The sequence below is a fragment of the Telopea speciosissima genome, unplaced genomic scaffold, assembly GCF_018873765.1.
Source record: "Telopea speciosissima isolate NSW1024214 ecotype Mountain lineage unplaced genomic scaffold, Tspe_v1 Tspe_v1.0014, whole genome shotgun sequence".
Taxonomy (NCBI): domain Eukaryota; kingdom Viridiplantae; phylum Streptophyta; class Magnoliopsida; order Proteales; family Proteaceae; genus Telopea; species Telopea speciosissima.
In genome coordinates this window covers 687,688-759,776 of record NW_025317350.1, presented here as the reverse complement: position 1 = coordinate 759,776, position 72,089 = coordinate 687,688, and the positions used below count along the sequence as shown (strand labels likewise).

General features: G+C 42.3%; 1 long non-coding RNA gene and 1 other non-coding gene across 2 annotated transcripts; one reads left to right on the top strand and one right to left on the bottom strand.

Annotated features, from left to right (window-relative positions):
* Positions 1–8,710: 8,710 nt before the first annotated feature.
* Positions 8,711–8,817, bottom strand: LOC122647229. Its single transcript, XR_006330828.1, has one exon. It is a non-coding gene; the product is annotated as a small nucleolar RNA R71 (small nucleolar RNA).
* Positions 8,818–16,693: 7,876 nt separating this feature from the next.
* LOC122647221 lies at positions 16,694–41,063 on the top strand. Its single transcript, XR_006330824.1, has 3 exons — positions 16,694–16,704; positions 28,762–28,778; positions 40,898–41,063. It is a non-coding gene; the product is annotated as an uncharacterized LOC122647221 (long non-coding RNA).
* Positions 41,064–72,089: the final 31,026 nt, after the last annotated feature.

Here is a 72,089-nt window from a genome sequence, read left to right as displayed (position 1 = left end):
AACTACTACCCTATGATCACTATGACTAAGGGTTTAGGTTCAACTAAGTGATCACAGTGAGGCCAAGGTAAGGTTATACTTGTAGTACCAAAGAATCACTCTAGTCACACAAGTCCAAGGTCCTAAGGGGTATATCTATATATACATACATTTATCACACCAATTCATAGGTAAAATTTCAAGAATTACATTCATATCCCTATGGACATATCTATCATCTAGGTCAAATTACTAGAACAAAAGTTCTCGAGTACAATTTGCTAAGTCTTTTTGGAGGATCAACTCACGGTGTAGGACTTCCTCTATGAGTCTAAACATGGTTTGGAGGAACCAAGTAAAGTACAAATAGAGTCGTCACTAACTTAAGGTGTCATGAATGGCCTTCAGTTATACAGGGCCTTTGTGGCTCTTTCAAAGGAACCCATCCAAACCTGCCTATTACTTCCTTTTCTTTATATCTACCCATAGGGTTAGGCTTCCTATCCATAAGGTTTGAGTCCATCAATTTCACGGGGTCTAAGGGTCTTCATCCCCAAGAGTAACTCTCCTCCCTTTTAGGTAAGAGGGGAGTCATAGCGCACACTGTTGCCTATCATTCCTTATTGGCTGGTCTAGCCGATGTAGGCCCAAGAATTATAGACATCATGGTTTGCATTTAAGGCAAACAATTAATCATGCATGGGCCATGCAAAATGGGTGTCCAACCTAGGGTATAGACATGAAATCATCACACAAGGGGTTGGTCAAAAGGTCTAAAAAATCTAGGGTCTAAATTCCAAAAGAACAGCGAGCAGACTCACGAGCAGTATCAGTACTCTGGTTCCATTTGTGTTTCCCTCACAAGACAGGGAGAGCGAACTAACGGGCATATTCAAAATGTGAATCCGTTCGTTCGTTCGTTCTCAGAAGATCAAAAGACCGAGAGAATATGAATCGATCAGATCTACGGGCGGACTCATGGCGGTGGATCCGTTCGTTGATCCGGTCAGTTATAAAGTCATAAATTTTCAAATTTTATACGGGGTGGATTGATGAGCGGAGTCACGATAAGTGGATCCATTTGTTCATCCGTTTGAGGAATTTCAACAAAAATAGAACCGTGAGTTTCAAGACTCATTTGGCTCCAAAGAAAACATAACCGCAGGGAGAGGGAGAAAGGCTCTACAAACTTCCTTGAGGAATTCTCTTGCAACTTCAAGCCTCAAAGATCACTTCTCTTTTGATTAAGGTAAAATTTCTCTTCTCCATTTTCCTTTCAATCCTCTATTCTTCTCACTGAGAGATTCCACTTGTGTCTCTTCATCTTCTCTTTCATTTCCTCTTGAATTTATGATAATTAATTCCAAATATGATCATGTCTTGACTTTGTTTGTATTCTTATGGCCATATACACCATGTTCATACCAAAATCGATTTAGACTAAGGCCTTTGGGTTTGGTTCAAGCTCTAATCATCAATGACACTATAGGGGCGGCTTCTTACTTGTTCATTATATCTTTTATAGATTAAAGAGTTTGTGAAAGTATTTAGGATTTGTTTACTATGCTTTAGTTAGTTTACATGGATTGGTTCTAGGCTTGATTTGGATAACTCTTCAAATCCTTCATGCCTTGAGAGACCTTCAAGATCATAATTAATCCATTACATGCATCTAGACTTTACCAAATCACTCTATCTTCTTTTCTCGATAGTTCATCCTCTTAATGTATTCCCAAATGTATTTTATATTCTTGGGATTACTTGCACATTTATATTCATTCCCAAATGCATTTTAATGAATGGTTCTTGTCTCATGTTGGGATATTCCATTCCATAACTTATTTGTTTGACATATAATGGGGTGTAAGATAATCAACATATGCTTATTGCTTACTTCGGTCCCATCCTTCACATCCACACATAAGGGGTTACACGTGGGGCTTTATTTGCATATTAATCTTGTCTCTTCTCCTTTCTCCAATGATTTTCCACTTTCCCATTACACACTTATGTGCACTCCTCCTTTGATTTCCCCCTCATGCATAGTCTTCCATTCAAATCATCTCCACATCAATTGGGTATTTCACTTCTCTAAACTCATTTGCCAATCATATACATCATTATTCCAATTTGGCTTACTTGCTTGCTATTCTACTTGGTGTTGCCTCATGTGTGTAGGTGACCTCATGGCTCCAAAAAGAAAAAGAGACACTGCCATTGTGCCTACCATTCTTGCCTCCTACAGTGTGACTCAGTTTACCACTGAAGGGGCCGAGAGAAGTTCCTGGGGATGCCTCTTTAGCAGGAGGATCCTTGTGGAAAGGGACGTAATAGTGGAGGAATTGTTGGTGTACCAGGTGGAGGCTAGATTTGAAAGGTTGGAGTGGACCAACATGCTAATTCTGCCTAAGTTTTACTACTCTGCTTTGATTAGAGAGTTCTACTCGAACTTGCTACTATTCAAGGGGGATGATGGTGACCTCAGACTGACTACTCTGGTAAAGGGAGTCGCCATTAGTTTTACCACCAAGGAGTTGGGAATCATCCTTGATGTCTCAGCAGAAGGGAAAAAAGGTTTACTATTCTTCGGGTAGCCATCCTGACAAAAGCCTGCAACCGGAGGAGAGTAAGGAGTTGTTCCAAGTTCTAACAAACAACAGGTACAGGAAGAATAAAGACCTCTCCAAATTTCCTCCTTCTCAGCGGGTCCTTATTTTCATTGCCAAAACAAATCTGGTTCCCTCTAAAGCACGTAACACACATCCTTCTCTGATGTCCGCGGTATTAGCTCACTCCCTATACATTGGCCAATCTGTTTGCCTTCCTTATGTAATCATGAAGCACATGGCTCGCGCTATTATGGATCTCGCTCGAAATCACGCATTGCCCTACGGTTGATTGCTCACTTGGGTTTTCCTATGCTTCGAGGTTGATCTAGACCAGGAACCCAAAAAATGAAGCACTAAGGTGCTTATCGAGTTCGATGTGCTATGAGAGATGAACTTATACAATACTTATGTCAGTGCAGGGGAACAGATTTAATATGGTAAGGGGAAAGGGATCAAAGATGATGAGGAAAATGATAGTGATACCGATTCTGAGCTCAGGGGTCCTGGACCATTTGCAGCAGGTACCTCAAGGGTCACAGGGGGAGGTGATGACTTATCAATGGCCATCAAGCAGCTGGGTGTGCTGGTGGCAGATGGCTTCAACAGGATCGGGAAGCAACTCAATGCCCAAGCTTGGCATATTGCGGCTATAGAGAGAGGAATAGACGACATCAATTTCTTCCGCGGTCACGGTGGTGGCGACAGTGCCGACGACTAGCTCCAATCTTCCTCCACAAATTCTCAGAAGTTATCTTATCAGTTCTCTAAGTCTCTTGCCTTTGATGGGTAGTTTGTGGAACTATTTTCATTTTACTTTCCTTTAGTCTCTTGCATTTCTTTTCCCTTCTTCTTTTCTTTTGATCAAATAGTGTGAAAACTCTGGAAACCTTCAAAATTAATAGATGTATTTATTGATCTTGCGTAGTTACTATCAGGTGTTTTGGGTCAGACTGGTGAATCTGGTATTTAAACTAGAGAGGGCACAGATATGCCCAAATAGGAAATGATACAATCATGGTTGGATTTGAAAATCTGGGTTAATCATAATAGAATCACAGGTGTCAAATGGTGAAGAACACTAGTTGCCTCCAGAAAAGATCAAAATCATGGGAATGGTGATATTGAGCGTTATATATTTATATAGATATATCTATGTATCCTATAAAAGTACGTACTTAACTTTTTTTGTCAAATTTTTCAGTTGACGAAAATGCCCCTGCCCTCTATGAAAAAAAAAAATTGGTATAGACTTTCTACAATGGTAAAATGGTCCATCTATCTTCAAACTTCATCATCCCAAATCCTCTCGTTAGTGTCCCTCCATGAAAAGCTACAATGCTTCGGTGCTTCCTCAATCTCTCTCTCCCCATCATGTGTCTACCACTCCCTGGCACTTCCTCTTACGGCTCTCTTTCTTTGAGTCTCCTCTCTCTCACATCCTACGCTCACCGCAAGCAAAATTGTCTTCGATGGTGCCATCAGAGTACGTTGATTACTGTTGGGTTAGTCATCGCGTCTCCAAAACCCTCTCCACGGTCTCCATCTTCTCCCTCGATTCTCTGGTCGGAGAGAAGGTTCGAACAGGCTTCGTTTCAAATCTATTTGCGATTCGCCTCCTTCCCTTCCTATCCCTCCCCTTCTCTTAGTCAACCAGGTATTTCATCTCTGCGTTCTTTTCTTCTCCACCCGTCTTTTTATTTGTTTTTGTTTCTCTCTCCCTCCATTCCTCCACACCCCCTAACATCGCTTTTTTCATTTTGTATCGTGTTTCTCAGGGATCACTCAACCAGGTATTTCATCTCTTTTCTCCGTTGGGTATTTCATCCGCTAGTAGGTACCGAGGAATTGTTCAAGAATTTTGCTGAAGATGACGGATGCAAGTCAAGTAAAGGCACCTCCATTAGTATTGAGGAAGCATTGAGCTGGTACTACCGAATGGTTCATTCCCAAACCTCCTTTCCAAAAAATGGTGCTTTCGATGGTCAACTATTTGGAACACTTGCCCTATACAAACATGATTCTGCTGTAGTTTCTCTTTATAAGAACATGGATTCCTTGCAAATACAACCCGATGTGGTTACACTAAACATCTTAATCAACAGTTCCTGTGGGTTGAATCGGCCAGATTTGGGTTTCTTTGTCTTAAGGATCATCATCAAACATTGTTTGGAGTCAGAAATTGTCACATTGACTCCCCTACTTAAGGGGCTCTTCAAGGTGGACAAAATTACAGAGGCCAAAGAGTTATTCCAAAAGATAATCGAGGAAGGGTACCCTTGTGATAAAATCACATACTTAACCATGATCAATGGTCTCTACAAGACGGGAAACACTTGTGAAACTCTTGAAATAGTTGGCGAGATGGTCCTCAATGGTAATTTCAACTATGCATTCTTTCTTCCCCCACCCCTCTTTTCTCTGTTTTTGTTTCTCTGTCTCCCTCCTCACCCTTTATTGGGTTATGTTGAAAAAAACCTAATATTAAAGGATAAATCGAATTCTTTAGAATTAATAACCTATGTTTGTGGGATTAACTTCTTTTTCTTCCATTGTTGGTCGGCTTTTTTCTTAATCTTTCTTTTCCCCTCTACCATAGAATAACATATTTACTAAAGGTAAAGAAGGAGCTGTGTACAATATGCTGCTTCTGTGGTGAGGCCAACTTGGTTTCAGGTTTCATCTGGTAATCTCTACCTCCCCAAATGTGTCAGGCTATGTAGGCAGGTTCTCTTCTTTGTATATTTAAGCATCTCTTCTTTGGAGTTTTTGTTAAAATAATCTTTGTTGATTTTGAACTACAATGTTCGGCAAATAGGGTGAAACTTTTACTTGGATCATATTTAAGTTGATAGAAAATATTGATCCTTTAATAGGTGATCTCAAAGTTCATGAACATGCCTATACTGCTACCCCATTTTCAAGCTAAGTATGCTCCAGAATAAAGATGACTTGAATTGTTGCAGTTGATTGACAATACACTTGTGTAAATTAGTTGTTTCTGTCATAGGCATGTTCACTAATCAATCTCAGTACCATGAGTGAATCTTATTTTCTTTTCTATGGGCATCATGTGAAATATCCAATCAAAGATAGCCCAACCCTAGCTCCACTCTCTCTCTCTCTCTCTTTTGCTGCTTTTATTTTAACCCTGTTGTTTATCTTAAACTTGAATAAAATGCAAGATAATTTCTATTTGGTGCTTTATTGATGAGTATTCTTACTTCATTAGTCATTTATCAATAAACTTATGGAATATCTCTATTTATCAATAAACTTAACAATTGATTAAGCCCCAAATATCCTTTACGGGTCTCTCTCTATCTCTATTTCACTGGGATTCTTGCAGATAGATTCTTAGTAATTTATGATGACCACATTTATGTGTGAAATCTTAGGGCATATAGCATACATTTTACCACATTGGACAGAGTCACTTTGGTGCTTTCTTATGCTTTCAGGTTTTGGGCTATTCTGGACTATCGGGAGCTGCATGTCCCAATTTACACGTAAAGTTATCATTTTTTTTTCCATGGCTGTAAAGAGGATTAAATTTGGAGCAAGATGGACGTGATGGAATGCAAGTACGCATCTGTTTAGTCCTCCATACAGTTGATTATTCTTTTCAGCCCAAGAAAGGATAATGGGCCAGAAAGGAGCTGTAGTGCAAGCCCATAGTCATTCTACCACTGCCCAAGGACATTTTTGACATTATAGAAGATATTTCTAAGCAATGGTGGAGATCTACTGCAAGTACAGGGCTGTTTTGGCAATTTTGCTTTCCTGAAGAGAGAGAAGGACTGCTACCCACATGGAGGGACCCACACTGCCACTAGATTCCATATTTTTTGAAGACCCACAAGGTGTCCACGATTTTTATGGGCTGCATTTAATGCCCCACGATTTTTAGAGGACACATTGGGGATTTTATCATTTGTTGAGTGAAAATCCTAGTCATTACTCTCTCCCTCTCCTCCAACTTTTAAAGGACACTTTTGGAAGTCTACTTGGGATAGATTTACTCTGAAAGATATTTTCTCAACTATAGAAGGTTGAAAAGTCAAAGATGCTTTGATCTTATTGCATGGAGAAGATATCTACAAAGAAAAGGAAGCACAAGTTAGAACTGAAAATTTACTTTTCTAGAAATAGAAGGTCTATGTAATTAGGATTTTTTATTTATCTTAGTTTCTACTTCTTTTATTTTTCTTGGAGATCAAGTTATGTAAAGGAGGAAGGAGAAGAGAATATTTTCTTTTCTTAGGGAATATTTCTTCTACCACTTATTGGGTCTCTCTTCTCCTCTCTTCCCCCTATAAATACCCCAAGCCCCTCTTTTGTAAAGGTGTTAAAATTTTTAGTGAATTTTTTTCTCTTCTTTTCCTTCTAAATTGTGATTTTTGGCTTTCTAGTTTTTAGTTTTGATTTCATAAGATTAGTTCTTTCTAGTTCTTAGTTTTGATTTCATAAGTCTAGTTTAATGGTTGTAATAGGTTTAATTCATGCTTTAATGTCTTCAATATAGCTGTAATAGTTATAGTTTAAAGGTTCCTAGTCTAAGTTCCGATGTTGGTGACAAGACTTGGGGATTTAGAAGAGGAAGCCATGGTAAGTTTATTCAAGTATCCATGCAAGCAAGTTCAATCCGGTTCAAGCACATCAAGGTATCTCATTCTCTAAACCCTTAATCTCATTCTCCCTCTCCTCTATCTCTCTCTATCTTCTTCTTCTTCTCTTGCTATTTCTTTTATTTTTTTTATATGGTTGTGGTTTGTGGATGCACTTTTATTCCCTTATTTCTTTTTATGTGGTTATTATATGTGGCTGCATTTTTATTCCTTTCAATTCGCTTTAGTTTGATAGGTTAGATGCTCATGTGTTAGGACGCCAATTTAATCCCTTAGATGCATAATTTGTTAGATGCTTGTGAGTTAAGATCCGTTAGTTTAATTGCCATTAGTTTAATTTAGTGCTTTAATTAATTTTGGTTCACTTTGCATTACTTTTAAGTTAGTTAAATAGAATGGCGTATATCTCCTCGTGTTCGACCCGTAGCTACAATTGACCCGTACGCTTGCGGTATTATTTTAACTCAAACAAGTTTTTGGCGCCATTGCCGGGGAGATTATAGTCAATTTTATTTTTCTGATTTTTAAGTAGTTCGAAGTGCTTTAGTTTATTATTTTCTCTTCTTTTTGTGGAAAAAAAAATCAGTTTTTGAAAACCTCTTCTTGTTTCTCTTTTGTTTCAAATAGTGTGCGCCCAATCTAAAGTCCTTCATATGCTCCAACCCTCCATCTTTTGGTGTCCTTCATAGGATTAAGTTACCTATGACGCTACATCTTGACTTGGTTGGGTGGTTTGGCATGTGACTTATCTTTGGAGGTGACCACTCTTGATAACAGGAAAGCGACATAGTGAGAGATTTTGGAGACAAAAACGTATAGTAGTCCTCCACCCTACATTAGAATCCACTTGGAGTTGCACGTAGGTGGCTATAGAAGACTATGCGGGTTCCCTTGCTGTCAACCTATATGGCACCATTATTTCGATTCTTGAGGGATAGATGCACTATCTACCTTGGGCTCCCTCTTATTTTTAGTACTTTTTTTTTCTTAAGTCTTATTTTTCTTTAATTTTTCAAAGGAGACCTCATATCTGTTTAGGTGGCTACGGTGTGGACTCGTGATTCATCTAATCGTCTTATTAGAATACCACCTTCTCCACTACCCTTAACCCCACCTTTGAACATGGGTGACTAACAACCCAAGACTCTTAAGGATAGGTTTTACTCTACTAAGGCTGCACAACCTTCTTGCATCAACTTACCACCTGTTATAGGAAACAATTATGAACTCAAGACCAACTTTATTAGCATGCTACCCCACTTCCATGGGATGGCTAATGAAGATGCATATCTCTTCTTTAGGGAATTTGAGGAGGTCTGTGTTCTAATTAAGGTCCAGAATTTGACTGATGATGCAGTTAGGCTTAGGTTTATACCCTTTACCCTGAAAGACCAGGCCAAGAAGTGGCTCTATGGACTGCCAACAAACTCCATTAATACATGGGATGAGTTCACCATTGTCTTCTTGAGAAAATTTTTCCCTCTTCACAAGACCAATAAGCTTAAAAGTGACATCCTCCAGTTCAGGCAGAAACCACATGAGTCCTTCTCTAAGTTCATGGAGAGATTCAAGGATCTCCTCTTAGAATGCCCTCACCATGGTTTTGACTTGTGGCAGCTATGACAAATTATTTATGAGGGTATTGACTTTCAGACCAAGCAACTTGTAGAGTCCATGTGTCCTGTAGGCTTTACTTTTTTTTCTGAGGAAAATGATGCATGAACATTCTTAACCAACTTGGCTGATAAAACTAGGGAGTGGGAATCTTTTCAAGAGGCTGAAATGACCACTAAGGGGTATCTCATTGAGGGTATGCTAGCCAAAGAGGCTAAACTTGACAGTCTCATAAAAAGGTTGGAGTCCATAGTTCTTAAAGAGTCTATATCGGTTAACCAGGTCAACCATGTGTCAATATGCAGTTGGTGCTAAACCCCTGGACATCTTTTGGAGGAATGCCCCAACACCTTTGTGGGCAATTCCAACATTGAGAATGTAAGTGCTCTCTACCAAAATAACCCATATAGCAATACTTACAATCCAGGATGGAGAGAAATCACCCCAATTTCTCCTGGAATCAAGGGAACCAAGCAGGCCCATCCAACTTTAACCATCAAGGCCAGCTTGGTGTCCAAAGGCCCAATATTGCAACGCAAAGCCAATGAATGTCTCCTCACCCTTTTTCCCCTCATCCTCGTCCAGGACCTTCTATTAATTCTGCTAGGCCTCCTCTCCTTGCACCTTATCAGCAACCCCCAAGGTTTACCAATATAGGAGAGGTAATAAGACTGAATGAGATGGATAACAAGATAGCCCTTCTTATGATAAACCAAAATAATATGGAGAGACAACTCACTCAGATTGTCACAATCTTGTATGAGTAGGAAACAGGGAAGTTACCTAGCAAACCTGAGCCAAATCCTAGGCATCAGGTTCATATTCAGCAAGGTACCCAAGCTCCTCCACTCAATGTTGTACAAGGCCAACAGCATCAAGGGCCCTCCAATTAGGTAACTGCAATATATGTTTTGTGGAGTGGCCGTGAGTATTAACAGGCTAGTACACCTCAGTCTTTACCATCTTATACTCCCGTTGTTTCTCCCCCTTCTGATGAGGCCATTGAAGTGTCTACTGTTCCTGGTTCGTCTGATGAACCTGAAGAGATTCCAGATGATTTGGTTGAGGAAACCAAAGATGATTCTGTTGAGAAAGAAAAAAGGACTACCCTTGAGAGAGTTTATACCCCACCCGCCCCTTTCCCAAATAGGTTGGTTAGTAAGAAGTCTCCTTCTGTGGAGAAAATTTTGAATGTTTTTAAGCAGGTTCAAGTGAATATTCCTTTACTGGATGCCATAGCCCAGGTCCCCGCTTATGCTAAAGTCCTCAAAGACTTATGCACCCAAAAACGAACCACCAATGTGCCCAAAAAGACATTCTTGGCTGCTAACATTAGTTCTCTCATCTCACAACCAGTAGCAGCCAAGCATAAGGATCCTGGAAGCCCCACCATCTCTTGCACTATAGGCAATACCACTATTGATCATGCCTTATTGGACCTTGGTGCAAATGTGAACCTCTTACCCTTTCATGTCTAGTAACAACTGGGATTGGGAGAGCTGAAACCCACCAAAATCACTCTTTAGCTTGCAGATCGGTCGGTTAAAGTTCCTAAGGGAATGATTGAGGATGTCCTGTTGAAGGTTGGAGAATTTATTTTTCCTATGAATTTTATTGTTTTAGATACCCAACCTACTACCAACTTCAAGAACCAAATCCCAATTATCTTGGGTAGACCATTCCTTGCTACCAGTAATGCTTTGATCAATTACAAGAATGGTCTCATGAAATTATCTTTTGGTAATACCTCTATGAATTTTAATGTGTTCAGGTTAGGCAGGCAGCCTGATATGGATGAAGAGGTACATGTGGTTCAAGAATTTCCAGATGATGAGACTTTCTTTATTGATTTTGATCCAGGATTTCAGGGCTGTACGGAGGAATTGGAAGGTATTGATGATACCACCTCTATTCCTCAACCCTTCATATTTGATTCCCCCATGACTGTCCCGTATGTTGATTGGTCCAAACCTCCTAGGTTTGATGATTTTATTGAGGAGGACAATGTTAGTCATGATGCTCCCCAAGCATATTATCTTGATCCTGATTTGGAAAACCAAGTCATGCAAAGGGCGGATAGTTTTAATGTTATGATTGATTTGAGTAAACCTCCCATTTTTTATGATTATCTTGATGAGGTTACTGATATTCATGATCCTTTTTGATGTTTACTGCGATCCATTCTTGGTTGGTTTTTACGATAATGACATGCATTTTATATTGACCATGGGAGGGAATGGGAGGATTTGTCTACATGGATTATTGTTCACTGCCTTCATTTTCCACTGTCCCATGTTGGCAAATTTTCATATTGTGCTTAACTTCCATCTTATGTCTCACTTTACTAAAATTCGTGGTAGAGTATTTTCTGGTTCTGAAGCTCTTTCTACATTTACCGGCCATGGATTGAGGTTTCTATTGCTTACCCTAGTTCTTCTTATAGAGGTCATGACTCTTCATGATCCTCTTTATTGATTATATCTGGTAAGCCCCCTCATCTCATCCCTTGTCCTTATTCTTTCTTTTCTGCATGCATTGAGGACATTACATGAATTAAGTGTGGGGGGGTTGAATGGTGAATTTTGTGAATGGCGATGGTTTGGTTATGTGCATAAGTCTCTTTGATTGCAAAGCGAGAGAAAGAGCAAATTAGGTTCCCTAGCATGCGAAATAATAAAAAATCCCTTTTCAAGGACGGTAATTAGCTTGTATCTGGTGATGGGGATTGAGTTTGAAAATATGAGGGCTACTTCATTTGATGGTTAGATTCTTCTATATGTTTATGGACCCCTTGATCTTTTGGCTAGTAGTTGAGACCAATTTGTTTGTGTGGGCAAGGCAAGGCATGAAAGAAAAAAAAAAATGAGAAACAGAAAGAAAAGTGAAATTCCTTGGGACTAGACAGGGCACTGTGCCTCATGAAGCAGGGTGACTTGATCGAAACTCCTTGGAAGGAAACTCAAAAAAAAAAAAAACTCTTGCATCAATGTCTCAATGTCTCAATGTCTTATGGATATATGCAAAAAGTGAAGCTACCAAGTATTTGGGTGTTTGGTGTATGCTCCACCGTGTCATTCAGGGAACAGTAGTGGAGTAGAAATAGAGTTTATGGTTGAGAAAGAAAAAAAAAAAAAAAAGCTTTTGCCTTAATGCCTGAAAAAGAAAGTATGGTAAAAAATACTCAATGCCTAAGTCTTTTGTTCCATCGATGCTATGAGTGGTTTACTTGAAGGTGAGTAGAGTTCAGAAAATATGAGGAGATTCCTTGACCTTGATGCATGCTTGTTACTTAAATTGATGTGGGGTGATAAAATTCAAGTGTGGGGGAATCTTTGGCTCCTTAATCTTTAGTTGAGTACTTCTTTGAGATTGTGTGCACTATCTTACTTATGCCATGAGAAAGATTTACATCATTCTTTTTGATTTATTGAATTTTGGGTGTACATTCACTATAAACACTCACGAGACACAACTCGTCCACTAGGGATAACTTGGGGGTTTAAAGGCTTGTTGCACATGCTAAGTGCAACCGTGATTCCTACGAAAGTGAGTTAGGATTTTTTCATTCTAGATTAGTTTTTATTTTGTTTACTTGAGGACAAGTAACGTTCAAGTGTGGGGGAATCTGATGAGCACATTTATGTGTGAAATCTTAGGGCATATAGCATTCATTTTACCCCCATTAGACAGAGTTACTTTGGTGCTTTCTTGTGCTTTTCAGGTTTTAGGCTATTTTGGAGTATCGGGAGCTGCATGTCCCAATTTACACGTAAAGTTATCATTTTTCTTTCCATGGCTGTAAAGAGGATTAAATTTGGAGCAAGATGGACGTGACGGAACGCAAGTACGCATCCGTTTAGGCCTCCATATAGTTGATTATTCTTTTCAGCCCAAGAAAGGATAATGGGTCAGAAAGGAGCTGTAGTGCAAGCCCATAGTCATTCTACCACTGCCCAAGGACATTTTTGACATTATAGAAGATATTTATAAGCAATGGTGGAGATCTACTGCAAGTACAGGGCCGTTTTGGCAATTTTGCATTCTTGAAGAGAGAGAAGGACTGCTACCCACATGGAGGGACCCACACTGCCACTAGATTCCACATTTTTTTGAAGACCCACAAGGTGTCCACGATTTTTATGGGCTATATTTAATGCCTCAAGATTTTTAGAGGACACATTGGAGATTTTATCATTTGTTGAGTGAAAATCCTAATCATCACTATCCTAGTCATCACTCTCTCTCTCTCCTCCAGCTTTTCAAGGGCACTTTTGGAAGTCTACTTGGGATAGATTTATTCTGAAAGATATTTTCTCATCTGTGAAAGGTTGAAAAGTCAAAGATGCTTTGATCTTATTGCTTGGAGAAGATATCTACAAAGAAAAGGAAGCACAAGTTAGAATTGAAAATTTACTTTTCTAGAAATAGAAGGTCTATGTAATTAGGATTTTTTATTTATCTTAGTTTTTATTTCTTTTATTTTTCTTGGAGATCAAGTTATGTAAAGGAGGAAGGAGAAGAGAATATTCTCTTTTCTTAGGGAATATTTCTCCTACCACTTCCCTCTTCTCTCTTCTCCTCTCTTCCTCCTATAAATACCCCTAGCCCCTCTCTTGTAAAGGTGTTAAAATTTTTAGTGAAATTTCTTCTCTTCTTTTCCTTCTAAATTGTGATTTTTGGCTTTCTAGTTTTTAGTTTTGATTTCATAAGATTAGTTCTTTCTAGTTCTTAGTTTTGATTTCATAAGTCTAGTTTAATGGTTGTAATAGGTTTAATTCATGCTTTAATGTCTTCAATATGGTTGTAATAGTTCTAGTTTAAAGCTTCCTAGTCTAAGTTCCGATGTTGATGACAAGACTTGGGGATTTAGAAGAGGAAGCCATGGTAAGTTTATTCAAGTATTCATGCAAGCAAGTTCAATCCGGTTCAAGCACATCAAGGTATCTCATTCTCTAAACCCTTAATCTCATTCTCCCTCTCCTCTATCTCTCTCTATCTTCTTCTTCTTCTCCCACTATTTCTTTTATTTTTTTTATATGGTTGTGGTTTGTGGATGCACTTTTATTCCCTTATTTCTTTTTATGTGGTTATTATGTGTGGCTGCATTTTTATTCCTTTCAATTCGCTTTTTTATTCCTTTCAATTCGCTTTAGTTTGATAGGTTAGATGCTCATGTGTTAGGATGTCAATTTAATCCCTTAGATGTGTAATTTGTTAGATGCTTGTGAGTTAGGATCCATTAGTTTAATTTAGTGCTTTAATTAATTATGGTTCACTTTGCATTACTTTTAAGTTAGTTAAATAGAGTGGCGTATATCTTCTCGTGTTCGACCCGTAGCTACGATTGACCTGTACCCTTGCGGTATTATTTTAACTCAAACAATTTACTCTCTGCCACCATTTGCAATAACAAAACAGCCTTATATGTCCAATTTTATTTTATTCTCATTCACATTGTTTCTTTTTTTAACTTTTATTTTTTTCACATGCAATTGCACACATACACACGTGCATTGCACGTGTGAGTTTACTAAAAGTATGTACTTCACAATTGTTTGTCCAATTTTTTAGAATGACAAAAAAGCCCTTACCTAACTCAATTCAGGACTGCCTCGCAAGCAAAACGTCACAGCTCCACGCAATCGACCGTACTTTGAAAATATCCTAAACTCTTTTGAATCATCGCATCCCACTAAACCTAACGACCTTCCCCCTCTTCAATCACTCCATTGAGTGTAGATTGTGGACACGATTGTTCTACTCCTCACCATCCATCTCAAACACTTGTTGGGATATCCACGCATAAGGCAAAAAGAATAGTCCCACATCGGATATGAAAGGGGATCTGGGTGGGTTAATAGATACTTGGGCACCCTCTCCTTAACAGCTAGCTTTTGAGGATGAGAACCAAGTCCCTAACAAGTGGTATCAGAGCCAGGGCATGGATATTCCCGTTTGGCCGAGAGTTCTCGGGGTTTGATCTCAGACTCCACGTCAGCTCCCGCGTGGAGGGGGAGATCAGGATCTCAGGTTCCACGTATTTGCCATCCGCATGGAGGGGGAGATTGTTGGGATATCCACGCATAAGGCAAAAAGAATAGTCCCACATCGGATATGAAAGGGGATGTGGGTGGGTTAATAGGTATTTGGGCACCCTCTCCTTAACAGCTAGCTTTTGAAGATGAGACCCAAGTCCCAAACAACACTTCCCTGCAATCGTCCAACCCAACATTCAACAGATTCACCAAAGGTTGTTCTACTACTCGCCGCTCGCCTCTTTGATCATCTTGTTTACTTGCGAGCTTTCTTCAGTTTCTTCACTTTTCCTGTTTGTTCTTCCTTTCTCATCTTCACCAATGGCCTCTGTAGATGTTGATTTCCGAGGCTTTGTCTGTGGCATACCATGTGTGTCCAATGACAAAGCACTCGAAAGGGCTTTGAGTCAATTTGGCAAGGTTATTGTATCAAAGGTATATTATTGCGAGGCATCATCTTTGTAGATATTGGATGGCTTTCATGCTTTGTTTTCTGTACTACCTGTCTCGCTGTTTTTCTAATTGATTATCGATAATTTTTTTCCTTCGTCTTTCAGGAGACGTGGATCTTTCTGTTTTCTAATTGTTGTTTGCTATCTGTTTATATCTTTTGCTGATGTTTCTTTCTCTGTTTGGTTTGCTCAGATCATCAGTGATCGTTAGTCTGGGAGATTCAGAGGGTTTGGCTTCATGACTTTATTTAAGTGCTTCATATTATAAATATTTATTTTTGGAAAAAACAAAGAGCGGTCACTCTACATTGCGCGAATGGAAAGCCCTAGGAAGATAATGTTTGGGTTAATGTGGAATCTTGATCACCTATGATATTTGTGGGCCTGGAACGATTGGGATCTTCAAAAGAGAGTTTGTCAAGAATGCAAAGATATAATAGGAGTACATGCTCAAGCAAAGGTCTTAAAAACATCCTTTTATTTTATTTTGTTTTTCTTTTTGGTAAAAGTTGATAGTTTCCAATTAATTTGCAGCCAAGATCATGCTATGTTACATTTTTTTAATAATTCTGGATTCAAAAATTCAAGGTTTGGACCGAGATTGTAATTATTCATTTTCATTATGTATTCACAAGTGAAGAACGAGCTAATTGTAATGTGGATATCTTAAGGTATTTCTGCATAGATCAAAACATCCAGCACTTCAACGATGTCAAAGATTTTGGTAATTTCAAGGTGCTTTCTGGTCTTCCTAATTTGATTTGTTACCAATCTTTCCCATTAAAAAGAGCTTATAACTCTTTACACATATCTTCATTTCTGACTTACTGTTATGATTTTTTATCAGCCTTCCCCACTAAAAGATCTTATAAATCTCTGCACATTTCTTATATTGCATTGAATTTACCATCAAACTTGCAGGCTAACCAAGATTATAAAGGTGTTTGCCATGCTGCCTTTGCCCAAGAAGGTCATTGCAGGTCTCGAGAAATACCTTTCCCAAAATCCAATTAATTAAAATATTTTATAATGCATTGTTTGTGATTTTTTACTTTCTACAGTAGCCCTTGTTTTCAAACTTTTACACCTTCCATTAGGTCCTACTGGGTACAGATTCCCACACATACAATGCTAGAGCATTTGGCCAGTTTGCTACTGGAAATGGAATTGTAATCTGATTGGTTTATGTTTGTAAAGTATTGTTTATTTTGAATGCCAAGCTATAGCCTATAACAGTCTATAAATATAAGCCCCCCCCCCCCCCAAAAAAAAAAAAAAAAAAAAACCTTTTTGGCAAAATTAGGTTGAGGGAAGTGGGGTAATACACTTCCAGTGATCTGTATATATCTCAAAAGAGCACTGAAGACCCACATTAGATAGAGGACTAAGAGTCTAAGACTACTTTTTTTCTTTTTAAAACCAAGTAGAGGGAAGTAGATAAAACACTGTTGGTGATACATGTCTCAAAAGAGTACTGATGACACATATTCTTGTAAATGTAATCCTTTGAGACATAAATCAAATTTTCTTTCTTAACCTGTAGAGGGTACAAAAATAAAAAGGAAGAAAGAAGAGAGTAAGGGAGCAAGAAAGGAAGGAACACTCATCTATATGACACCCAATAACTTCTTGCTTCATGTTGCAGTCCACGGTATTTTCCTAGAAGCCATGTAGTCTCCATGCCCTATTCTTTAAAAATCACTATTGGATATTTGGAAAATGTTTTTATATATGTTTTTCTGCTGTGTATATTATCCCCATCTCTGGAGGACTATATTTTCATTTTCAGTTTGGCACTCTTCATATTGGTGAAACTTTCAAGTATTTTTTTTTTTTAAGGTTAGTCATCTTGAATTCTTGTTCTATTCCCTCTAGATTTTCATACCTTCTGTCATAACAAGTACTTCTATTAATGATTCAAAAATTTTGAATGCTTCTTTCACCCATTCTTACTGCCAATTCAAGAATTTGTTGAGTGATTTGTTTGTTATAATGAACTGTCATCTGGTTCTTCCTTCAATAAAGTTTCAGTTTTAATTTTGACTGTCTTATTCAGATGTATTATGTGTTGGATATTTCAGGGGTAGGAAACATTCTCTCGAGGAGTGCTATTGAGAAGCCTGGGCATGCCTTTGTTCATCATCTACTCACAAGAGTATGCCACTGTCTCATACTAACCAAAGTTGATGCTTCATGAAGAAATTGTTTTAGTATTTCTAAATAAATGGTGGGAAAATGATGCAATTCACCATTCCAAAACCAATCTCATGTCGCACTGCAGCAAAGAACACTTGTTGAATGCATACTTGGTTTTTTGCTTGCTATATATGGAGGCATATCATTTTAATACCGCTTATTGGCAACAATGACAGAACAATTTAGGGTAAGTTAATTTGATGTATTTGATGAGACAAGAACAATTTAGGGTAAGTTAATTTGATGTACTTGTTGAAACAAGGGAACTTTAGAAGTCTAATCTTTCGACAATGACATCCTCACGAGTCATGATAACATCTGAACAGAGTAATATGCCAAAGATCAGAGGAGCACAAGTACAAGTTATGTTGACTGATCATATTATCATTTGTGGAGTTAACAGTCATCTGAGCTTTATACTGAAGCAGTTGAATAAGAGTCATGACTTTGCATTTCTCCTTGGTACTATGGATTGGTATGAACAGAAAATTGGGCATGTTTTGAATGCTGACCATTTCATCGTGGCAGTGCATACTATTTTTGCCAAATTCTTGCTGGATTTTGGTATTTGGCGGTGATGATTTCGATTGGGTACTTCTTCTAATAATGGAAATTGTTTAGAAATTTCACTTCTTCTCCAAGTTAGTTGTTTGGTTACTTGGGACAAAGACCTACCTGTTACTTTCTGATTTAGTTGTGCTTTTTAGCAAAGGATTGTGTTCACTTTTGAGGGTTTTTTTTTTTTGATCAAGCAAAGGATTGTGCTTTTTAATTGTGCTTTTTTTTTTTTTTTTCTTTTGAGGGTCAACCTATTATAATCACTTAGGAGATTTTCTTCCTTTTTTTCTTTAACCACTTTAAAAAATCTCTCTCTCTCTCTCTCTCTCTCACATTAATCTCTAATGTCTCTCTCCCTTATTAAACCACCCACAAAGGCCACATGTACATTTGCACGTGAAAGATATTGAAGGATATAATGCTAATAATATAAGCCTAGACAACATGCTCTCTCTCTCTCCAACATATGGCCATACGTGCATTTGCACGTGTAAGTTTACTAGTATATATATATATAAAATTAATTCCCTCTTTTAGATCATCATGGATTATGGTGGTTGGTTAAGTTTAATCCATTACTGTTCATAAGTTATAACATAAATATACCGATCTAGTACCTGCTTAAGAATCAACCAAGCAATTATATAATTATTATTCTACCGCTTATGTTTCGAGTTCTAAGTTCCATGTTGCCTATTATCTCTTTAAGTTATTGTTTCCATTCCAATCAGTCTTCTCCTATGTCCACATACAACATTTTATGTTCTTGAGATTTTTTGTTCAGAACCTAATTTGTGGAGAATAAATCAAAAGGTTACATCTAGACTGTGGTCGGTGCAGAGCATCATCACTCTGATACCACTCTGTCATGCCCCTATCCCGATGTAAGATATTTTTCCACATAGGGGTATGACTGGGACAGTCACACATCTTCCCAACACCTACCAAGATTACAGATGTAGTGTCCCGAGCCACAGTCCACCCTGTCATCTCATTATGATGACAGAAAGGAACGTACCAAAAGGAATAAATCGTTCCAATTACAGAGTTAGCATAAGCGAAATTAAATTAAAATATGTGAAATTATCGAGTATCGATTCTCTAATGATAACACATATTACAATACCGATGTTCGTAACCATTCAATCTCTCCTAATAAGTAAACATATAGTTTACACATGGTTGTGGAAAGAATACAGAATTTAAATAATAAATAATTGCCCCCATGGGCACCACTCTTGGGTGTACATCTACATCCAAGCCACGGTCATCAGCTCTACTTGATTCCCATCCAACAGTGCTCGTCAAGAGGTTATCTGCATATAAACTAAAAAATGGTTATACAACGAGGTTAGCTACACTAGCTAGTGAGGGAGCAAAGGGGAATGCGCATACATCACACAAATAATATCAAACAGAATAATGCATGCTAATATTAGATTCATTTTCCACTTAGCACACAATTCTATCGTCAAGTATATGCTACTGTGATAACTCGGGAGACACTGAGGGTTACTTATCCTATCGCCCCAGTGAAACCTCAATTATCACAAGGGGACCTATGCAGGTAGAAGCCATCATGACCACCCAGTGGCAGACCCGATAGCCATAACTACCCCTGTCCCGATCTCTCCCACCTCCACGGACCACGGTGCTTAGACTATCCAACACATAAACCCCTGTTGGCAAGGGTCGTACCATAAGGGAACAAGCATCCTAGCCGCAGATATACTATATGCAGTCCTATCATCCCGAGAGGTATTCCTGGATGTATCAACGTCCCATTCCATCTAGTACCGGTACCGACGGCACGCACATACGATCGGGATGACATATAGCAGTTTTCATAGTTAAATAAATTGGGGTTTTCGGTACCGGCACATTCGGCACGTAGCTCGATACAATGGTGAGAATACTATCACATTCATAACAGTTCACATTTAAGAAAATCAATGCAATGCGCACAATGCTTATAAATATACCATAGCATGCTTAATATTGCTGATCATATAATAATCAAACCCAGCAAAGTCACCCAGAATCCACTCACCTAACACGGGTGTAGCTCGACGTGATTGGCATGAATCTCACCGAACATCGGGTGTCATCCGGCGTGGTTCACATGAATCTCACCGGTGCACCAGCCTAACATACAAAAGAAATCATTAAAACTGGTATAGAGGGGTCCTATGCTAGGCCCTCAAGGTTAAAACCAAGTTCCAACTAAGACAAAGGGTAAGAGCTGAAGGATCGTGTCTGGATTCAATAGCCAGGTGAATCCGCCCCAAGGGGTCCTCGTCCTAGGTCAGCCCAAAGGTAAAATCGTAGCGAGTGAGCGGAACTTACTTGGATCAGGTCAGCCCAAGCTCAAGGAATCTACCAAAACAAAGGGAAAAAGGAGGAGAACCAGCTCTAGGTCTTACCTTGGTGAGATCCTCCCATGGAGAGTTGGAATCCAAGGCTAGGTGAGCCCCCTTGGCCTCTTCCCTTCCTTTCCATTTATTCTCCTTCAACTTCTTCTTCCTTCTTTGTCTGGTCAGCAAGTGAAGGAGATGTGGGGCAGCCAGCCATTTTGGCATAGCTCCCATCTTCTTTCCTTCCCCTCTCATTCCTCTTCTACTTCGACTTCTTCCCTTTACTTCCTCCTTCTTCTCCTTCTCTTGTCTCTTCTCCTGCATGATTTGTTTGGGACGGAGATAGATAAGGGAATAAAGGGAATTCCTTTATCTTTAAGGGGTTAGAAGGGTCCTTAGGGTGTGTTTGGTTAGGGGTCTTAGAATGTAGTTTGGTCCTTAGGCTTTAAATGGGTTTTATTTTAGTTATTAGGCCATGTTTGGTCCAAGTCATGGCCCGTAGGTCCATTTAGTTAGTTAGGGTCTGTTTGGGTTGGGTCCAAGCCTCATTGGACTTATTAGCCCTTAAGCTTTGTTTGGTTTTAGTTAGGTTATTAAAACCCATTATTTTCCTAAGTTAGGCTTTGTGGGCCCCACCTACCCAACAAATGGTAAGGGTAGGAGGCCACATGGTCCAATGGTTCAATTATAGTGTCTGGGACACGGGAATGTGGGTCCCACAAAAAAATAGTCCAAAAAGGTAGATAACAGCACGGGCGGATCCTTGAGCGGATTCAGTAAGAGTGAGTCCGTTCGTGACTCCGGTGCTGCTGTCAAGGCCCAAACTTCAAGGAAAGTTGCGGGGCTTTGGCCCACATTTCCAGGTCTTCGAGGGGGTTCTTTTAGTAGTATTTCCAATTCAAAGTCATCAGTGTTGACCATGGTCATAAGGCATTACCCGTTGGGTAAAGTCTGGATTGCCCCGGGGTATAAGGGGATATTTGGGGTGCGGGTGTAATAGGTTGTGCGTTGTGGTGTGTCTCTACGCTCATACACAGTTGGGTGCAAAATGACCAGCACACCCCTATGTTTTCATAGGGGCGGAGCAGTCATTTGGCACTCGACTGTGTCTAGATACAAGCACATGCCATAACGCATGATCAGGTGGCGTTCCTTCCCCCCCCCCCCCCCAAAAAAAGGAGAAAGAACAACACTCGGTCATGTGTGTTGTGGCGTGTGCTTACACCCAAACATAGCCGGATATGAAATGACTGGCACACACCTGTCTTTCCATGGGGGCGAGGTGGTAAGTTTGCACCCGGCTGTGTCTGGGCACAAGCATGCGCCATAGTGCATGGCCGGGTGAAGTTCCTTTCCTCCCCCAAACGAAAGGGAGAAACAATGCCACCCGATCGTGCGTTGTGGCGTGTGCCTATGCCCAAACACAGTTGAATGTGAAACAACTGGCACACCCCTATCTTTTCATGGGGGTGGGCAGTCATTTTGCTCCCGGCTGTGTATGGGCGTAGAGCCACAAACACATGCTATAGCGCACGACAAGAAACCACCAAACCCAAAATTTGCATTACTTTTTCAATTTCACCTTGGACCTAGTCTCAAACTGAAACCAGACCAAAAACAATCCATTTCATGAGAGGATTTTTTTCATTTTTTTTCATGGTAAATTATTGCAGAAGACTACACTTGTTACAAATTGTAAGAATCATCCCATCTGGCTTATGTTAGGACGTGTTTGGTTCGGTGAACCAACTGGTGATGTATCAATGGATTCATGAATCTGAATTATAAAAACTATTTGGTTCAAATTGGTGGTGAACCGATTTGGGTTCATGAATCCACATGATTCCGCTTCTTCTATGTAAATGTGCATCATTTTTGGGTCCAGCTGTATAGGTGGACCCATATTTGATTCAACAAAATGTAACCCTACTATAAATACCATTTATTTTTGTGAATCTATTTTGATCCCCCAAACTATCAGGCAGAAGAACCACAACCCTCGACTGTTCATCTCAAGCGAAGGGAAAAGCACAGTGGAAATGAAACCTGCAACTACGACTGTTCGTCTCAAGCGAAGGTAAGATCACGACTCTCTCTCTGTCTGTCTCTGTCTCTTTCGTTATCTCTCTATGTCTCTCTATCGCTCTTGTTATCTCTCTCCATCTTTGTATTTCTCTCTCTCTCTCTCTCTCTCTCTCTCTCTGTCGCTCTTGCTCTCTCTCTTTTTCTCGCCTTCTCTATCTTTGGTTTTGTATACTTAAAGTTTAACCCTAGCAGGTTCTGAGTTATGAATGTGGAAATTGCAGGTTAGGGTTTTTTTGAAAAAAATAAAAATTGGATTGTACACGTTTGGTTTTGATTGCTAACCAAATTTTTTTCCAATTCAGGTTTTAGGAAATTCAATTAGGCTCAATTCTTCTCTTATTGAACATCTCCACTGGAAGATTCATCTTGGATTAACGCAGGTATGGCATATTGTCTTATTATTTTTTGTATTATTTGCTTCTTAATCTGTCTTATTATTTTTGTATTATTTGCTTTGTGGAATTATTTACATCTGATATTTTAACCTTCTTCTAATGGTACATCTGATATGTGCAACCTTCTTCTATTTCTTAATTTTGCCTTTTTGGGTTGCTTTTTTTGTGGCTGTGACTTGGAGAATCTAAAACTGAAGAAGTCTGTTCAAGCAATTTGAAGCTGACAAATATGTTAAATTTGGTGTGGCTAAGGAGAACAATATGGTGGTCACTAATAGTGCACTGAGATCACAACCACCCATTTTCAAACAATCAAATGACCCTAATTTATCTAAAAATCCAATGCCTCCTCCAAGATTGCAAGTTCCTGCTTCAACCGAAGTTCTCAAGTTCTATACTTGAACTCATATGAAGGAGGTTCCTATTCTTCTCTTTCTTTGTTTCTTTCTTCCCCTTTCTTTATTTCTTTTTAAATTTTTTTTTTCTTTCTATTAGAAAACAAAACTAAGACCAATCATTCACCCAAAAAAAAAAAAAAAAAAAACTAAGACCAATCATGTTTGTTAAGGTAATTTTTTTGTAGGTTAATTGGGAGGAGAATATCTGGTTCTCCAAGCAATTTTGTTGGGTCTTTGTTTCTAAGGCTTCTTGGGTTTAACTTTAGAGCTACTGTATCTTCTCAAAACCTTCAAAACTTACCTTTACTTTGTGGAGAAATGTGTAAGTTTGTTCCTCTCCATAGTTCAAAATGGAGTCTGGATTCCATAAATATAGGGAACTTGTTAGGTAATGGAGGAGTAGAGTGTTAGAAAATATATTTAGTTTTGTGCTAGGATTCTTCCTATTTCTGGGTCTTTGGTGATATGTGGGAAGGATATGAGAAGGAATTGATTGTGATAGGATCCATTTGAGGAAGTCATGGGGAGAATGTTTGTGAAACAGAAATATTGAAATTGTTGTCACTTTCAGATTTCCAAGCCTTGATGGCTTCTTTACACCTCACCCACAATAAAGCTTGATGGTTTCATGTTTTTGTAAATTCCAACTTCTACTTCATGGGTCTTTAGCTCAAATTGGTAGAGCACTTGGAACATGAGCATGTTCAAAGGGTATGGTGGTTCGAATCCACCAAGGCCCAAACTACTTGAGCTACAGAATATTGGGACCATTTCTTATATTATAGGAACTTTTTTAATTGTATTTTATTCATGTAATGGATGACAAGGATAGTTATTGGATATGAACACTATTAACTGTCATTTTAATTCAAGTTTAAACTTTAGTTGCATTCAAATTTCTAGATAATTGTTTCATATTCTAGCCATATAGTAGCCAATGTGTTGATAGGATCCATCTAAACCAAGCAGTTTTTCATACAAATTCAAGCTGAATCCAATTGACAGACTCAGGGAAACCAAACAGTTTTTCATATAAAGTCAAGTTGAATCCAACTGACAGACTCAGGGTAACCAAACGGTTAATCTGTCAAGACAACGGATCCACTGGTGCACCACCAATTGATTCCTCACCAATATCAACGCAACCACCACTTGGTTTACGCAACCAAACACGTCCTTACGTCAACTACCAAACCAGTAGCCCTTCCCATTCATTTGTTAGTCATTTAGTTAAGTTTAGTTTTTCTGTACCAGCGCTATTCAATTATATTCTTTTCATTTTTCTCTTTTATAATCTATATGTTCCACAGATACGTGCCCTAGATGGTTATCAGAGAAGTGTAGGAAAAGCCTTCCTTAGAACAGAAACGGTCTGACATCAGGAGACCATGAAAGATTCATCATCAGCACGATGGTATTTATAGTCTTACATATCACTTTGGATTTTTTCTAGTGCTTCAAAATTACCTTTGATCTCGCGTCTATCTCCGACAGTAAAAGCAAGAGAACTAGTTCAACTTCTATGCTCAAGCGAATGCAATCTTTTGGCAAGTGGTGGCAATGATAATATCGTTTATATATGGGATGCTTCTAATATGATATCATCCAAATTCTTGCATAGGTTCAGTGACCAGTATGAAACTATTAAATCCCTCAGTTTAAGATACTAGCCTCTAGTGGTGGTTTACAAGATTGGTGCATCAAGCTGTGGCCACCAAAAAAGTCTCCTGGTGATGTGGACGACCTGCAAGAGGGAGAAGGACATTGAAAGGCCCAGAGCTATCTCTAAGGGAGAACTCTCTGATGCCTAAGTCAGTCTGGTGCACTGATAAGTTCTGGTAAAGAAGGTACGGAGAGAGCAGTAAGAAATTATGAGTTGTTAGATCCTCGTACATGGGTTCCTCTTCCATTATTTATACCTAGAGTGGTTATCGAGGTGGTTGTTGAGTCCCACTGGCTAAAGCCAGGCCCAGCCTGGCCCATTTACTAAACATGTCGGGCTTAAGCCCGACACATTTAGTTACCGAGCGGTCTCCCCGTCGGGCGCCCGACCAGACCCACTGAATGCTACTCCGACCTAGCCTGACCTATTTGCTAGTTTTGAAACCTTTTGAACTGAATATTTATAAATTTTAGTGGCATGTTTGGTCTTTGGATGACCGATCAGGTTTTAACTTAACATGGGTTTTGAAAATTTTCAGCTCTTGGTCAATGGATTAGGTAATTAATACACACATATATGTTATAATATGGTCTCACTCTCATATCAAAACTGATGCAATAGCTTGATCCCATGTAGCATGAGTAAGCCCATAAGACGTTGGACTTTGATTGATATCTTGATTAACTTATTTATCCATATTTTTAGGACCACATGATTAGGAACTTTTTTTCACCGTTGATAAAAAACTAATAAACCTAAGAAGCAAGGAAGCAAAATATAAGTTGCTTATTCTATTACTCTTAATATGTTGAGGCCTAGTTAGGCTCGTTTAGAGTTAAACATGCCCATAGCCCGTTAGGACCCGATTATAGCCCGAAGCCCGATTGAGCCTGAGTAGGTCCGTTGAATACTTAAATAGACAGTCCCAGTGCAAGCTTTAAGCATCATGAGGTCCGACTAGGCCCGACTGGTTGACACCCCTAGCTCTGCCCATTACAACTGTTCCAACTTCCAGTAATGATCCATGAAAGGGCTGGGTAATTAAAGAGAAAAAGTTTCTCAGGATGTTGTTGTACTATCACCCTTTTACATTCATGAGGTTTCTATTATTTTTTTTCTCTTCCTTAATCATGTGGGTCTCATGTGGATGATATCAAATTATATGTCATCATTGGTGTTATATAGACGAATCACCACACTGATGTCCTAAGAACTCTATTTGTTAATTAATTATTGAATTTTTAAGCCTTGACTTTACTTCCTAAGGATATGTTTGGAAGCCCCACCCCTCCCCCTAAAAAAATAATGATGAGATAATGATTGCTTTATGTGTCTTTTTCTTTCCCCAATTTCAATTTTTTTTGTCTGAACTTTTTCTTTTCTTGGCTTCTAAACATAGCCTTAAGGTTAAAAAAAAGGCAAAAAGAAGTAAGTAGAGCTTGAGTAAGAATAGATTAATTTCTTGGCTTAATTATGGTCCCCTCTCTTCACTTTTTTTTTTTTGATAAACCCTCTCTTCACTCCCTATGAATGCAGGGAAGGAAAAACAAAAACAAAAACTGATTGAATTATCCTGTATAAAATAGAACTTTATACATCAATGAACAAATTTAATTTTGTAATTTCCACAATATCATGCATTGACAGATTAACTTCATTCTTAGTATCGTGCATACACAAATAAGCTCACCATCTCTCAGAAATTTTTTTCTTTTGGATGAATGATTAATATATTCAACAAAGTTAGAGAATTCTTTCTCTTCCAAAAAAAAAAAAAAAAAAAGATTAGAAGAAAGAAAAACATAAGAAATAGATGGAGAAAACTCCAATACAAAAAAAATTGCGTACATATATCCCAATAGCAAAATCAAGCTATAATGGAAATTCAAAGAGGATACAGTGCCATTGTTATAATTTAACGACGATCAAAATCAGAAGAAAGACAAAATCTAATCATGAATTGAAAGAAAAAAGAACAGAGAACACCAAAACCACAAAGAAACAAGAGAACTTGATAGAAACGATCGACATATGGAAGGTTTTAACAAGTTTAGTTGTAGTAACCAACTTGTACGTCAAGCTTTAATCAACTTGAATCCTTTCACCGCGCTCATCCAATGGATGGACTGGAGAGTAACGTGGAATATTCATCACAATTACAATGTTGCTTTAGACCTCTTCTCGGCTGTGTCTGGGCGCAGGCACACGCCATAGCGCACAATCGGGTGGTGTTCTTTTTCCCCAAAAAAAAAAAGGGGAAAGAATCCCACCCGGTTGTGTGTTGTGGCATGTGCCTATGCCCAAACACAGACATGTACGAAATGACTGGTCATGTGCTGTAGCATATGCTACCTGTGTGGCTATTTCTATCTCTGTTCCTCCTCCTATGAAATGACATAACTGCCCCCTATTATGGGGAGAGAGAGATAGTCATGGAAGGTGTGAGCGTACGCTACGTAGCTGGACAAGGAACTGAAGTCTCTTTATAAATGGGCGATAGAATGCTGCCGGGGCCTCCAGCGCATGCACGTGTGTCACGCCCCCATCCCAATAAGGAATAAACTAATAATAAAGGGGTGACTAGGACAACATGTGTTATCCCAAAAGACTACCAAGATCACGATTGCAGTGTTCCAATACACAGTCTTGGTCTAATATGAAAATGCCATAAAGTCAAAGTACAAAAAGTAAGGAATATTCCATTTCCAACGATCATAAAATAAGTGGAAGCGTTTACAGTAGTTACCTCATGTTCATACGGCTAAGTGATACATAAATAGTTTTGACGGGTATCCCGAATGACCATAGCATAACTATCCCAAAACATGTATAACAATAAATGTTTATACAAGGCATGCAGCCCCAAAATTAAAAAGGGGAACAAGTCCCAAGTGTCAATATGGCCCGTAGGCACAGTCGTCATAAGGACATCCATAACCGTGCTCCTCGGCCACGGCCTCAGGGTCCCCTGTACCGATATCATCATACTCCGAGGCCTGAACCTCGAGTCCTGTAAAATAAGCATCTCCTACAGCATCATCTAAAAAGGTGTGTACAAGAGGGGTTAGCTCCATTGAGCCAGTGAGGGGGAGGGAAAATGCACAAACACATAATACATAGCGAATAGTCCATGGTGCATGTAATTATTATCATATTGCCACCTAACTCACAATTCTAGGTCAAGGGCATATGCTACTGCAATAACTCGAGAGACACTATGGGTCCTTCCTTTTTCACCGTAGGAAATCCTTAGTTATTACCTTGGGGCCCATGCCGGCCGTAGCCTCATTCCACCCAGAGGCAGACCTCAATAACCATTACTACCCCTGTCCTGACCTCTCAAACTCTCCACAGGCAGTAGGTGCTCTGGCTACCAACACCTAAACCCCTGTTGGTAAGGGTCGTAGCATAGGAAACTGAGCCTAACCATAGATATACTACATGAACCCTATCATGTCGAGAGGTACATCCGAGTGTGTCAATGTCCCATTCCATCTAACACCCGGGTACCCACACAACACGGCATATACAGGCAGGAATGAGATGCAAAATACAAATCTACATAATCCTGGGGTTCCAGTGCCAGTACTTCCCGGCACCATAACCCAACATAAATCCATATCATCATCATCAAATAAGAATAAATACAAATATGCAATCATGCTCGAATGATAATGTAATAATATGATACATAAATCTATGAGTAAACAATGGTAAACAAGCCTAGACAGTCACCCAAACCCACTCACCGATTACTTGTAATAGGAATTTGATTAAGTGTTACGATTCCCGCTCGAGAGCATTCCCTTCCACGTGTGTTGGAGCCTAAAGAAGTGAGTAAGAGTGTGAGAGAGTGTAGGGGAGGCCTCATAGAGAAGCCCCACAGTTTACATAAGTTATAGGCCTTGAAAATAGCATCGGAGGCAACATTGGATGCAACACCGCATGCCTCCGACCTTGCCTTCGACCTTCCCTGTAGGCTTAGGCCTCATTAGAGGCCACGTCGGACTCAACAGTGCATGCCTCCGACCTTGCGTCCGACCTTTCCTATAGGCTCAGGCCATATCGTAGGCAATGTCGGACTCAATAGTGCATGCCTCCGACCTTTCCTGTAGGCTCAGGCCTCATCGGAGGCAACATTAGACTCAATAGTGCATGCCTCCAACCTTGCGTCCAACCTTTCCTATAGGCTCAGGCCTCATCAGAGGCAACGTCGGACTCACGCAGAGCTCTGGCTCCAATGCAACCCAGGTGCAATTTTAAGGTCCTTAACAGCCTAGAAATGTCCCATTTGGTTCTTTAAGCCTCAAGGGACTAGGGAGGGGGTGTCCTAGAGTCTATTTGGGTTTAGAAGTACCCAAAAACCAAAGATTAAAGGGATTTAAAGGGACCAATTACTCCATCTGCAGATTTGGGGTTTACCCTAGGTGGTTGAAATCTTAGGTCAAGCGACCCAGTTGGAGATCTCAAAGGATGTAAGGAAATAGGACAGCATCCTATAAGGGGAACCAAACATGGATCAAGCCAACCATTTGGGTTTCAAAAAGGAAAACCCAATCTTGGGGCTGCAACCCAAAGAACCATCCAAGCTCAAATGAGCAAAAGGGGAAAGAGAAAAGGGGGGAAAGGGGCACTTGTCTTACCTAGTTTGAGGTACACAAGAGGTGCCTACTTTAAAGCTCCATGCCCTGGCAACTATTTCCTTCTTCTTCCCTTCCTTCTCCTTACTAACCCTCTCTCCTCATAACTCCCTTCTCCTAGCACGATTAGGTTAGGTAGAAATGAGCTAAGACTAATGAATAGCCATACCCACCTCACTTATAGCAAAGACCTTTATTGTCCTATTTGGATAAGGCCTCATAATTGTAAACCTAGGGTCTGTTTGGGTGGGGTCCTTTAACCGCCCTCCTTATACAGTTTTAAAATCCTAACTTAGGCCCCATGGCCCACACAAGGTCAAGTTAGTAAAAAGGGGTAGGGGTATGGTCAAACATGGCAGGGCACCAATAGCACGCTAGCCACAGGGCATGTGAGTTCCACACAGGGTCTCACCCACAAGAGTCCTTGTCAGCAGCATCGGATGCAGGGTCGGATGCAGCTAGTAACCTTGCATCCAATCCGAGTAGAAAGGTGGTTCCCACAATAAGAAGTCAGGGCTTTTGTACCATACCTCGAGGGCTTTGAGAGAGCAGTAAACGCACAACAAAATTAGGTCAGCAACTTACCCCTCACTCGTCAAGGTGCAACCTCCTTGATACCGAAGAACTTTCCCACCGCAATGCTAAGTTCATCACCAAGTAAAGTGTCTAAATGGGGCGATACGGGGTGTGCCATTCAATACTCCTCACTCTTAGGATTGGTACTTGGAGGGTAGTCAACCAAGTCGCCATCGATGAATTTCCTCCACTCCCGTTTAGGAATCTTTCCTCGATAGGCAACTCATGTCGAAGTCAACAATCTTGTAGCTTGGTTTAACCACCATCGTGAACAGCTCACTAGCATACATGGTAGCACCCTCTACACGTCACAAGGATAAAACAAAGAAATATTAGGATACCGGGTGTGGGTATAACATTCTCTCTACCTTACAAGAAATTTCATCCCCAAATTTTGCCGTGCCTTGTAGCTAACCTAGGGAAGGGTACTTTGCCTGCATCTCAACTTCTGCTTCCCAAGATGCTTCTTCTTTCGGGTGATTGCACCATTTCACCTTCACATAGTGGATAGGTCGGTTGCGAAGGTGAATGATCTTGTTGTCTAGAATCCTTTTAGGCTGCTCCTTGTAAGACATATCGGCTGCAAGTGTCAAACCCTGCCCCTGGCTGGCTAAAATTTTGATTGAAGGACAGGAACCCCTGACATGGCATCCAAGCACACTGTGGAGTATTACCCCAGTGATGAAATTTAATGGAGAACCCCTAAGGATGTCCTCCTACTTACCTGTCAGAAGATGGATTGCAGATCCCTGCAGTTGCATAGCCCACAACATAATGTACTGCTTGGACTCCATGTACTCTCTCTCCTCTCCATAAATGTGGGTCCCACCCCTAGAAATAAGTGTAAAAGACCATGGATGACATGTGGGTACAAGGCCCTGACCCTGGGTAAAACCCCTGTACAAACCCACAGAGATACAGCCTTACTGAAATCTCTGGGTGATGCACTGGGAGATGCAGACATCACCCAAAGACATCGCCCAAAGTGGAAAATGTAATATTTTAATGATTTGATCTGTGGGGACCACCCATATTGGACATGGGCACCCTCCATAGGTTGAGGGGAGTCTGAGGGACCACCTCATACCCTTGGATCACTGTGGATCCCACCTGAGTGCTTAAAATGACTGAGAGTCAAAAATGCATTTTCAAAAGAGGCCTGGGCAGCCAAACAGGCCCTAGTTAAGGGCTGGCCTATAAACAGGTGTACCTTTGCTCATTTAGAGCTCTTGGTACTATTGGAATCATGGAGAGAAGAAGAAGAAAGAAAAGAGAGAAAAGAGAAGGAGAAGAAGAAGGAAAGAGAAGGAGAAGGAGGAGACCTCACCTTGGCTCAAATCTGCTCCAACATCCATCTTCAGCTCAGTTCAGGTATAAATTTGAACCTATACCTACTATTGTGATGCTGCTATTGATCTTCTCCATGTATCTCTGGTGTTCTGGCAGCCTTTCTGACCATTGGTAGCCCAGAACAGCTGGGGGCTGCCATGGACCATCTCAGATCCAACATGCAAACATGATGCATGAAGGATCTGAGCATTTTATGGTGATATTCATATCTGTTCTTCACCTGAGACCAAAACCCAGGCTGTGCCAGACTGCACTACACTGTTACACCAAGAACAGGCAGTCTAGGCTCAGATTTGTGTGCCCTGGCTGCATGCAACCTAGCGTTGGATTGTAACAGCCTTAGATTACTGTTTTACACATAAAACCAGCCTTGCATGCAGCCAAAACCTTGATTTGCAATTGAAGATATGTTGGGTTACTATTTACTGGGCTGTCTGGGCAGCTCCTGGCAGCCAAGTGGTGGGCCTAGGTGAAAATCCACAAAGACCAGTGCAAAGTATACCCCTGGGGGTCCATGATGACCTAACATGCATGGGGAGAAGATCCATGCACTGCCCATGGTAAAAAACCATGGAATCTCAACCTGTTCTCGATTTTGCAATCTCTGGGCGATGCACTGGGCGATGCAGACATCACCTAGAGACATCACCCAATGAATGAAACTTGTAGAAATGCTAATCTGACTTGGGGATCTTCACCCATGGGCCACAAATTAGTGTAGGAAGGTGGAAAATGACCAAAATGCCCCTCCCCACATCTGTCCACATGAATGAATATCTTGGGTACCCAAGTGGGCCCTGCAGGGCTTGGAAACTCTGTGAGGTGGTCCTGCTGCACTGCCAAGTTGGGGACTGTACTATGAAGCTTAAATAACCTAGGAACATGTACCACCATGATAAATGACCACTCTACCCCTAAACCACAATCTCTGGATGATGCACCGGGATATAGGCTTAAGGCCCAGTGCAAGGCCCAGAGAGTTCCAAGTGATGACCAACTAAACACCAAGTCAACCTAATGAGCCTAGATCAACCCTAGGACGTCCAAAAATAGTTTGGAATATTAAGTAACATATTTCTGATTTATATCTAGGGTTTGATCCAGCGCTCGAGGCCTACTGCCAAACTACAGCCGGACTGAAACTGCAACTGAATTTCTAGAACCAGACCCAGGTGAGTGAAATGTTATCGTGTATGTACGTGTAACAATATTATATACGTCGGCAATTTAAATTCTTTATTCATAATTTTTTGTTACTTATTCAATTAAAATCTCTCAATTATTTCAGATCGTGTGACTGTTGATCAACTCTGCTTGAGATTACCATGATGATTGTGATTGATAGACTAGATGTCTTAGTCGGCTTGGAAATGAGGCTGGTGGTAACCCGTAGTATAGGATACGATTGACACCGCCCGACTCCTATGATGTCATATAGACATGGGGTTAGAGATTCATCGCCCGTGCTATGCACCCTTGCCAACAGGGGTTAACGTGTTGGATAACTGTGAGGACTACCGTAAAACCTCGGGCATTTACGTCTAGAAGCCTCAGCACAACTGGGATGCCCTAGGGTCAATATGCCGAGAAGCCTCGGGCTACAAGCTTGGGAAGCACTAATAGGTGAATCATGGCTATATGCTACATAAAGTTTATCCTCGAATTACATGTCGGGAAGCATCGAAAGGTGAAATTATATTGAGTCAGTTACCTCACTAGTTCAATCATAGGGGGCTGGTCAGGCTGACCATCGAGAGCATGCTGGAGCTGACTGGTCCTCTCCGACAACTCAATGGGTGTATCGTGGGAAGGGGTAACCAAGCCCGTACTAGGGATACATGTATTGGGGATTGTAGTAGCACTAACCTGCCTTAGCTGTATTGTTAGGTGGCTATTAAATAATCTGGACTTGCATATCATGTAGGATAATGTGGTTTGTGGATGCATATGCATGCATGATAATATGTTTTCCTCACGAGCTCGGTGGGGCTCACACTCTGTTATATATGTTTTTCTTTCTAGATGATTGTGCAGATCGATGCTACTGTGGCATGGAGGCTCATTTCAAGGAGGAGAGCCCTTGTGATTATGATGCTATTGGTATGGACCCCGACGAAGGTCGTGCCGATGATGCGTGCGTTCTCAGTGGTTATTGATGAAGACCAGTGAGGGGCGCACTTGATGCTTTTTATCTCGGGGACTCCTTTTTGTTTCTGATAGGAGTTTATCCCTATTCCTATTCTTGTTTAGTCTTTTCTTTCCTTTTTGGGGTTGAGCTATCTCGCCCTGTATATATATGTACTTTTCATTTTGCTTATGTATATATCATCTTTACTTTTTAGTTTGTGGGTTGTACTGGGGAATGTATCAGAACTTACATATGTATATATATCACAATCATTCCCGTATCGCTATGCTTTCTCTTTCTGGGTTATAATCATAGATTATCTGTAGCACTCTGATCTTACTTATGGTAATGTTACGAATGTGGTATCATGAATGTATTAACTGCTTCTAGATCCATGGGATTTGGCGGATTACCGTTATGCAATTCGGGTCACCTACCTAATCCTCCTAGGGGGTGGTTTGGGGTGTGACAGCACCGGTGGTTCTTGTGATAGAACATGACTTGGGTCATGAACGTACTTCCACAACATTGACACATGGAATACGTCATGTACCCCTTCCAAAGATGAATGAAGTGCTAACCAATAAGCCACCGGTCCGATTCTCGCCAGGACCTCATATGGTCCGATAAACCTCGGACTCAGCTTGCCTTTCTTGCTGAAACGCATCACCCCTTTAGTAGGTGACACCTTCTACTAGTAACTCCTGATCCATCCTTCTTGCTTCCTCAGCTAGTTTCTCATTGATAGCCAAGGATCCGAAAGACAGGGTTTGGGATTTCTGGCTCAACACATCCACCACCACGTTTGCCTTACCCAGGTGATAATGGATGGTGCAGTCATAATCCTTCATTAGCTCCAACCATCGCCTCTGTCTCATATTAAGCTCCTTCTGTGTGAAGAAGTACTTGAGACTCTTGTAATTATTGTAGATCTCGCTCTTCTCACCATATAGGTAGTGTCTCCAGATATTTAGAGCAAAGACCACAGTTGCAAGCTCTAGGTTGTGGGTTGGGTAGTTCTTCTCATAATCCTTTAGTTGCCAAGAAGCATAGGCTACCACCTTCCCATCTTGCATCAAAACGCATCCGAGGCCCATCTTCGATGCACCACTGTAAACTACCATTCCCCCAGTACCATTAGGAATGGTGAGTACCGGAGCAAAAACCAACCTCTGCTTGAGTCCTTGAAAACTCTCCTCACACTCATCTGACCACTCAAACTTCACTCCCTTTGGGGTCAGTCGAGTCATAGGAGCTGAAATTTTTGAGAAGTTCTCTATAAACCTCCTATAATAGCCAACTAGGCCCAAAAAACTGCGAATATTTGCCACACTCTTAGGAGTCTCCCAGTCAACTATCGACTTGACCTTGCCTGGGTCAACTTCAATTCCCTTGGCAGAGACGAGGTGCCCAAGGAATGCCACCTGCTTCAGCCAAAATTCACACTTACTAAACTTGTCATATAGTTACTTCTCCCTCAAGCGCTGCAGTACTAGGTGGAAGTGGTCTGCATGCTCTTCTTCGCTTTTGGAGTATATTAGGATGTCATCAATGAAGACAATGACATTTATCCAGGACATCGTGAAACACACGGTTCATCAACTCCATGAAGGCGGCCGGGGAATTGGTCAACCCGAATGACATAACCAAGAATTCGTAGTGACCATAGTAGGATCTAAATGCTATCTTGCTGATGTCGTTGTCCCTGATTTTCAATTGATGGTACCCCAATCAAAGGTCAATCTTTGAAAACACCTTGGCACCTTGTAATTGATCGAACAAGTCATCAATCCTGGGTAGAGGATACCGGTTCTTGATTGTAAGCTTGTTGAGCTCACAGTAGTCGATGCACAACCTCATACTACCATCCTTTTTCTTCACAAACAAGACTGGTGCTCCCCAAGGAGATACACTAGGTCTAATGAAACCCTTCTTCAACAGGTCTTGAAGCTGTTTTTCTAGCTCCTTCAGTTCCATTGGTGTCATCCTGTAGGGAGCCTTAGATATTGGGGTTACACCCAGTACTAGGTCTACCATAAACTCTGTCGCACAATCCGGTGGCAACCGTGTCAGATCTTCTGGAAAGACGTCCGGAAAGTCTCTTACCACACTTATCTCATCCATAGGCTTAATCTTAGCTTCAGTATCCACCACAGAGGCCAGGTAAAATTGGCATCCTTCATCTAATAGCTTCTGGACTTGAAGGGCAGAAATTATAGCCTTCTTGGGTCTATCTTGTTTAATACCCTTGAAGGTAAATTCTATACCCTCTTATGGTTTAAACAGGATCTTCCTCTTTGCACAGATTAGATTGGCACCTTGGGCCAATCCATACCCAAGATCACGTCGAAATCCTTCATATCCTGCACTATCAAACTTGCTGCTAACCCACAGTCACATACACATACTGGGCAAGGGGCATAAATGTCAAACCCACCCCTGACTGGCTGGGGATTTAAAGGTAGGATAGGAAACCCCTGACATGGCATCCAAGCACACTGTGGAGTGACACTCCAGTGATTGAACTTAATGGAGAAGCCCCGTGGATATCCTCCTACATACTTGCCAAAAGATGGATTGCAGACCTTTGTAGATGTATAGCCCACTTCATAATGTACAGCCTGAGGAAGGTACTATCCCTTGACTCTAGAACCCTTGGACTGAATCCTAGTTCTAGGCTAAACTAATGATGACCCTCATCACCATCCTATGTTTTAGATAAAGCATTTTTAAACCCAAACATCAATTCGCACGATTGATTTGATGATGAGAACCTAATTCCATACATGTATCTTAAATCCCAGCATAAATGATAAATTCTGCTAATTTACAGATTTACCTTATCTGAGTAAAAGTGATATAACTCTACCATCCAAACTTCATTGGTGTTGGTTCTAATTTTGTTGGAAACTAGACTCATAGGGAAACATTTTATTAGAAGAACCCATTACCTAGATATGTCTCTAAGTTAGTTAAAAGCTTAGCTGAAGTTGTTGTCAAAATCGGATCCTGCTGTTTTAACAGGTTGACCTTTGCGTAATAAAAATAACATAACTTCATCATCCAATCTTCTTTTCCTTTGATTCCAATTTTCCTAGAAACTATATTTATAGAGATTCACTTTTCTAGAAGGAACCATGGACCAATTATGTCTCTAAATGGACTGAAATTCAATTTCAATCCAAATAATTCTGCAGATGAATTCTCTGGGCGATGCAGCAAGGCCCAGTGACATCACCCAAAGTGGGAAATTGCTGTATTTTAATGTACAGATGTGTGGGGGCCACCCATATTGGACATGGGCACTCTCCATAAGTTGAGGGAAGTCTGGGGGACCACCTCATACCCTCGGATCACTGTGGACCTCACTAGAGTGCCCGGAATGACTAAGAATCAGTCTAAAAATGCATTTTGAAAAGAGACCTAAGCAGCCAAACAGGCCTCAGTAGGGGGGTTGGCTTATAAATAGAGGACCCTTAGCTCAGTTTTAGAGCTCTAAATTCCTGCTGAAACCGTAGAGCGGAAAGAAGAGAGAAAAGACAAGGGAAAAGAGAGGAAAGGAGAGGGAGAAGAAGAAGGAAAGGAAGGAGAAGAAGAGGGGAAGCTGCTCCTACACCTAGGCTGGAATTTCGTGGCCTCCAAGCATATCTCAGGTATAAATATATATACCTACACCTGCTGTTTCCCTCTTTCTGAGCCAATACATGTGATGTTTTGCTCTTTGGACAGCCTAGAGCAACTAGGATCTGCCCTGGACAGCTGCAGATCTGCCATGCAAGCCTAAGCATGGAAGATCTGTGATTTTTATCTAATTTTATAATTCTGGTTTGCTGTTTATGGGAGCTGATTCTGGCTATGCACAGCTGCACTGCCTAGATTCCCTTCGGACTATCAATTTGTAACCCTGGATGTAAGGCATGGCTGCAGAGACCAAACCCTAGGTGGTTGCAGCCTTGAACCACCAAGATTCATGCATCTCCAGCCCTGCATGTGGCTGAAACCTGCTTCCAAGCTTGACCAAAAACCCTATGACACTATTCATCTGGGTTGCTTGGGCAGCCACTGTCAGCCTGATGGTGGATCTGCTGGGCGATCAGACTAGGGCAGATTGGAGGCTATCACTGGGGCTACACAACACCCCTGACATGCAAAATATCCAATATGCCCTCAGCCCTACAGGTCCCACCTTGGAAACTCAGCCCAAGGTCGATTCTATAGGCAATGGGCCATGCACTGGGCGATGCAGCAAGGCCCAGTGAATGGAATCTTGCTGTAATGAAGGGTAGATCTATAATTTCTTGCCTACAGTGATCCTTGGACATTGTGGGATGTGGAAAATGACAAAAGTACCCTTCCCCCACATCTGTCCATACTCAAGAAATGATTTGGAACCCAAGTGGGCCCCGCAGGAGACTGTAACCTTGCTATGCTTGGTCCTACAGCACAAACAAGCTGTGGATAGCACTGTAGACATGTTCTGACTTAGAGTCAGGTGCAGACATTATCAATGACCATTTTACCCCTGTGTCACAGACACTTGCCCATGCACTGGGACATGGGCCTAAAGCCCAGAGCAAGGCCTGGAGAATTGAAAGTGATCTCGAACTGAGCACCGAGATAGACCTAAGAGCCTAGAGTAACACTGGGTTATCCAAAATAGTTTGAATAATTAAAATAACATATTTCTAATTTATTGCTTTAGGATTTGTTTCCGTGCTCGAGGTGCACAGCCAGATACCGACCGGAACTGAACAAACATCTAAACCAGTAGGATCAAACCAAGGTGAGTGGAATTATACCATGAGGGTGAGCACTCAATTCAAAAGATTGATGATCAAAGCAATTGAAGCCTTAGTCCAAGCTTTCAAGACATCAAAGGATCATGAAGTAAGAAGAACACTTCATAAAGACAAACACTCAAGCAAAACAATGGAGCTCAAGACTTGAAGTGTATTGAAGACTTAAAGTTGTATTAAATTATGAAATTGTTCTTAGGTCACAAATTGATGTAATGCACACACACACACACACACACACACACACACACACACACACACGGATACTTACATATAGAATGATCTTAGGAGGTTTATTTGAACCCATTTCATATGGCCAAGACCAGTGGAATCGCCCTAAGTCAGTCCAACATGGGATTTAAACCATTTTAGCAAAAATGCTGATTCGGCATACCGAATCTAGAAATGGCATACCGTTTCTGAATAAACCCCAGACATGATTTTCCCAAAAGCAAATGGCTTGCTCCAAATTGGATCCGGCATACCGGATCATGATTCAGCATACCGAATCAAAAAATCTGACCGTTGAATCAACAGCTATATTTCTATGTGATTTTGGTGATCCGGCATACCGAATTGAAAATCAGCATACCGAATTGATGCTGTTTCTGAATCCGAATTCAAAAATAGCTCTCTTTAGGTTTGAACTGCCAAGTCTATAAATCGGCTCATTGCTCAAACACAAGCTATCTATCACCACTACTAAGAGACAACATCATAAGCTCTGTCATTCTAAGTGCCATAGTCTCAAGTGAGCATACATTGATCGCAAGCATTCATTGATCACAAGCTCACACACTCAAGCTCCTCCACCACATTAAGCTTCAAGCTTCAAAGTTGGAAGGTAGCACACACTTCTACTAAGGTTGAGGTAACATTTTTACTTAGTAGTTATTTATTACTGATTGACTCCTTTTGCTCGGAATCAAGATTGATTAAGTCCTCTTTGTTTGGAATCAAGATTGATTGAGTCCTCTTGCTCAGAATCAAGAGTTGTGGAACAGTCCTCTTGTTTTCTCTATCAAGATTGTTTTATTTAGTGAAATTCTCTCTAAGTTGGAGAGGAGTGGATGTAGGCAACATTTGGCTGAACCACTATAAAATCTTTGTGTTATTTGTGCAATTGTTTTAATTTGTATTAATAACCTATAATTTCGCAAAAGATTTTATTACCTACTAGTTTCACCTATTCACCCCCCTCTAGGTGATTTCACAAGGTTGGGGAGAAAATTATTAATTTTACATTATAACAATATATTTTTTTATAATAAAATTATGGGTAAATATCATACCCCTCCCCTCTAAGTATCCATAATATCAAATTCCTCTCCCGGATTTTGAATAATTATAATGCCCTCCCTTACTTTTGAAAGATTCTATCAATCGTACCCTAATTGTTAAAAAACGCCATTAAGTGATCATGTGGCATTTACAAATTTTCTAAAACCCCATAATACCGTTAATGTTATTTTATTTCAATTTTGGCCTCTTCAACTTCAAAACCCCTTTTGCGTCTTCTTCCTCCAAAAGCCCCTCTGCGTTTCTTCTTCTTCTTCTCTTATACTAGTTCAATGCTCGGAATAGTCTTCTTCTCTTCTGCTACTTTCCTTATCTAAGTAAATGTAAGCAATCAATCACCCACCTCTTTCTCTTCTCTTCTTATTCTTCTTCTCATTTTACTAAATGTAAGCGAACATGGAGTGTGTTATAGGTTCTTACTTTGAAGAACCTTAAATCTGGTGTCATCGTTTGAACGCGACAAAGTCCACATATGTTGTAAGCGAACATGGAGTGTGTTGCAGGTTCTTACTTTGATTAAGTGTTTATGGATGGGAAAATTACACTGCCACCCCCTGAGGTTTGTACCAAATGTAGTGCGACCCTCTGTGCTTTCAAAATATACACCCATCACCTTTATGTGGATAGTGTTAAGTATAAAATTTAAATGGCAATTTTGTCCTTCAATTAAAATAGCCCTATTCTAATTTTTTATTTTTTTAACATAAAAAGTGGGACCCACTACTATTTTTTCCTCTTCTTCTTTCTTCTTCTTCTTCAACCACCGTCCCACCACCACTGCAACCTTCGTCCCACTCCTTACAATCAAAGCATCACAAAGTGAGATCTTGGAGCATAGCTCCTCGGGAGACAAGAATAGTCGGTTTTGTTCCCAACGATGGATCTTTCAAGGTTCCACCTTTGGACTCAGAGATCCCCTTAGACTCTGAGGTTTCTTGTGCATTTCTAACGACCGTACATCACGATCGAGAAGATGAAGCCTTTAAGGAAACAGAGGATGAAGGCTTGTACAGAGGAAGAAATGAAGATCGAGTAGAAGGTGAGGAAGTATTAGAAAGAACACTAACTACGATAAAGCATTTAGCAGATCCCTCTCTCTTTCTCTCCTTCCAAACCCTAGAATCTTTCTGTACTTTTTTCACAAGTTCTGTCAGTTTAAGGGCTCAAAGAGGTGTGGTGAGCAAAGAAGAAATTCGAAGATGTTGGAACTGAGGCTTGTGCAGGGGAGTCTGTTTAAGAAGGTGCTGGAAGCAATCAAGGACCTGGTGACCGATGCTAACTTTGACTGCTCGGCCACCAGTTTCACACTCAAAGGCATGGATTCCAGCCACGTTGCTTTAGTAACTCTCCTCCTGAGATCTGAGGGCTTCTACCACTACCGTTGCAACCAGAATCTGTCCCCACTACTATTGCGACCGGAATCTGTCCATGGGGATGAACCTCAAGAACATGTCCAAGATGCTCAACTGTGCCAGAAACGAAGATATCATCACTCTTCAGGCTGATGATGGCAGTGACACTATTACTTTTATGTTTAAAAGCCCAAATTAAGATAAGATTGCAGGTTTTGAGATGAAGGTAATAGACATAGACAGTGAGCATCTTGGAAACTCTGAAGCGGAGTACCAAGCCATTGTTTGTATGCCTTCATCTGAGTTCATCGTAGGTCATTAGTGATGGCCTCAGCAGATCACCATAGCAAGAACCTGAGGCAAGTCGTCGGTGATGGGTTTGACGATCGCCTAAGGCAAATCGCCAAAACCTTAAACCCGCATCGGATTCAAGTAGTAGGGGAAGGGGGTGTGAAGTTTGGGCTGCCCTATGAGGAAAATGGTAAAGCTTACATCCCATTAAGAGTATATTTGTCATTTAAGGCATCAATGGCCAACACTTCAGCACCTAACAGGAATTCTCTAAGGCTACGTTTGGTAAATGTCTGAACAAAGAATGTCCGTTCTTGTCTAGAAACGTTCTTTAGCGTTCTTGGTCTAAAACGGCATTCTGAGACCGAAAATGAATGTTTGGTAACTGTCTCAAGAACACCGTTCAGAACGAAAATAGTGTTTGGTAATACTTGTTCTTCCCTATTTGATATTAATTACAATAATGCCATTTCTTTGTCAATTACACCAAAAAATGATTTGTAAAATCCTTTTATCATACCAACCTTAGCATAAAATTAAATTATCTCATTAATATAACCAAAGTAAGTATAAAAATATTTTAAATTTTAAAGATGCCATTAAAATTGGGTTCTTGTGTGGATTAGTGTCATAATTGACTATGCTATGAACAGTTGAATAAAAAGGGCCTTGGTGGTTTCGAACCACCATCCCCTTGGAACATGCTCATGTGCCAAGTGTTCTACCAATTTGAGCTAAAGAGCCATCAAGTAGAGATCCAACACAGAAATATAACAAAAAAAATTAAAGTAGCATGAATCTCCACATGAGGAATGCAATGAGCAAAGGTCTAAATCAGAAATGCATCGTTCCTCCTCCCTTGGCTTGCAATTCAGAATAGATCTTCTTCATCATATCCCTCACTGCTGATACACACCCATGCATCATTCATTCTCTCTCTCTGATTCACACTTCACAATGAAAACTGCTAATGGATGTCAAGAATGGAGAGGGCAGGGTAGAACATGGTATGTAATATTGTAATAAAAGGGAGAAGAAGTAGAGAGAATATTGATTCCACAATGGTCTTACCAATCAAGACCTACTAATTACCTACAATGGTCTTACCAAAAAAAAAAAAGTACCTACAATGTAATATGTTAACCATTACAAAGCAATTCTCAGATGGGTTGGTCCCACATCAAAAATTTCTCACAAGGGCTTCAAAAAAATCAGTTCCTCTGTGCAATTTCCTACCATACTAGCAATGCTCTGTAGCTCAATGTATCTCTAACTTAAATGTCAAAACCCAGAAAACTTAATTATCCTAACAGTTGGATCCTGTTCATGCCCTCCATATTGCATCAAAGTGTCAATTCCAGTACTGCAATTTCCTACCATTGGAAAGGAGAACTTCAACATTATCTCACACATGATTATTTGAGGAGACATGAAAAACATAATCATCTCTGATCTATCTACTGGTTTTCCCTTTCATATTAATCTATATTTCAGTGTCAAAGAGAATAGTAGATCACGAGAACAGGGTGGTCACAACCCCACATTAATCCATATAATGCCACATTAATTTTCTATACCCATCAGTGCTATTTAACAATGAATTAAACACCACAGATGCATTAAAAAATTCAAAGCAGCCCTCACTTTCCATACCGAAAAGTTAACCCATTTGATCTACTAACTCAGATTTCTTCCAAATCTTTCTCCTATCTCTCCTAAATCAAAACATAAGTAGCTAAAGAACCCAACAGTAGCTCATACTACGGAAGAAGAAAATTAATCCAAGTATTAGACCCTAGTGAGAGAGAAAGAAAGAGAGAGTAAAGATGGGCTACAAATCAACAGTTCAATAATGGAAGGAAGGGAAAGGGAAGGGGGAGTAGTGATGTTTGCTGCCTTATCAAATCAACAGTTCAATAATGGGGCTGAGCAATGAGCATGCATGCACTGGAAATTTGAAACCCTAATCACAAATTTGGATCTTGTAACTCATATATATAAGTAGCAGTAACAATCTCAGGAATGAGCGAGAAATTAGATTTGGTCTTTCAATTCTCAGCAATGAGCGAGAAATTAAATTAATAATAAGCCTAGCTAACCATTGAAGCCTGTGCTATATATGCTTCAGCTTCACTGAAAATTAGTACTTACACATGCTGCTTGGAAGATAGTAAAGAAAGATAGAAAGATTCACATCAATCCATCATCCTTAAATTATTGATCATTAGAATACTCATTTTAATCTTTGTTTGTGAATCTTCCTCAAAATAAGAGACAATCATGAATGAGAAGAACAAGAGAACATGATCTAACCCCTGCAATAATTACAGAGAAGGCTCTTCATTCATTCCTTATTGTACCCCACATAAAATTTAAAAAAAAAATTAAAACAGGGGGCAAAATAATGGATAAACACCAATTCAGTATCCCAAAAGAGACAAAGATAGCACAGAACCCAGTTGATCAATTAACTTGGACTAGTTTTTACATGGTAGAACTAACACAAATCCTCATGGACTAGATTACAGGTCTACAGAGTAGGAACAGAGAAATTATCAAAGACACAAAAACATCATAGCCCAAGTGATCAATTACATGGTTTGGCTTTCACAGGTCAAAACTAACTGAAATATTCCTCAGTTTAGCAGAGAAGTTCCTGGGACAGAGAACAGTACGACAAACACAGACCCATGGCTGCCAATTGATATTAGTTCTATTTAGAAAAATTTAAAAACGAAAAGGCATTACCCGACAAGAACCAGAAACCTAAAAAACTAGAGATGGTGGGCTCATAAACCACTTTTGAGCCTTAGACACAGGGATACAGATCAGACACGGAGAAATTAGCGAAAACCCATAACCGTTAAGTGAGTTGATATAATTTATGAGAGTTTAAATCAACAAATTTAACCAAATTTACATTATTGAAAACTGGGCACTTTCAAACAAACAGTTAGAGAATTAGCAAAGGAGAAAAAGAAAATGCCTGCAAGCTTGAGTTACATGGAGGAAAGAAAATCGAAAGCCTAATTGGGAACCCTACAGACCAGAATCGAAAATCACAAGAATGATAACCTAATTAGAGAAAGAGAGAGTCACCTTCGTTGTTGTAAAGTTCAGTTGCAGAGGGGGTCGTGCTAGAGAGGACCACTGTAGCAGAAACCTTCAAGGGATGTTGCTCCAAATCCTGAGACACAAGGGAGAAAAATCGATAGAGCTCTAGTCAGATCTTCATCCCAACAAACGACCGAGAGAGAGAGAACGAGACAGAGAGAGTGAGAGGTAGAGAGAGAGCAGAGAGAGGAAGCGAGAGAGAGAGGGATAGAGAGCGAGAGAGTGAGAGGAGATCGACCAACAACTTTTGCCTGCTACTGCTCTTCCTTCCTGTTGCGTGTGAAAACCTATGTCGCCCGGTTCACCCACGGATGAGCCTACAAAAAACTGAGTGAGTGCAAGAGAGCCGGTGTGGCTCCGGCCTAGGGCTCTCCGACGCTCAAGTCAGGTCTCCAATGCAATAGCGTAACAGCTAGTAAAAAGTGAGATGAGCGTTTGTGCTCCATACCTGAGTATTTATAGAATGAGGTGAGGCAGTTGGAGGAGTCCTTGTATGGTAAGAGTCCTCTGTTGGTAGGGCTATTCCGCGTGGAGCGGAGTGGAGAGTTACTTTTGGGGTCAGACTCTTGTTAAGGTAAGAGTCCTAATGGGAGTGTGATTTGGTATCATGATGAGATCGTGGCTCGATCCTTATCCCGTGATACTCGAGTGGTGTTGATGTGGCATCACAATTTTCGGTGGGCCATTAAGATAGCTTTGGTGGAGGGTTCGGCCTTGGTGGTCGGCATCGGTGGTCGGCCACGGTGGTCGGCCTCAGAGCTCGGTCCTGGGGTGGCCGTGGCCTCGATGCTCGGCCTCGGCCTCGGCCTATTGATGTGAGGTCAGCCTTGGGGCCCTTGGTCGACCTAGGTGGCGCTCCGCGGTGTGGGTGCTTGGCACACAGGAGACATAATGTCAGATCTGGAGGTGGTCGGGTCGGCCCTACTCTGCCCGGCTCGGTTCATTTATCGGACTGTCCTCAGCTCGGCCACGTGGCAGCTTTCGATTGGTGAGGTGGTTTTATGCCTTATCATAGGCCCCCCACTCATCAGGGATCGGCTCGGTACTGATGAGTGAAATTTCTCGATCTGCTCGGCTATCTCTCCTTGCAACAGAGTTGAGCTCGTTTTTTCGACGCTTTGATGTTGTATGGTCTGACAGTTGGGGAGTCAGTGCCACGTCACTCAGTGCCATAATGGTGCTTTGGAATTCAAATTGTCCTTTGATCCGGATCGTTGAATCGCGCTGAACTCTCCTCAGCCGTTAGATCACTTCAGCCCAGAGGCTATAAAAGGCGTCTCTTCCTCAGTCATTCTTCAATGTTTCAAGTTTTTAACTGCTCGGCTAGGTCGGATTCTTCAGCTCATTCAGTGCTCAGTGCTCTCAGCTTTCTAGTTCGTGCTTAGCTCGTCTCCAAAGCTTCTTCAACCAGTAAGTCCCCTCTGCCCATTATGTCAGTTGGTAGTAGTCACGCGGGCGAGGTGTTCGCTAGGGCAACTGAGAGTGCGAGTCCGAGCCGAGAGCTCCCTGCTTGCTCCCCCATAATAGACCTGTTGGGCTCGACCTCGGATGAGCCTGCCATAGCTGAGCCGCGTCAGGCCGACGTCGTCGAGCTTCCCCTGCCCATGGAGTCCGGTCTTGAGGCCCAGCCAATCCCTGAAGACCGAGCCGAGGGCTCAAGATCACCTTCGATAGATGACGAGGAGTCGGGCTAGGAGAGTTCTTCTCGAGATGGGGTCGGCTAGGTCAGCTTGTCCGCTGAAGCTCCCGAGCCTGAAGAGGGGAGTGTCGGTACCATCCAGAGCACAGTCACTGATGCCGACCTCCACCGCCTTAGGGAGACTTATGCCATCTCCAAGGACGTCGAGCTCCGAGCTCCTAACCCTAAGGAGATGGCTTGCTCCATCCGGCTTGGCGAGGTGGCCTTATACAAGATATCCTTCAGGTATGCCTGTAGGCTTCCCGTGCTTGACCTGGTGGATCAGATCTTGGACCATTTCCACTTATCTCTAGGTTAGCTGGTGCCGAACTCATGGTTGTCCATGTACGGCTTCCACGTCCTTTTCTATGAGATGGGCCGAGCTGCGAGCGTGGCTCTTTTTTCTCGGTTCTATTTCCTGAAGAAGTCGTCAGAGAAGGGGTGGTATTATTTCACCCGTCGCACTGGGAAGAATGCGGCCCTGAGCGGCCACAAGTTCCTGGTCGGGACGCCGACCTCAAATAAGCACTGGAAGCCTCGGTTATTCTTTGGTTCCATCCCGAACTGCCCTTTCTGGGCTGAGTGGAAGGAGATCCACTTGGGTTATGCCAACAGGGCCTTACCCCTGACTGAGAATGAGTTGACCTCGCTCGACCTAATCCGCCAGCATCGGCCTTTCGACGTCCTCCAGCTCCAGGACGAGGGGTTCCTTCAAAGGTGGCATATGACACCTGGTAGGATATCCGGGCTGACCTGTTTAGCTTGCTAGAATTGGCTCAGGTATCCGAGCCGACCCGCTTACTTGATTTTTTAGAGCCTGCTTCTAACACATCATTTTTCTTGCAGTGGTCGGTCACATTCCCCTAATGGACACGGCTCGGCGCAGGGCCGAGACCATCACAGAGAGGAGGAGAAAAAATGCCGAAAAGAAGTCTCGGGGTAAGGCTTCTAAGGTACTGAAGGGTAAGGCTGTGCTGCTAAGCCTAGCGGACACTATGGTCGGCCTTGAGGCTGGGTCATCGAGGAAGGGGAAAGGTCAGAGGGACGAGAAGAGCCCATCGAGGGATGGGAAACGGCCAAAAATATCCATCAACCTCACGACTTGAAACCTCCCTAGGGTCCCCTCGCCTCCAGATGTCGTTCGGTTTATCCTGGGGAGGGCCTCGGCCAGCAACGTCCCAGTTCGCCCGAGCTGGCGTCTTTTTCCTGAGGACTCCACCTTGACCTTGGCCACGCATGCCAAGGAGTGGCTTGACACAAGTCGGCTCCCCAAGGACAAGGAAATGCTCGAGAAGTTGTCCGATCCCGAGCTCCTCTCCTCCTTGTTCCAAGACTTCAACATGGTAAGCTTCTGGTCGGCTCCTACCGATTGATCCGATCCTATGGGCTCGGCCTGATTCTTGCTCGGATGTCTTTTTTGTAGGGCTTCGCCAAGGCGGTGGAGACCATGCTCCGGTTTGAGCGACTTTTGATTGCGAACGATTCTCTTGAGGTTCATATCGAGAAGGCTAATAAAGACGCTCGTGAGGCAATCCTGGCACACCTTGAGACTGCTAAGAAGCTTGGACTCGCCGAGGCGGAGGTCGAGAGCTTGAAAGTGGAGGTAGCCAAGCATAAGGACGATTTTGAGTTTTTGAGGGGTCAGCTCGACCAGGCCCGAAGGAAGTCCGAGGCCCATCTGAGGCGCGCCCGGGCTGAGGTGGTAACGGATTACCTTATGTCAGCGGAGTACGCGGAGGTGTGCCACGAGCTAAAGAAACCTTCCTATGCCGAGGGTTACGATGCTGGCCGAGCCAACCTCCTGAAGGAGATCAAAGCTGCCTACCCCTCCCTCAATCTTTCTCGATTCGACGACGACGCGACCACTGTGGTGGAGGAGTTTGGCAACGATGTTGGGGTGGAGGTTGACCAGGCCGGCCTGATCAAGACCGCTCCGTAGGATGAGGTCGCCCCTTTCGCCAAGGATGCCACCAAGGACATTGCTATTAAGGAGGTTGCCGCCGAGGACCCTGCTACCGAGGACCCCCTCAATACCGCCGAGCTATAGGCCCCCCTTTTTCTCTTTTGATGTACAGATCCCCATGTTCAGGGTTTTGATAACTTTCTTTGTTGTTGTTATTTTTTTTTTTGGTACCGGGCCGAGCCGCCTTAATTTTGTAATGTGTCGAGCCGTCGGCTTTAATCAATAAAAATTTGTTCTTCCAATTTGTCTAAGTATTTGAGCTCGGCAACCGTTTACCTTTCTTTCCTTGTATATATTGTTGTTGATTGTCTGAGTGCCGTGGTCAAGCTGCCGATCCGGTCCCTTGACTGAGCTCAAGGACTTGGCTATTTTTAGAGTGTTTATCAATTTGAAGTTTTTGCCGGTCAGCTCAGATTGGAGGCAACTGAGGTTGCTCGGACCAGCTGGCTCTACGGCTGAGCCCAATGCCTTAGATATTTTTGCTTGATTTTGGCTTTCGTTCAACTCGGCCGTGATGAGAGTTTATGCTTATGGGTCCGTCGGCCTATGAGGGCCGATCTTCTGACTTAGTAGTCGACCTATGAGGGTCGGTCTTATGACGTGATTGGCAACCTATGAGGGTTGGTCTTTGACGTCGGCCAGGTCTTTGTGGACCGGTCTTATGACTTGGTTGTCGACCTATGAGGGTCAATCTTTGACGTGATTGTCGACCTATGAGGGTTGGTCTTTGACGTTGGCCAGGTCTATGAGGACCGGTCTTATGACTTGGTTGCCGACCTATGAGGGTCAGTCTTTGACGTTGACCAGGTCTATGAGGACTGGTCTTACGACTTGGTTGCCGACCTATGAGGGTCTGTCTTTAACGTCGGCTAGGTCTATGAGGACTGGTCTTCCGACTTGGTTGCCGACCTATGAGGGTCGGTCTTTAACGTCGGCCAGGTCTTACGACTCGGCATGCTTGGAGTTTGAAAGTACACTAAGTAGTGGAGAAAAACTTTATTTTATTGCATCATAAACGTCGAGGCCGAAGCCAAGTACAAATATGCTCGTCATAAGTCGTGTCGAGTAGAATACTTAAAAAGACTACTGAAAAAATTTCTTCAAATTTTCCGAGTTCCAAGGCCTCGGTACCTTCTTGCCCCCCGGAGTCCGCAAGCGATACGTCCCTAGGTGAATTTGTTTGGAGACTATGTACGGGCCTTCCCAATTTGGTGCCAACTTTCCTTGCTGCCTTGGTTGGGATGCGCTGAGCTTTCTGAGGATGAGGTCCCCTTGGTGGAAGTGCCACTCTTTCACCCTTGAGTCATAGTATTTTGCTGTCCTCTGCTTGTATGCCGTGTTCCGGAGTAGGGCATTTTCTTAAACTTCGTCGAGGAAGTCAAGGTTGTCTCTTAGCCCATCTTCATAGGTCTTCTCAACAAAGTTGAGCACTCGGTAGGACGATGCCTTGACCTCGACCGGGGTGAGGGCCTTGGTCCCATATGCTAGCCGAAAAGGGCTTTCCCTTGTGGGTGTTCTTACAGTCGTCCTATATGCCCATAGGGCACTAGGGAGCTCTTCCACCCATCTTCCTTTCGCCTCATCCAATCTTCTCTTGATTCTGATGAGTAGTGTTCAGTTGGATACTTCTACTTGTCCATTAGCTTGTGGATGAGCTACTGAGACTAGTCAAAAGTCAATATAGAAGTGCTTGCAGAACTCTAGGAAGGCCAAGTTGTTGAATTGCGCCATTGTCCGTGATGAGCACTTTTGGTAGTCTGAACCAGTAGATGACCTTATCCCGGAAGAACTTTTCCATGTTCTTCTCGGTGATGGTTGCCAAGGGTTCAGCCTTGACCCACTTGATGAAGTAGTCGATCGCCATGATCGCATACTTTCGGTTCCCCGATGTCGGGGTGAAATCTCTAAGAATGTCCATCCCCCACATAGCAAAAGGGATCGGGCTCAGCATTGGGGTCAGCTTTGTTGTAGGTCGGCTCGGCACTGGTGCGAAGAGCTGACACTTCTCACACGTCTTCACGTATTTCAGGGCTTCTTCTTGCATTCTCGACCAGTAGAACAAGTACACCATGATCGGTAGAGTGCTCTATAAAAGACCAATCTCAGCACCCCTTCTCCGATGTCTCGGACCGAAGGGAGCCGAGTACACTTTGGCCGAGGTACATGAAGGAATATGCGAAAGCCACATGGGTGGCCGAGCATTAGCATACAAGATACTTCAGTAAGGGTTCTACTGGCCGAGAATGCAAGAAGAAGCCCTGAAATACGTGAAGACGTGTGAGAAGTGTAAGCTCTTCGCACCAGTGCCGAGCCGACCTGCAACAAAGCTGACCCTAATGCTGAGCCCGATCCCTTTTGCTATGTGGGGGATGGACAGTCTTAGAGATTTCACCCCGGCATCGGAGAACCGAAAGTAGTCAATCGCCACGATCGCATACTTTCGATTCCCCGATGCCAGGGTGAAATCTCCAAGAATGTCCATCCCCCACTTAGCAAAAGGGATCTGGCTCAGCATTGGGGTCAGCTTTGTTGCAGGTCGGGTCGGCACTGGTGTGAAGAGCTGACACTTCTCACACATCTTCATGTATTTTAGGACTTCTTCTTGCATTCTCGGCCAGTAGAACCCTTGTTGAAGTATCTTGTATGCTAATGCTCGGTCACCCATGTGGCTTCCGCATATTCCTTCATGCACCTCGGTCGAGGCGTACTCAGCTCCCTTCGGTCTGAGACATCGGAGAAGGGGTGCTGAGATTGCTCTTTTGTAGAGCACTTCATCGATCATGGCGTACTTGGCAGCTCAAATCTTAACTTTCCTTACTTCATCTCAATTTTTGGGGAGTTGATCGTTCTCCAAGTAATTAATGATCGGGTCCATCCAGGTCGGCCCATCTTCTTCGATGTGCTTGACACTTTCTTCTTATAAGGAGGGCTTCTCAAGAATCTCTATGTATACCGATTGGCTCAGATTTGGGAGGTCAACCTCGGCCAACCGTGAAAGGGAGTTAGCCATAGTATTTTCTTGCCTTGGTACTTGGGTCATCTCAAACTGCTCGAGCTCGAAGATCAGTGCTCAGGCTCAGCTCAGGTATGCCACCATTCTTTCATCCTTAGCTTTGTATTCACCGTTGACTTGGTTGACCACTAGTTGGGAGTCACTTCGGACTTTTAGTCGCTCAACGCCTATAGCCTTGCTCACTCGGAGCCCGGCTAGGAGGGCTTCGTACTCGGCCTCATTGTTCGAGGCTGAGAACTTGAATCTTAAGGCATATTGTATGTGAAAGCCCTCGGGGCTGACTAAGATCAGCCCAGCTCCACACCCGGCGGAATTACTCGAGCCATCTACGTTTATGACCCATGAATGTTCAGCCTCGATTTTGGCCTCGGTCTCTCCTGTCGGTTCCGTATCCCGCTCCTCCGGGTCAGGTATTGTGCATTTCGCTATGAAGTCCGCAAGAGCTTGTCCCTTTATCACCGTACTCGGCTGGTAGCTTATGTCGTATTCGCTCAGCTCTATCGCCTATGCGATCAACTGACCTGACACATTCGGTTTGTGCAATATCTTTTTGAGAGACTGATCCGTCAACACAGCTATCGGATGAGCTTGGAAATAGGGCCTAAGCTTTCTTGCGGCCATTACTAAGGCGAAGGCCACCTTTTCAAACTTGGAGTACCTCGTCTCGGCGTTAACGAGAACATGGCTGATGTAGTATATGGGCTTTTGTGCTCGGACCTCCTCCCTGATTAGCACCATGCTCACCGCGATTAGGGTCCCGACGAGGTAAACTTGGAGTTCTTCTTTAGGCTCGGGTCGGGAGAGTAGAGGCGGATTCTCCAAGTACTTCTTCAGGTCCTCAAAAGCTTGTTGGCACTCATCAGTCCATTTGAAATCCTTCAGGCTTCAGATGTTCTTCAAAGTTTTGAAGAAGGGGAGACATCTGTCGCCTGATCTCGACATGAACCGTGCTAGCGCCGTAACTCTCCCGTTCAGCCTTTGCACTTCTCGGATCATCTTCGAAGGGCTCATCTCTTGGATGGCCTTGATCTTCGCCGGGTTGGCCTCGATGCCCCGAATGGAGACCATTAAGCCGTAAAGTTTTCCCGAGGTTACGCTGAAGGCGCACTTGGTGGGGTTCAACTTCATTTGGTTCTTTCTCAGCACGCCGAAGGCCTCTTTTAGGTCGACCAAGTGATACTCAGCCTTCAAGCTCTTTACCAACATATCGTCTACATAGAATTTCATGTTCCTGCCAATTTGAGCCTGGAATATATAGTTCACCAGCCGTTGATACATTGCTCCGACGTTCTTCAACCCGAACGGCATGACCTTGTAGCAAAAATTTTCCTGGTCGGTTCGAAAAGCCGTGAAGGACTCGTCATCCTCATGCATTAGAATTTAATTGTAGCCGGAGTATGCATCCATAAAGCTCAGCATCTCGTGTCCTGCAGTGGCGTCGATTAAGAGGTCGATCCAAGGTAGTGGGTACTCATCTTTCGGGCATGCCTTGTTGAGGTCGGTATAATCGACCCACATTCTCCACTTTTCGTTCGGCTTGGGAACCATGACGACGTTCGCCAACCAAGTCAGGAACTTCTCTTCTCGGATGAACCCTGACCATTGGAGCTTCTCTACTTCCTCTTTGATCGTGGCTTGTCGATCAAGGGCGTAGTTCCTTCTCTTTTATTGGGTCAGCTTTCGGCTCGGATCCACTTGGAGTCAATGCTCGGCTATGTGCCTTGGTATGCCCAGCATGTCGACGGTCGACCAGGAGAAGACGTCGGCGTTCGCCCTTAAGAAGTTTTCGAGCTGATTCCTTTGGTCCTCGCTTAGCAATGATCCGAGTTGTACCGTCTTTATTGGATCTTCGTTGCTGAGGGAGAATGGGGTGAGGTCTTCCACAGATCTTCCGTGCCTTTCGGTGAGCTCATCCCATTGATCCTCAGGGAGGTGCTCGACGTACATTGCCATTTCTCGGACGTTGCCCTTGTTTTGCTTGACGAACATGGCATAACATTCCCGAGCTTTCTTTTGATCACCTTGGATTCCCCGATGCCGTTCTCTGTAGGGAACTTCATCTTCAAGTGTGTCGGCGAGATGATGGCTTGGAGAGCGGTCAATGATGGGTGGCCGAGTATGACATTGAAGGCCACCACCGACCTCACCACCATGAATTTGACTTGGATCGTCACTTAACATGGAGCTTGTACGAAGGTGACCAGTAGGTCAATTGAGCCCTTGATGGTGGCGGTGGCTCCCGAGAACCCGTGAAGTGAGGTGCCCTCCAGCTTGAGTGCTTCATCGCCGAAGGCGAATTATTGGTACGCGTCTAGTGACATAAGGTCCACGGATGTGCCCGTGTCGACCAATACGCGATGAACGGGTCTCTTTGTAATTTCCACCCGCACTACCAAAGCATCATCGTGAGGTAACCTTATACCTTCTAGGTCGGCCTCAATGAAGGAGATCATCGCCTCAGACTTCGGCCTTTTGCTTGGCATCTCGGCGACCCTTATGAACCGCGCACTCGCCTTGGCCTTCCATGTGATTCTTGTCCGGGGCCTCCAAGGATAGTGTATATGGGGGCTCCCTTGTCACTCCTCGGCCTGGGTCCATCATCTGTTTTTTCGGTCCTGTCTTTGGCCTTGTCGTGCTTGGCTCTTCGACCATCTGTCCTTGGTTCGGCCTTTCTCCTGTCACGATCCTTGAGTCACCGACCCCCACGTTCTTCTCGGCCTCCTTTGACATATCGCTTCAGGTCCCCCGCTTTTATTAGCTCTTCAATTTCTCTTTTCAGCTGATAACAATCCTCGGTGTTGTGACCGGTGTCCTTATGGAATTGACAATACTTGTTGGGATTCTGAGATGACCCGACTTGCATCGGTTGGGGTCGGCAGATGTACCCGCCGTCCTGAATTTGCATCAAAATCTCCTTACGCAAGGTATTCAATGGGATGTAATCGGGGCTCCGAGCTCGGTCTGATCTCTCGGCTCAATGATCAATCCTGGGCTACTTTTCCTCCTTGCGGTCATCGATCGTTGGCCTTTTCTTCTCGGCTTTGCCTTCGTTCCCCTTCCAGGCTTGGAGCACCTCCGCCATATTTGTAAATTCATTGCACCTCTCCAAGAGCTTGACCAGGTTTTTGGTCGGCTTCCGGGCCAATTCCTTGATGAGGTCCATGTCAGCGAGCCCGTTGCTCATCGCAGTATGGGCCATGGCCTCATCCAAATCCTTGATCTCTAAGGATTCTTTGTTGAAATGTGAGACGAATGCTCGGATCGACTCATCAAACCATTGCTTCACACTGAGGAGGTTGACCGTCGTCTTCTTGTGCTTCATGCTACTCTGAAAGAGCGTGACGAAGGCTCAGCAGAGCTGAGCAAAGCTCATTATGGAGTTTGGTGGCAACCAGGAGAACCATGAGGTTGCCGCGCCCTTGAGAGATGCGAGGAAAGCCCGACAAGAGACAATCTCGGTTCCCCCGTACATGGTCATCATTGCATTAAAGTAGTTGATATGATCCGTCGGGTCGGTTGTCCCGACATACCGGTCAAAGGGAGGTGGCTTGAACCTGGCCGGTAGTGGCGTGGTCATGATCTTGGAAGGATAAGGGTGTCGTCCAACCAGGGAATAGGCGTCCGGGGTCGCTTATTTCTTCAATCCCTCCACCTGCTCGGCCAAGTCTCGTAGCCGCTTTTCCAGCTCAGTTTTAGGTGCTCGACCATTCAGCTTGTCCACCTGGTGCAAATTGTCCTGTTCGTTTTGCCGAGGTTGGCCATTTTATCCTTCAGCTTGGGATCGGTTCGCTCGATCGTCCCGTTGAGGTTGACCATTATGGTTGGCTCGGTCAGCATCACCCCTCTTATCCTTCTTTCCACCTGGAAACTGGACCCGTTGGGGCTTCTCAGCCACTCTTCTCGGAGAGGCTGGCTTCGGCGTCGGGGGGCTACCTCCTGTTGTTCTCGGTGTGCCCTCGCTTGTCCGTCCTCTCCAAGTCGGCCTAAAAATACTGACCTTCTCGCTACCGATGTCGCTGGTTCGATCTCTTGCCCGGTCCCCGGGCTTCGACGATGCTCCTGCTCATTCCACCGAGCACTCTTGTTGAGATGCTGGGGAGGAGTTTTCTGAAGAGGTGGATGAGACGACGCTGCTCGGCTTGGCTCTGCCAGACGTCGACCAGCATTCTGTTGCAAGTTTCCCTCGATGAGTACTGGTGCCAAGGGGGGTGCAACTGGTGGCTGGCCTAGCAACCTGCCCTGGGCCATCTGTCCCATGAGAGTTCGCAGCATCTCATTACTGTGCAGCAGTTGAAGCTGAACGTCCATGACTTGTTGATTGTTCGCCGAGGCTTTCGGATCCAAACTTCCCGGTACGGGTGGTGGTAGCGGTAAATTCAGCCCTGGATGGTTCGGATCGGCCCTCGACCGCCGTTCTACCATCGTACCCAACACACTTCCGCCATTCCCACCATCCATCGGGGGAATCAGGTTGGCCGCGATGCCCCTGCTGGCCAGCGCTCCTTCCCCTCATGGGGGTCTTGCGGTCGAGCCTTGCCACGACATTTCAGGGGCTGGCAAACATCTCACTTTCCTATCAGGTTGTGGCTCATCCCCGCGGGAGGCAGAGTCGTGCTGTCCTGATCTTGTTTGTACCACCATTGTCTTTGCTCTTTGGATTGGCAGAAACGACGATGGCTAGTTGACGTCGTTCCCACAGATGGTGCCAAATCTGTTGCGTGTGAAAACCTCCGTTGCCCGGTTCGCCCACGGATGAGCCTGCAAAAAACCAAGTGAGTGCAAGAGAGCCAGTGTGGCTCCGGCCTAGGACTCTCCAGTGCAACAACGTAATAGTTAGTAAAAAGTGATATGAGCGTTTGTGCTCCATACCTGAGTATTTATAGAATGAGGTGAGGTGGTTGGAGGAGTCCTTGTATGGTAAGAGTCCTCTGTTGGTAGGGCTCTTCCGCGTGGGGTGGAGTGGAGAGTTACTTTCGGGGTCTGACTCTTGTTAAGGTAAGAGTCCTAATGGGAGTGTGATTCGGTATCGTGATGAGATCGCGGCTCGATCCTTATCCCTCAATACTCTGGTGGTGCTGATGTGGCACCGCGATTTTCGGCGGGCCGTTAAGATAGCCTCGGTGGTCGGCCCTGGTGGTCGGCCTTAGAGCTCAATCCTGGGGTGGCCGTGGCCTTGATGCTCGGCCTCGGCCTCAGCCTACTGATATGAGGTCAGCCCTGGGGCCCTTGGCCGACCTGGGTGGCGCTCCGCGGCGTGGGTGCTTGGCACACAAGAACACAAAGAATGTCAGATCTATCGGTGGTCGGGTCGGCCCAACTCCGCCCGGCTCGGTTAGTTTATCAGACTATCCTCGGCTCGACCACGTGGCAGCTTTCGATTAATGAGGTGGTTTTATGCCTTATCACTTCCCAAGATCTGTCTATCCATTTTTTCTTCAAGCCTTGCTCACGGGTTTTCCTCGTATCACGTGATCAATCGTTCTTGTTCTTTACATAGACGGTTTGTAAAGAACGTTCTTTACATAAAATATTCCTCCGATTCATTCTAAAAGAACAAAAAAATGAACCGTCAAGCCAAACAAAAAATCACGTTTTTTTGTTCTTAAAGAATGGAAAAACAGTTCTGAACACTATTCAAACATTTACCAAAAGTACCCTAAACTCAGGGGGTCGGGTGTGTATTTTGAAACATAGGGGTCACAATATATTTAGTACAAACCTTAGGTGGTGGCAGTGTAATTTTCCCTTAAATAATTTGTTTTATTAATTGGATCTTGTCTTAGTCAGATGGATTTTTTATCACTTCACGTTCCTGCAGAGAGAAATATTATAGGATAATCAAACTCTTGATTAAGTGTTTCTTGTCTATGAGCTGAAGTTTGAAGCGTAATGGTTGCAAATTCATGAGCGATAATCTTTTTTATTTTGAAATAATCTCTTGAGCTTGTCGACCAAGTCGCCCCATTCTAGAATTTCAAGTCAAATTTGTCTATTCAAGCCCCAAAGGAGAGGCTTAGACCCATTTTTTTCTTCTGATGCTTTGATTTTGGGCTTGACCAGATGGGTTGCTGTCTTTCGGTAAGTAGTGGTACTAGTAGCAGTAGCAGGAGCAATGGAGAAACGATATCCTCATGTTCGGGTTTCAGCTCTCGAAGGAGCAGGATACCAAAGAATGCATTTTCTGAGCACATCACTACCTTACACCATTTGTTTTCTATACCTAATCTGATATTCACAAACGAAAAGAGTAGAACTTCATGTATATTCACACAGCAAGGGCGCAGAGTAATAAACCAGGATGCCATGGTTGTGTGGGAAGGAAGTAATGAAGAGCGTAAAACCCTAACCTAAAGAAAAGGAATGGGAGAGAGATAAGAGTGAGAGAAGAAAGAGATTAGAGTAACAGAAGAGAGTGGCAATAGGTCCACATACGTTGTAGGAGTTCGATGCTTGCAGGTCGTTAATGGCGGAGGATGCTTGCAGGTTGTCAATGGCGCCTTCTTCTTTCTCCGCCTTCTTCTTTCTTTCGATTCCCCTGTTGCAAGGGAAAAAGGCTTCTGCCTTTTCTGACTCCAATTAAAGGGTAATATCATCTTTTGAACTACTATTTTAACACTGTTAGCCACTTAGGGTATGGTTGATAGAATCTTTGAAAAGTAGGGGAGGGCATGATCATTATTCAAAACCTGGGGGAGGAGTTTGATATTATGGATACTTAGAGGGGAGGGGATGATATTTACCCTAAAACTATTATATCACTTATTATCTTAATTTATAATATATTATATGATCAAATGTGTGTAACATTTAAAGTTTATAATATATTCATTATATCAATATATATTTTATATTGTAACTGAAACAAGGTAGGGCTAGGTCGGGCTAGGCTCAGCTCGAGGCCTCAACCCTAGCCTGCCCCGACCTTGATTCAGGGTCAGAAATTTCCATCTAGACATGTCCTCAAGGCCAGGGTACCTCAGCCTAGGCCTGTTAAGGCTCAGAGCGGGCTAGGGCGGGTTCAGGTCGATAAGACCAAACTTGCACCCCTAATCTCTTCAGGTGTTTACTTGAAAACTTGAAAAGAGATGTCAATACTTGGCCCGCACCGGTAGGCCCGGCCGGTACCGACCGATGAAAAACCATAACTGACACGACCGATTCTTAAATGTGTTGGGCTCAGAAATCAACTGATTATCAATAGATCGTTCCCAGTGCATAAGAGTGGTCGCCCGACCGACCTGACCAAACGCATAAATGAAATCGTTTTTTTATGAAATGACTGAATACATTGTGCATTAAAATATTAAACTTTCAACCGTCATGGGTCAAACTCAATAATATTTCTCCAATACTAATATATAATATGTAATGGTGAGGATAAAGATGTGATATAATATATTATAAATTGAAAATAGTCTTGTCCCATACTCCACCCACGTCACTTCATTTTACTTTTTATTTTTTACTTTTAAATTGCTCACTGCAACCGGATTTTTCTACTCTCAGGTTCCCTCATCTGTAAGTTCTTGTAAGTACCCCCTTTGAATCGTAACACATGGCATTGTTTAATCTAATGGTCCCAATTTAAATGTAAGGATTTAACTATAGCCTAACCCTGGTTAACTGTACCAAGGACGATTCACTATCCATCACCCCTAATCCTGGTTAGGACTCGAAGGGGAGAGTGAGGGGATGAGTCCTAACCAGGATTAGGGGTGATGGGTAGTGAATTGTCCTTGGTATAGTTAACCAGGGTTAGGATAGGGGAATGGGTTGGTTAACTAGGGTTAAGGTAGGGGTTGGGAAACCCAGAGTTAGGGTAGGGGTTGGGGAAACCCAGAGTTAGGGTTGAGTTAAATCCTTGCATTTAAATTGGACGGTTAGATCAACTAATGCCACTTGTCACGATTCTAGGGGGTACTTACAAGAACTTACATATGAGGGAACCTGAGAGGAGAAAAATCCCACTGCAACCTGACCCATATCCCCATAACCCTTCTCTCTCTTTCTCTCTGTCTCTCCATTTCTTAGATCTGGGTTATCTTCCTCCCTGTTCCATCTAAGACGAAACCCTAAGACTGAATCATACACGAGGAAAGAAGAATTGATTTGCAGAGGTTTTGTAACACCCGTTGAATACGATAGGGGTTTGGATCCATCGTTACCTCTCCATGTACATGCACAGAGCTCTACTTCTACCTCTGCGAAATCCCCCTTAGGGGAGCCAAAAGCCTCTGCATTTGTCTCTATTAATCTCTATAATTTTTTTTTTTTTTTTGTTCTTCTACTTCATTATCGTCTCTTCATCTAGATTAAGGAGGATAGCAAGAGGCGGATTTCATTTGAAGCTGATAGAATTGAGAAGCTCTTCAATCTCTAGAAGTAGAATCATACAGGACCCCTTACCAGCATTCTGTGTCCTCCTTTGCAGCTCGGCAGGCTGATACTTCAACCTTGCACCGATTATGGCCTGGTAACCGACCGACCGAATGTCACCATGTCCATGCCTAACCTTTAAGTGACCAATTATATAAATGGTTGGAAACGGTGCAAGGTTTCAAATTAGGGGTGCCCGATTAAGCCTGACCGAAACCGACCGATTGACATCCGTCACACAACAAAGACAAATAGAGGGATAGGGAGAGGGAGAGGGAGAGGGAGAGCGAGAGGGAGTGGGAGCGTTGTTGAGATAGAAATAGGAAAGAATGAGAACAAACAGGAAAAAATAGACAAGCTGGAAGACCAAATATAGTAGGCATGGTATAACCGATTTCTATTTCAATTGTCAACATGTGATGCACGCAAAAGCAGACCATTCCCATGTCAAAAAAACAGAATCAGATCAAAAGAAATAGGAATCCTACTATGTGAGCACTCAATTCCATGCAGAAGAGAGAATAAAACGCAAGAGGAAAAAAGGGATTTTGTTAGCTCCCATCCACCAAACAAAAAAATAAATAAAATAAAAAAACACCCAAACCCGAGAGAGAGAGAGAGAGAAGAAATTCACTCCATCCTTCACCAAACTAAACACACACACACATACACACACAAAATTGAATTTTCAAAATAATCTGCTTCATACCCCGTTCCTAATATAAGAAAACAAAATTCAGTGGCAGAGCTTTTATAAGAGTTGAGCTGAAACACAAACAATGAATTATAAAAATATAACAAATAAAGGAGCACAAATCACTACATTTTCAATAGGAGGTTTAGGGGAGACAGAAATTCAGTCCATCCTTCACTACCTACACGCACAAAAAGAAAAAAAGTGAATTTCTATGGTGGTCTCTCCTGGATAAAAGAGAGAGAGAGAGATTTCACAATGCTCCATACCCCATTCCTAACATAAGAAAATAAAATAAGATCCACTGATATATAGAGCTGAAACACTATAACTGCTCAATTAGTAAGAGAAATTACAGGTTCCTCATTAATGTGATTCCATCAAAAGAATTTCACACGAACACCTCAATGGCCCACATAATATATGGAAATCTCTCCTCTACCATGTTCTAGCCTAGCCCCTGACGCAACCGCAAGTATGCCAAGGAAAAATTGAGACACAGGTTCATCATGCTTTTGTGCAATGTCTTGTAAGGCCATAGTGAGAGACATAATACGGCTTTCAGAAGGAGAATAAAAAGCCATAGAGAGAGTCTCCCAGATCTCACGACTGGTCCGCTTGCCAAGAATTAGGGGAAAAACCTCCTCAAAGAGGGAGGCAATAAGAAAGCTCCAAATCAGAGTCTTGGTGGCGCCAAGTAACAGCAGCAACAGCCTCGGTTGGGCATGATATGGTGCCATCAAGATGTCCATACAAGTTCTGACCCTCGAGAAAAGATTCAACTTGAGTCTGCCAGAAAAGAAAATTCTTGGAAGTAAGCTTGATAGAGATATAGTGGTATTCTTGAGTGAAACAGGGAGAATAAGTAGAACCCGCGACAAGCAAAGAATCAGAGGCAGTCATGTTTGAGGTGGAGGAGTCCATGGTTGTAAGAGGGGAGAGGCCATTGAGTTCGTCCCCATCATGAAGGAGAAAACGATAGAAAAAAAAGGAAGAAAAGCTCGATGGAGCTAGTAGGCTCGTGATACTATGTTAAGGTGAATAATATCCCTTGATTTCACTCCTCTCGAAGAGAGTATAATATATAGGTTACAAAGATTTCATTCCTAGCTTAGATTAAACTAGGTAAGATATTTCTCAGGATCACATAAAATATTGACTTTACAAGTATGAGGATTTCAATCCAATGTGCTAAATGAAGGAGGTTTATTATCATATGTGATAATAAACCGAGAAAGGAAACTCGACTACGGTTTCTCTCAATACACCCAAACCCCAGAGAAAGAGAGAGATTCACTCCATCCTTCACTAAACTAAACACATACACACAAAAAGTGAATTTCTGTGGTGATCTCCCTTGATAAAAAGAGAGATATTTCACAATAATCTGCTCCATACCCCATTCCTAACATAAGAAAATAAAATAAAACCAGTCATATATAGAGCTGAAACACATAAAATGAATAAATAAGAGAAATTATAGGTTCCTCATTACTGTGATTCCATAAAAGAATTTCACACGAACACCTCAATGCACCACATAATATATGGAAATCACTCCTCTACCATATCCTAGCCTAGCCCTTAACCCCTAAGGCAACCCTAAGCAGGCCAAGGAAAAGAATAAACACTATAATAGCTCTATGTATCGAAGACCGGACATGTTAACTTTGAGCATGAGGAAGAAGCAGCCATGTCCTTTTCTCAAAAGCTCAAATGCAGATCCCCAAGCTCTTAAACCATTAGAAAAACTGTTAGCATTGGATAATATGGAGGCACAAAATTTTCAGTCCCTTCTTCTTCTTCTTCCTCCATGATAACAACTTATTAAACAAGTGTGTGTCCATCAAACCCGGTTCGGTCCGATTCAACCCGTTCACCTTTGTATTGAACATTTATACATTTTAGTTTAATATTGTCACATGCGATATAAACTTTTTGAGCATTATGTGTCCGTAAGTTGTACTTAAAATGGTAGTCACGACTAGGGTTTGGGCTGGGCACCCTTATCATATGGTCGCCGCATTGGGTATGCCTAGACATGTGATGTCAGGGTACGAATGCGAGTGCTCACATGTTTGATGTGTGCATTGGCGAAGAATCTACTTTGTCGATTTCCTCATGTATTACTGCCAGATGTAGGAAGGGATAGACATGTGTCACCGACACCTTGTATCTGAGGGAACCCTATCACTGCAAAGTGTGATCGCATTTTTTGGTTCATCAATGACTGAGACTCAAGCGAGTCAAAGTCGATGTTCTGGGAATGCGTGAACACTTTGTGAGTGAAGGAGTTATCCAACACGGTCACCACTGCCCGATTGGGGAACACCAAGATAGAGACTGTCTGTGCATGGTCGGATCAGAATCTGGATCCAGTACCTTTTTGGAAATGGTTTTGCAAAATTTATTTTACATAAAATGATACATTATTTATAGTTATTTCGAATAAAGTGTTTTATCGAGTTTTGCGGGACCCGATCGGATGCATAGACGCTCTTATATGGACATGTACTATGGATTGGGGTTTGGCAGTACATGTGTACATGCCCTAGATTCCATAATGATAGTGTTGATTAGTGGGGGGGTTGTGTATGATAAATTGTTATCATATAGGGAGTTATTTGGAATTTGCTAATTTAATTAACTCTTATTTAATTAATGGATTTGGTGCTAATTGTAATTATCCATTAATAATTAAATAAAGAATCTAATTAATACTTTCCCTATTAGATTCTGCTTCTTCACCTGTGTAGCACTTTGAATTTAAACAGAACTGCCAGACTAAGAGAGAGAGAGTTAGACTCTCACTAGGGCTCTATTAAATCTATCTAGGGTTTAATTAAACCCTATTATTATAAATAGGGGACCATAAAAAGCAGAAGAGGGTAGCTCTCCACATTTTTGGAGCAGACACTCTCTCTCCTACATTTTTGGTTTCTCTCTCTCCCTCTTGTGATCTTTCTTCTTCTTCTTGATTCTCTTACCTGTGTTTAAGAGTTAGGGTTTGTGAAACCCTAGATCTGTGCTGAGGAATTTGAGGGCATCTGGGATTGGCATGTAGAACCTTGGTAGCACCATTGGAGGTTCAGATCTATTTGTTTGGAGCGCTCACTGGAGGAAGAACCACTGTCTATTGGAGGAGCAACACTTGAGGCTCACCAGGTTAGCAGTTCTTTATTAATTCCTTCTATTCATTGATTCTTAATATTTATGGGATGCGAAAGAAACTTGAATCGACCTTTTCCGCTGTGCATTCGAGTCAGGGATGGATCCCCCTTGCCATGTGATGGACCAGGGATGAGTTTCTTCGTCCCTACTGTGATAATAAATTTTATGGGACACATGAGGGAAGGAGAAACCCTAACAGGAATGCACCAGGGTTCCCATGGGCGACCATGGGAAGCCCTAAAATTAAATGGGGCACCCATGGGACACCATGGGCTAACCCAGGGCATGCAAAACCCTAAGGATAAATATCTTGGTCTCCCTAGGGAACCACGGTTTGATCCCTGGACCGTTGTTTGACCAACAGTGTGGCATCAGAGCCACCTTTCCCACCCATGAATATTGAATAATGAATGGATTAATATGATTGTCATGAGTGGGATGCAAGTTGCACATGGGTGGTTAAAATTATGGTTGTTGTAACAACCTTCCCATGTGCACATGAGTAGTTACAAGGTTGTTAGTGTAACAACCTACCCATGAGATGATGGATTTGATTTATTTTATTTATTCCAATTATTGAAGCATGTATCCAATTAAGGAGTGATTATTAATTTAAATTTTTTAATCATGATTTATATGGGGGGGGGGGGGGAGTGCACGCTGCCAAGCCTTTGTGCACGCGCTCCCCCTATTGCCTGCCTATGTACTCATTTCCTTTGCGGGCTGCTGCCTGCGGGCAGCAAGCCTGCATGCTGCAGCCTACAGGCTGCTGTCCGTGGGCAGTAGCCTATGGGCAGCAGGCCTGCGGACTCAGCCATAGGCTGCTGCCCGTGGGCCTTAGGCTTGCGGGCTGCGCAGGGAGTGCCTGCAGCCTGCGCAAGTGGGCTGCATGCACCCCCCTTGTTTTCCCTCCAGTTTAACAAAAAAAAAAAAACAGATTTTTCAAAACAGAATTTTATTATTTTGTTTTGTTTTTGGAGGATGATGATGGGTGAAGAGATTTCCTCTTTACCCACTTGCAATTAAAATGTGATTTTAATTTTATGGGCTTGGATACATGTTATCACATGCGATGTGGTGGTTCAATAATTGAAGGAATCCATGTTTTAATTTTTGGTTTACTTGCTTTAATGTCCATGCATGAAATTATATTATGATGTGATTATGGGAATGGCATTCTAATAAATGGATGGATTGTTCATGCATGTGATACATGGGGTTATGGGTGGATGTGATGCTTCTCTCTCTTTCTCTCTCTCCCCCTATCTTTTTTATAAACAAATGTACTCCACCCCATGGGCAGCCCAAATGGTGGGTTGGTTTCTCCATGCGGGGTTTCTTTATTATTATGGAAAGGAAAGTGTATAGAATTTTTCCTAGGTTTCCATTATAATTTTAGAGGAGTTAGGACTCCCAGGGCATGTTGATGGTGATCCGCATGTAGTGTTCAAAGCTTATGGAGATGTAAGTCACCTACTTTGAAAACGTAATCGGGCGGAGGAGATGATCGAGGCGTGGCATCCATGGCATGATAAATGCACCTAAAGTTATTAGTTTTATTTTTATTGGGAGGGTTCTTTAATTGCTTTTGATAAAAATGCCGCAATCCCATAATCACTTTTAATTAATGTTGATTAATTATGTTGTTTAAATCTATCCATGTATGTGAGAGTTAATTAATCCCTCTTTATTCACAATACATGTATGATATGGACTAGTCTTAATCGGTAGACACGTCTATGGCCTCCTATTGAAGATAAACGTAGAAAATGTGTGACATGACCTCTGTCACACATTTATCTATATTTACCTCGATCTAGACACGTTAGGGTATGGATAGTGAGAGGGCACTGCGACAGTGGACCATCTTTCATGATTTCATGATTCTAACTAATGCAATAGGTAAGTACATGACTTGGATGTATGTCAGCCGACAGGATCTGGACATGACACCCAGGTGGCCGAAAATATTGAAAGCCCATGAGGCGGATAGCTTAGTCCACACTACCATGGTGTGTATAATGACTCTCGACAGGGTAAGTTATGCATGCAAGGGTTGTAGGTATCCAATTCATCTTTTGGGTTATGAGGGAAACCCAAATCATGAAAGACCATTGATGTGTGTGTGCTCAATTTATTATTTTCAATGGTCATTAATTAGCATGTGGTTATTTACTTGTGCATGTGTAGATTAATATACGATGGCTGCCGTTAATTCCAACCTGTTAACACTCATTAGCGAATACAAACTTAATGGTACAAACTATGTCGATTGGTACGAGCATTAAGTTGCTCTGACTTTGAAGGATTTGTCACGATTCTAGATGAACAAGTTCCTCCTCAACCCGACTCAAACGATTTTGAGGCAAATGAAGAGATGCAAGAGTTCCTCATGAGGGATTCCAAGGCATCACTCTATATCCTAGGATCATTGGAAAAGTCAGTTGTAGACTCAGTCAAGGATATACGTATTGTTGGGGGTAAAATGGATAAGCTTGCTGAATTGTTCAACAGGCAGTTGACACACGCACATTCTGATGCGGTGAGTCAAATCCATAACTCCAAGATGTCCTAGGGGACTCCAGTGATGGATCATGTAATGAAAATGATCAATCTGTTTGAAAAATTGGAATCCATGGGGACTGATTTCAACCTACGATATAAGACTGATGTGATCTTAGCATCACTCACTTCTGCCTACGCACCTTTTAGGATATGTCCTATAAGATGTCCAAGAAGGAGATGGAGCTCACCGAGCTTACTAATGCACTGGTAGAGGCTAAAGCGTCCTTGAAAAAGGACAAGGCTGAGGTCAATGCAACTGAGGCAAAGCCTTCTTCAAATGGGAAGAAGAAGAAAAAGGGAAGTAAGGGCAAGACCCTGAAAGCCAAGGGTGGGAAGTCTGGTAATAAAGGCAAAGGCAAGTGCTTCTATTGCAAGAAGGAGGGTCATTGAAAAAAAAACTGTCGTGCTTACCTGGAAACTTTGAAAGACAAGAAGTCGGATGAAATAGAGGCTGCTAAAGAAGGTACATGTGATGTTCACGTTCTGTATGAGTCTAATTTGTCTTTTGAACCGACCAATTCTTGGTTGGTGGATAGTAGATCCACTGTTCACATTTGTAATGATTTGCAGGGGTTTAAGGAGACAAGGAACCTCGAAAGAAATGAAGTGCTTCTTCGGATGGGCACTAGAGCTGAGACCATGGCGTTGGCTGTGGAAACTTTTATTTTAAATTTTAGTTCTGCTAGTTTAGTTTTAAAGGATTGCTATTATGTACCCTCTTTCAAGAGGAAGATAATTTCAGTTTCAAAACTTGTTTTGGACGGATATAGTTTTTCCTTTAATTCTAAATTGATTATTCATTTTAATAATTCCTTTGTAGCATCCGGATATATGCAAAGTGGTTTGTATTTTCTAGATTGCCCTATTAGAACGAATGTTGTTTCAAATGTTGATTTGAAACGGAAAGTAGCTCCAGTGAACTCAACATATCTGTGGCATCTAAGATTGGGTCACATAAATGTGGACCGAATCAGTAGATTGGTGAGGGATGGGCCCTTAGAGAGTCTGAGGGTGAAACCATTCCTCACCTGTGAGTCATGCCTTCAGGGCAAAATGACCAAGAAACCCTTTAGCAATAAAGGTGCTAGAGTCACAGATCTGTTGGAGTTGATACACACTGATGTGTGTGGACCCATAAACATACAAGCAAGATATGGGTATGAGTACTTTATCATGTTCACCGATGATTACTCTAGATATGGTTACATATACTTGATGCATAGGAAATCGGAAGCCTTTGATAAATTCAAAGAATTCCAAGCCAAGGTCGAAAGACAGCTTGATAAACGCATCAAGTCCTTATGATCAGATTGTGGAGGGGAGTATCTATTGGATGAGTTTAAAGAACATCTCATATCCCAAGGGATAGTTAGTCAACTAACTAATCCAGGCACACCACAACAAAATGGTGTATCCGAACGACGCAATCAGACCCTATTGGATATGATCAGGACGATGCTCACTTATAGTGAGCATGCCTCTTTCTTTCTGGGGGTACGCTTTAGAGAGGGCGACATATATCTTGAATAGGGTTCCATCTAAGTCTGTAGCCAAGACACCCTTTAAGTTGTGGAAGGGGCGAAAGCCCAGTATTCAACACCTTAGGGTATGGGGTTGCATAACACATGTGCGAAAGCAACAAACAGACAAGTTGGAATCCAGGACTTCGAGATGCTATTTCTTAGGCTACCCCAAAGGCACGATAGGCTATTATTTCTATGACCCAGTTGACCAAAAGGTCATTGTAAGTAAACATGTTACATTTTTGGAGGAAGAATGATGACCCAGAGATCCGAACTAGTAGTCATAAAAGAGCTATCAGATGGCTCAGAAACGTCACTTCCAAAAGTGAGACCAACTGACATACCCGTTGAAATACCAACACTTGAGGAACCTCGATGCAGTGGGAGGACTATTAGACCACCCACCAGGCTAACTCTTCTAACCGAAGAAGAAACTGTGGAAGAGTTCCACATGGTATCGGTTGAATCAGATGATGATCCAATGACATACTTTGAGGTTCTAAAGGATGTTGATGCCACTAGGTGGCTGGAGGCAATACGCTCTGAAATTGATTCGATGCATTCCAATAAGGTCTGGACTCTAGTCGATCCACCACTTGGCGTCAAGCCAATTGGATGCAAATGGATCTTCAAGAGGAAGAAGGGCACAGATGGAAAGGTTGAAAGATTCAAAGTGAGATTGGTAGCAAAGGGCTATACCCAGAAAGAGGGTATAGACTATGAGGAAACCTTTTCACCAGTAGCGATGATGAAATCCATCAGGATTTTATTGGCTACCGCAGCACACTTTGATTATGAGATCTGGCAGATGGATGTGCAGACTGCATTTCTAAATGGGTTCCTTCAAGAGAAAATCTACATGGAACAGCCAGAAGGGTTCTCTTCCTTGGAGGAAGAAAGAAAGGTGTGCAAATTGTAGAGGTCCATTTATGGGCTGAAGCAGGCTTCCAGGAGCTTGAGCATCAGATTTGATCAATCAATCAAATCGTTTGGTTTTGATCAAAACATGGATGAACCATACGTTTACAAGAAGATCAGTGGGAGGGCAGTATGTTTTCTTGTTTTATACGTAGATGACATATTGCTGATTGGTAATGATGTAGGATTCCTTTCATCAGTAAAGCAGTGGTTATCCAATATTTTCGATGAAAGACCTTGGTGAAGCTAGCTATATCCTTGGGATCAAACTCGTAAGAGATCGCCAGAAAAGGATGCTAGGCTTGTCATAGGCTACCTATATAGACAAAGTCTTGGCCAGATTTAGTATGGAGAACTCCAAGAGGGGAAGTGTTCCCTTCAGACATGGAGTCAGTCTTTCCAGATCTCAATGTCCTCAGTCTCAGACAGACATTGAAGAGATGAAGAGGATTCCCTATGCTTCAGCAGTAGGGAGTCTAATGTACGCTATGTTGTGTACGAGGCCAGACATTTGTTATGCAGTAGGCATGGTAAGTCGTTATCAATCTAACCCTGGACGCGAGTATTGGAGTGCTGTCAAGAATATCGTCAAGTACCTGAGAAGGACTAAGGAATATTTCTTGGTTTTTGGATCTGATCATTTGTCAGTATTAGGATACACAGATTCAGATTTCCAAACTGACAAGGATGACAGAAAATCCACATCCGGGATGGTATATCTAATGGGTGGAGGTGCCATTATGTGGCAGAGTACAAAACAAAAGTCTACAGTCGATTCTACTACCAAAGCATAATACCTTGTAGCTTGTGATGCAGCAAAAGAAGGTGTTTGGCTGAGGAAATTCTATCATATTTGGAGGTAGTCCCTGATCTTGTCAAGGGCCCTATTCCCCTGTTATGTGACAACAGAGGGGCCATTGCACAAGCTAAGGAGCCTAGGGCTCATCAGAGGAACAAGCACGTGCAGCGGAAGTATCACCTCACCAGAGAGATTATCCAGCAGGGTGACGTGAGTATCTCTAAAGTGGACACAACTGAAAATGTGTCTGATGCCATGACAAAGGGTTTGTCACTAGGAGTGTTTGAGAAACACATGGAGGGCATGGGTTTAAAATGTATGGGGAATTGGCTTTGATGTACAAGTGGGAGATTGTTGGAGAAGTGTGTGTCCATCAAACCCGGTTCGATCCGATTCAACCCAGTTCAACTTTGTATTGAACATTTATACATTTTAGTTTAATATTGTCACATGCAATATAAACTTTTTGAGCATTATGTGTCCGTAAGTTATACTTAAAATGGTAGTCATGACTAGGGTTTGGGCTGGGCACCCTTATCATATGGTCGTCGCATTGGGTATGCCTAGACATGTGATGTTAGGGTACGAATGCGAGTGCTCACATGTTTGATGTGTGCATTGGTGAAGAATCTACTTTATCGATTCCCTCATGTATTACTACCAGATGTAGGAAGGGATAGACATGTGTCACCGACGCCCTGTACCTGAGGGAACCCTGTCACTGCAAAGTGTGATCGCATTCTTTGGTTCATCAATGACTAAGACTCAAGCGAGTCAAAGCCGGTGTTTTGGGAATGCGTGAACACTTTGTGAGTGAAGGAGTTATCCAACACGGTTACCACTGCCCGATTGGGGAACACCAAGATAGAGACTGTCTGTACATGGTCGGATCAAAATCTGGATCCAGTACCATTTTGGAAATGGTTTTGCAAAATTTATTTTACATAAAATGATACATTATTTATAGTTATTTCAAATAAAGTGTTTTATCGAGTTTTACGGGACCCGATCGGATGCACAGACGCTCTTATATGGACATGTACTATGGATTGGGGTTTGGCAGTACATGTGTACATGCCCTAGATTCCATAACGATGGTGTTGATTAGTGGGGGGGTTGTGTATGATAAATTGTTATCATATAGGGAGTTATTTGGAATTTGCTAATTTAATTGGATCTATATTTAATTAATGGATTTGGTGCTAATTATAATTATCCATTAATAATTAAATAAAGAATCTAATTAATACTTTCCCTATTAGATTCTGCTTCTTCACTTGTGTAGCACTTTGAGTTTAAGCAGAACTGCCAGACTGAGAGAGAGAGAGTCAGATTCTCACTAGGGCTCTATTAAATCTATCTAGGATTTAATTAAACCCTATTATTATAAATAGGAGACCATAAAACGCAGAAGAGGGTAGCTCTCCACATTTTTGGAGCAGACACTCTCTCTCCTACGTTTTTGGTTTCTCTTCTCCCTCTTGTGATCTCTCTTCTTCTTCTTGCTTCTCTCACCTGTGTTTGAGAGTTAGGGTTTGTGAAACCCTAGATCTGTGCTGAGGAGTTTGAGGGCATCTGGGATTGGCGTGTAGAACCTTGGTAGCACCATTGGAGGTTCAGATCTGTTTGCTTGGAGTGCTCACTGGAGAAAGAACCACTGTCTATTGGAGGAGCAACACTTGAGGCTCACCAGGTTAGCAGTTCTTTATTAATTCCTTCTGTTCATTGATTATTAATATTTATGAGATGCGAAAGAAACTTGAATCGACCTTTTCCGCTGCACATTCGAGTCAGGGATGGATCCCCCTTGCCATGTGATGGACCAGGGATGAGTTTCTTCGTCCCTACTATGATAATAAATTTTATGGGACACATGAGGGAAGGAGAAACCCTAACAGGGATGCACCAGGGTTCCCATGGGCGACCATGGGAAGCCCTAAAAATAAATGGGGCACCCATGGGACACCATGGGCTAACCCAGGGCATGCAAAACCCTGAGGATAAATATCTTGGTCTCCCTAGGAAACCATGGTTTGATCCCTGGACCGTTGTTTGACCAACACAACCATCTTCAGGAGTTGGCGGTTCCTTCAAATCAAATGCTTTCATTCTTTCTAATAATTTAAGGGCCAACGATCTGCAATTGGGAATTTTTGAGAAAATCTCATGGCCAGCTTTTACCTCATGCTGTTCATGTATCTCCTTGCTTTTTCATTGCAGACTGGATATCAATTAGAAAAGAATATAAATATTAAGCCTTGAAGGGGAGAAAAATAAGTAAGCAAACTGGGTCTCTAGGGCCATTCATCAAAGTATCAGTGACGTATCGGTATTCCAGAGATCACTAGTAATACAATACCGATACCATGGACTCAGTCCATGCTAAGACAAGAACCTTTTCTTTTTCTAGTAGACGTAAAAGATCTGAGAGTGTAAGAAAATCTGCTATAGAGTTTAAGAAAAAGACCTAATTAAAGGTTTGACCAAATGATTTTGGATTCAGGCACCATAAAGCCACCATCAAGAACCAACTCGTTGGTCTCTTTATGGGTCTTCTTGTCTTGTTCTTGAATTCCTGCAAAAGAAAAAAACAAAAATAAAAAGAGCCAGTCTCTCACTATCAAATGATTCAAAACCACAACGCTATTGTTTTAACTTAACAACGACGATCAGAAACAGAAGAAAGACAAAAAATCTAATCACGAATTGAGAGAAAAAAGAACAGAGAACACAAAAGCCGCAAAGAAACAAGAGAAGTTTGATAGAAAGATAGTTGATATTGGTACGGAAGAAGCGATCGATATATGGAAGGTTTTAACAAGTTTAGTAGTAATAACCCCAAGGGGTTAGCACAGCTGGCTTGGAGGGAACATGAGACTC